Source organism: Gymnoscopelus microlampas (genome assembly GCF_963454915.1).
Source record: "Gymnoscopelus microlampas genome assembly, chromosome: 18".
In the NCBI taxonomy this organism is placed as follows: Eukaryota; Metazoa; Chordata; class Actinopteri; order Myctophiformes; family Myctophidae; genus Gymnoscopelus; species Gymnoscopelus microlampas.
In genome coordinates this window covers 1796783-1868871 of record NC_139955.1, presented here as the reverse complement: position 1 = coordinate 1868871, position 72089 = coordinate 1796783, and the positions used below count along the sequence as shown (strand labels likewise).

The window sequence follows — 72089 nt, the reverse complement described above, 5'->3', positions numbered from 1 at the left end:
TTTGCTTATTGAACAGTATTTGTATATTTCTTGTATGGATCACAATGGAAACAAGCCTTTTGTGATTTGATCCATTGTGTTGCTTTTAATAGCTATTGTGTACTTTTAAATGATTATCAGTCGATTATTTCTCCCCTTGAAGTATTGTCTGATACCGCACGTAAAACATATTGCCCGTCTCAAAAGGTCTCGTCTCGCAGTAAATAAACTGTAGCCTTAAAACTTGGTGCGTGCGTGTGGTGCAGCGGTACAGCATGTGGAGCTGGGTGCCAGAGGAACGCATTGCACAACAACTGGTTCCCTAAACTGGCACATGCAACAGTAAACAATACAATTGTATGTATATTTCTGAGGTGTCAGCTAAGCGGTCAAATGGACTTCCATGTCACATGAATTCTCTTAAATGATGCTTCATTCCCCTCTGAGTGACACACTGGAAGGACGATTGTCACTCCGTTTTAGGATTTAAGGTAGGATTCAATGTTTGGAATTGTTTGATGCACATATATCCATGCTATGAGAATAATCCTTGGAACTACTAGGCTATTCCTTGTGATTCAACTTATCACCACAGAGAGGCTAATCTTTTTCTCTGCCATTATGCAAGAATAAGCAGCAGACGAATATTGTTCAACGTGGTTTAATGATTCAACCACAGTTAATATTATGTGTGTCGGAAGATAAAGAAACATCACCAAGCGAAACTGTAGTGACATAAGCTGTGACAAGATCTCTCTCTCTCGTCTTTTCCTCTCTCTCTCACGCGGTAATACAATTCCTTAGACTGTGTCTGTTCATTGAGAATATTCCTGATAGGCAGTTCATAGGCCTACATTGATTAGTGGCTCTAGGAAAAATATTGCGAATAAATCTAGAAAATACTTAGCCTATACAGTATTAGATGTTTATTAGCTTATTAGCTTAATGATTAGCTTGCAGCCCTCACAGTTTGGGCCTTTATGCGACCCTCACACCTACGGCGCACCGGTCCGAACGATATGTCTGAGTCATAGTATCGGGCCGGGGGCTTTGTCAAAGTACCCGTGGTACCTGTCTAACTGTGTCCCCTTTATGCCTATATATGAAGATCTCTGTATCTGTCAGTTCTTGCACAAGACCATAATATGACCATATTATGGTCTTGTGCACCAACTGAAAGGACTCAAGAGAGTGCGGTGCCCGCCGTTGAGTAAAACCGCCAATCCGACCTATATGTTCATATGTATAGGAATATATCGTCCAGAACCACCAACCCAACCAATACACCCATATGGAAATACCGATATATGAGCATATTCTGGTTACATCAGGGATCTCCATATATCTTGAGTCCATATATCTTGAGTCTTTCAGTTGGTGCACAAGACCTTGTGCACCAACTGAAAGGACTCAAGATATGCCCGTATATGGTCATGTGCATATTAGTCCAGGGGCCAAGCCATATTTTGGTACCACCTAAGGTGACCGTAAAGTTTTTGTATTTTTGTCTTCCTACATGTCTCTAGTTTATATTTTGGTATGATAACCCTTCCAATCTTGTAGCTTAATGGCAGTTATCACTACCTACCGGCTAATGTATCCGGTAGGAGACACAGTAGAATCTTTGTGTCTCCTACCGGAAATACACCCGGGCATCAAATTATTGCGACAAAAAACAAAATATATCCATGTATTCAAGGCTCCATGGGGTGTGCAATTGATAGATTTTTTTTTTTTTTTTTGGGTGAACTCCTCCTTTAAGTTTCCCAGGGGGACTCTCTACCCATTCAGCTATGACCACCCTAGACCGAAGGAGGGTCAACTTTTACAAGCTTATGGAAAGCAGTCTTTTTGCAAACACCAAAAATTTGAGAAGTTATCAATTGCACACCTCATGAAGCCTTGAATACATGGATATATTTTGTTTTTTGTCGCAATAATTTGATGCCCGGGTGTATTTCCGGTAGGAGACACAAAGATTCTACTTTGTGTCTCCTACCGGAAACATTAGCCGGTAGGTAGTGATAACTGCCATTAAGCTACAAGCAGTGTTGGGAAAGTTCACTTGAAATATGAACTAGTTCAAAGTTCAGTTCACAAATTTTAAAATGAACTAGTTCAAAGTTCAGTTCATAATTCAAAATTTTGAACTAAAGTTCATGGTTCAAAAAATGAACTAGTTCAGTTCTTTTTTGTTCTTTTTTTTCAATATATATTAGTGCTGTCAGGCGATTAAAATTTTGAATCGCGATTAATCACATGATTTGTGTAGTTAATCGTGCGATTAATCGCATATTAATCGCATATTTTTTATTGGCTCAAACTTGAATGATGAACTGAAAAGCAGTGCATTGTATTGTATATGGAGCAGGATGCATCCAAATATATTATTTATTATTATTACTATACTTGTATTTTTTATCCAATTCATTATAAAACCAATGTTATTTATTTAATTTTCTTATACATTATATCCTCTCTGGTGTACACACACAAAGCACCCTATATTTATTATTTCCAGTGGTGTGAAGTAACTAAGCACATTTATTCAAGTACTGTACTTTATTTTTAATTATTTCAAAACTTGAGTTACTAGTTACTTTGTAGATTTTACAAATACATGAATCACTTCAGCCCTATTTAAGTTTTGGCTATTGGAAAATAGACGATCTACAAGTTCACAACAGGTCACAGTGCGACACAGTGAGCTTGTAGATCTGCTATTTTCTAAAGATTTTCATTCATCTTGGGGGCGGGCTGGGGGCTTGTCAAAGTGAGTGTATGACACTGTTAACATCAAAAGCCAGGTGCAGATGTCCACTTTTAATGCCAAAATAAAGTCGGGTCGGACGTCCAGACTACAATATGACGTTCATTCAGAGGTTCGGGGGCCGGGGCTACCGTCCTAAAGTCGGCTGTTAGGCTACGGTGCTACGACGCATCAGCCACGGACATGTTGTTGTGACATCCCAAACTCATTTCGCCGTTCCGCGGTGTTTACTTATGAATTCAGCCCAGCTTCAAGTTAATTTTGTCGGCAGTGAAGCCAAGGAAACAACACCGATACTTTGGAAGAGACACAAGTCAACTTCCAAATGCTTGTGGCCGGGAAATGAGCTTCGCAGAGCGGATAAGGTGTCAGCTCTTCGCCCTGGCCGAGTGGCCGTAACTGTCTGTGCTGCTCGGACTCCGTGCTGCACATATGAATGTTAGACACCGCCTTGCTTTTCTCTTTTTTTTTTGGCTGATGGTGCGTTCAAGACGCCTCGGAAACACAGAATAGGATGAAATACAACATGACAAACCGATGTAACCATGGCAATTTGGGACACTCTTGAACGAAGTTGAACGAAGAGAGAACGCTGTTCACAAACGCCAGAATGAACGCGTTCACAATAACGTTCATCTATCGGATATACAGTACGTTCAGTTCACGTTCGCCCAAAATATGAACGAGTTCATGAACGATCGTTCATTGAACGCGTTCAGGCACAACACTGGCTACAAGATTGGAAGGGTTATCATACCAAAATATAAACTAGAGACATGTACGAAGACAAAAATACAAAAACTTTACGGTCACCTTAAGTGGTACCAATTTGTGAAAATATCAGTGTTGGCCCCTGGACTATATCATCTACTTATATAATCGAGGAGTGACTTCCGCGCGCCGCTGACGCTATAGCCACAGCTCTGTAATCGCGTAAACACAACACCGACACACCACTCTAGCACAACCTAGAGTCTATCTGTGCACGTCCCTGCCTCCCCTTCACCGTGTCTTCTGCTTCCACACTCAATTCAGGTGACTACAATGCTAATACATTCACGCTCAACCTCACAATCATAAGCTTCTCCGCTTAGTGTTTCATTAGCGCGAGCGTGGAAAACAACTACAGCGCGTTCGGTTACTGCATCTGGTAAACACACCAGGGATGCCAGTCGGGATGCCAGGTTTTCAAAAACAAGCGACAGAAACAAGCAACCACCTTCATGAAAAAAAAAAAACAGCCAAAGGGGTCCGCCAGGTTCCAGGGGGGTCCCCGGGGGTCCCAACACTCCCAGGGGGTCCGTGGCCCACCACGGGGTCCGCGGACCCCCACGTAAAAAATAGATATATACATTTTTTTTTATTATTTTTTTTGGACAGTTCTATCCCACCATTTTGGCACCCCAAAATAAGCGCGCCCTCGTGACGTGGCGCCCTCGTGACGTGGCCAAAAATAGAGTTGACGCTTAAAGACAGCAGAGCGTCAAAATATGCAACGTGGCTGCTTTCTCCAACAGACTGCCGAGTGAACCAGCTGTGTGGTAATGCACTCTGTAGATTTGGGTAGACTGAAAATTAATTCAAAGTATGGAGCTTTTAGGATGGTAGTGTAGAAAGTAGGACGGTAGGTAGAGTGAATGGTATGTAGGTACTAGGTAGGAAGGTAATAGATAGAGTGGTACTGTACAGTAGGTAGGTTAATAGCTAGGTAGGGTTCATAAAGTAAGCACATTTTGATGAAATGATCACTTCTCATTATGTAAATTGATGACAGTCAGTGAAGTGAAACAGGCCAAATGGGGAAGTTGAAACGGTTCTTCACAGTTCTAGTTTTTTGTTATATATTTCAGACACTCTGGTGAGTCCCAACAGGATGAGAATGACACATCCGTCCAAATGTAATGGTATAGTCTTTTAAAGTGAACATAAGACATAAGTGAAATGTAAGTGAAACATACGCAAGTGAAATATGGGTAAAACAATGAAAAGTCACAGAGTAAAGGTTGCATGTGTTCTTTAACTTATTACTGTTTTATCCTCTTTAGATCATCAATCCTCAACAGTGTTGTCACCAACCAGAGTCCACAGCAGAATTACTCCACCCAAAGTACCTGACAGTTGACCCTGAAGACAGCAATGATGCCACAGACAGGAAGCTGGCATTGTTTCTCCTTCTTATTTCTCTTAAGCACGATTCATCTTAGTCCCATACTGGCTTACTTCCTCAAAGACTGCACTATTCTTTACTCTGACAATGTCACTGCTGGTGTTTCAGTGGATTGTGAACATTGTCACCTTGTTAACATACCAGATGACTTTCCCAGAGACGTTACATCATTAACACTGTCCTCTAATTCAATAACTCACGTAGATGACAGGGTTTTTGTCAATCTGGTGGAACTTAAAGATCTCCATATGAACAATAACAAACTAACAACACTGACAGACAATATGTTTCAGGGACTGTCTAAACTGTTGCTGCTGCGCTTGGATAGGAACCTTATCAAATTCATCAACCCTGCTGCCTTCCAGTCACTCACCAACTTAAAGGCACTAAATCTGGAGTACAACCTCTTCCACCAAATGACAGATATTATCACCATTTTACAACTACCACGCCTAGAGGTGCTGAACATCTCAATTCATGAGTTAGTGTCTTTTCAGTCAAAAGATCTGCCATTGAACATGCTCAGGGAGTTGAGAGTAATGTCACAGTCGATTAAAAAGTTTAGCATCACAACAGCTGTATTTCCACATCTTAAGACAATCGACCTGACAAATTGTTGTAACAAAGGATGGGAGTGGGATATACCGGACACATATTTTGTCAGGAATATAACTAAGGTGTATCTAAGTAACTCTACGTGTTTTGACACGCTCAGAAAGTCTCTACAGAGCCTTGATTCACTAGAGTATCTACAGCTGGTTTTTATGGAGCAGTGGATAGACAGAGGAATCTTAACTACTGTATGCAAAATACCCACACTGAGGACACTTGACCTACATTTCATCACTAATGCCAACCTAAGTGAAAAAGTGTCACCTTGTACTCAGCTAACCAACCTGGATCTATCCTCTAATAGTCTCACTGACCTGTTAAAGGATTCAATAAAACAAATGAAGCAACTGAGTCACCTGAACCTTCGTCATAACAAACTTTCCAAAGTGCCCGACGATGTTAAGCATCTCTCCATGCTTCAAATCCTAAACCTGGAATCCAATAGTATTGACGATTTAGGCTGCTTAGACTTCTTGAATCTAACCAGACTCACACACCTTCACCTAGATAACAACCGCATTGGTACGCTCAAACAGTGTGTTTTTCAACACCTCAGTGCGTTAAAGGTTCTAACTATGAATGCCAATTTCATTCAGATGTTTGGCGATGCCTTCAATGAAGGTCTACGGAAACTAGAATTCTTGGACTTAAAGAGGAATTCCTTTGTATTACTTGAGAGAGGGCATTTGGAAAGTCTGAAATCACTCAAGCACTTAGGCGTGGAATCAGATAGGTTAACGCAGTGGGAAGGCACTACTTTTGTAGGACTGGATGAACTTGAAACCCTTAGTCTAAATTCTCGCTGTCTCATTAATCCCATTCAAAATCATATTAATGAACGAATTGACCACGATTTACCATCGCTGAAGAGCCTGAAGAGCTTTACAATTCAGTTTAATTTTCGGTCGGAGTATCCCACATTCACCACATTTAAAAACACACCGCAACTGAAGGCTCTTACCTTCAGTGGCAATAATTGGCAATACATGAAGCCAGCGGTATTTGACCCAATCCCAAACCTAGAGGCTCTTGATCTCTCCATCAATAATCTAATGTCCCTGAATTTCCTGGCACAAGCCAACTTGACTCGACTCTCTTGGCTGGACCTGAGTCAGAACGAGTTGACGGTGATCAATGTCTCTGTGTTCACTTCTCTCCCTGCTCTCAGGTATGTTAACATGAGTGACAACCCTTTTGCTTGTGATTGCTCCAATGTTGATTTTCAGTTGTGGGTGCTGAACAACAACCAAACGCAGGTAGTTGGTGCTCGCCACTACACTTGTGGCTATCCTCTGGCTTTAAAGGGAACCAGGTTTCTAGACTTTGACATTCATTCCTGTTGGATAGAGCCTACTAGCTTCAACTGCTACATTTACTCCACTTGTGCGATTGTGCTAACTCTGCTTACATCCTTCACCTACCTCTACCTGAGGAGGCAGCAACTATATGCTGACTACCTCTCCCTGGCCTTCCTTTATGATGCCAAGGAAAGAAAGAGAGGGTCTCCTCAGCAATACGATGCCTTCATCTCCTACAACGTTCACGATGAGCTCTGGGTGTACAGAGAAATGCTTCCAGTGCTGGAAGGAGAGCAGGGCTGGAGACTCTGTCTACACCACCGAGACTTCCAACTGGGTACAAACCTCACTCTTTTTCTCACGTAAACTGTATTTATCTAAATCGGTATGTCTCCTTCTGGCACCAACACTTCTAAACATGTGGGGCGTAACCCTATGTCTCTCTGTGTCTTAAAGATTGTGCTGTCTTTAGTCACATTATTAGTATTTAAAACAATCGATCTATCTAATCTATTAGATACAGTGCACGATGTGAAAGTAGTTTTGAATCAGGTTTGAGTAATGTTTATAATGGTTTGTTTCCAGGTAAAACTATCATAGAGAACATTACAAATGCCATCTATGGCAGCAGAAAAACCATATGTGTGATCAGCCATCATTTCCTTGAGAGTGAATGGTGCTCTAGAGAGATCCAGATGGCCAGGTGGGTCGGCATTTCTTTGACATTTCACTGCAACATTCTGATGTGTCTCTAAAATATTACTAAGATATTTTGTCACAACATTTGTGATTTTGTGGCTTGCATTATAGATGACTTGAACATTCATTGGACATCCATTTTCTGTTTCTGTAATATAAGGTGTATAAGGTTTTACTTCATGTAAATTAAGTTTTAAGTTCCTCTTCCCCTCTCTTCTATCTAGGATGAGAAGTGGCAATACATTGATCCTGGTGTTTCTGGAGGACATTCCAGCCCAGCACTTGTCTTCCTACGATCACATGAGGGGGCTGGTGAAGAGACGGACATATCTGAGCTGGCCCCAGTCTGCCCAGCACACTGGGCGGTTCTGGCAGAACCTACGCAGAGTTCTGGAGACAGGAGACACTCATCTATCTAGAGATAGGTCTACACATCTGGCTGTCAGTGTGTTTGCATAGCTCACTTTTTAGTACATGTGTGCATTGGCCAATAACCAACTAACAACACTGACAGACAATATTATATTTGAGCTTGGATGGGACTATATCCAAATTCATCAACCATGCTGCCTTCCTCTCACTTACCAACTTAAAGACACTAAATCTGGAGTCCAAACAGATGATGGGAAACACCTGCCTGGCACTGCTGGCGTTAGTCACTCCCCCATTCTCCATCCAGGCTATATGGGACTGTGACTACAGATCCCATATCCCGTAGCAAAAATACTAATAAACTGTTTTCATTTGTTGAAAGGGAAAAGTCAGCTTCCTTACTCCTTGTATATACTGTACCAATGGTCAATGTCTATGTGCTATTCTTCTTTCATTTGTCATTTTATTTCCACTGCATTTTGCTTGCCTTATATGATTTAGCATGTGATTTGAGTATAATAATAAACTTGTTTATTTACACTAAACGTTCAATTCCACTGCTCAGGTTTGTGACCACATGTACAGAAACAACCAGTGAAGGAAGAAGTACTCACAGGTTTTACTTAAAGGTTTTGGTTAAAAGGGTTAAAGTACTATATTCTGATAGTAATCATTGCTACAGAGCGTTTGTTCGGTCACATGGGTCTCTCCAGCTCTTCAGTAAACAGAATATAACATTTTCAGGTAGGTGATAACATTTAAGCCGATCAGGAGAGAGCACTGAAAAGGCATTTTCTGTTTAATAAAGAGCTGGAGAGACATGGGAGACTCCTTTTACTGAACACTCTATAGACGGGTTTCATGTTTGTAAACATTGAGAGGATATGACCGCGCAGAGGAGGGGGTAAGCCAACTAAGCCTATAGAGGGCGCCATTACCCGCAGCAGCTCTGGTCAAATGTCCATTCATAAAAGAAATGATCTTCACCGGGTTTAATGAAAGTAGATTAAATTATGCAGTTTGTAATACCTTGTTTACTCAATAAAAATGATTTGTTGGAAGTTGGATCTGTTTGTATATAATAGCAGCATTATGCCTATTATGCCTATAATAGCAGAATTATGGCTAGCTAACTCCCGAATATAACAACAGAGTGAACGGCGCAACAATTCGTTTCCCCCGAGCATGCGCAGATTGCGCATTCTGCTCTGTGATGACGTCGCGCGGAAATCCGTCTATAGCAATGAGTACTATCAGAATATAGTTTAACACTTATTTTAACCAAAGTAAATCACTTACCCTACCTTTAAGTAAAAGTATCAATAGGCCTACTGCAATGTAGATATACTCTGTTACAAGTAGGAGTCCCATATTCAAAATGTACTTGAGTAAAAGTACAAAAGTATCGGCATAGAAATATACTGTAAAGGAGTAGTTCACCCAAAAAAAACATATAATTGTAGTGGAGTAAAAGTACAATATTTTACTCTGAGATGTAGTGGAGTAGAATTAAAAGTATTGAAAATTGTAAATACTGAAGAAAGTAAAAATACCTCAACATTGTACTCAAGTACAGTACTTTAATACCTGTACTTACTTAGTTCACTTCTTCACATTAGTAGTTACTTTACACCACTGGAAACAACACAACAGGCATTGCACCCCAATCTTTGGGTCCCAAAATGACAGCAGAGCAACAGCTTCCCTTTAGTACACACACAGCATAGGCTACAACACAAGCAGCAAAACAAAAAGAAAAACAAGGTTCCTACCTTTAGCCGTCATCTATTTGACTTCATCAATGCGATGGCCAGGGTCAAACCTTGGAACCCATGCATAGAGAGATCATCCAGTATAGCGTCTCCAGTCATCTCCATCCTCCAGACATCTGGATAGCTTAGCCAGTACTTTCCTCCCCTGCTGGGAGCTCTCGGTGTCGATGGCAGTGACCGACCAGCATCATTCTCCTGGCTGACATCTTCTCACTCACCCTTGGGCTTGATATGGGGTTGGACTTCCAGACACTGGCCATGCCATTCAGAGCACTCCATGGAAGCGAGGGTGTCCCACACAGCCACATTGCAACACCCCTGCCAGGATGTCAAACTCATTTATTTATTCTTCAAGTGAGTTGAACTACCTAACAGTTAGCTGCTTAGCATTAGCCTCCATGCAGTGGAGCTGAATAATGTGTAATTTCACTTTTATTATTTGACTTGGTCAAACAAAATCGCGTCACACAATGTCACACAGAGCGTCAGATCGGCTATTTTTATACATTTTAAACGTGTGAAATGGGACATCCTGCATAATGAGTACTTTTACTTTTGGTCCTTTAAGTATGTTTTGATGCCAATACTTTTGTACTTACTCAAGTACATTTTGAATACCGGACTTTCACTTGTAACGGAGCAGGCTATTTCTACATAGCAGTAATACTTTTACTAAAGTAAAAAACTTGAGTACCTTTTCCACCACTGATGAACTGACACGCACACGCACACACTTTACTAGGCCTGCATGTTGTCGTCAGCTCAGCATTACAAACACAGCTCAATAAAACAACACATTCATTTCAGAGCACACAGCAATGCTTTATCCTGAGCATTTTTTTTTTTTTACCAAGTCAAATAATGAAAGTGAAATTACACACAATTCAGCTCCACTGCATGTAGGCCAATATCTAAGCAGCGAACTGTAGATAGTTCAAATCACCTGGAGAATGAAACTCCACCACAGCAGTTTGTCATGAAGACAATTAGCTTGTGTAAAACGTCAGTCTGTCTGTCTGTTGTGGTGTGGTCGAGGAGGATTTAAAGGGACTACGCCATGAATTTTAACTTTTTCTTATTTTGTGTGTGTTTTTGGTCTCCCCTACCTCTCTTCTATCCCCCAAAATACCCCAGTTTGAACACTCAGGCTTTCACAGGAAATCTAGGGTTTTCTGTAAATTGGTCTCAAAACAGGCCAAACTGATTTGCACCAATACCTTTGGCACAATACTTCCCGTTTTTCAGTTCCAACCAAAAAAAATAGATATATATATACAGTATATGTATATATATATTTGTTTTACTTTTTCCACACAGAAACAGGAGATAATATGCATACAAACTGGCTCAATAGCGCCCCATGCCAAACAGGACAATATGGTATTGCAGGTGAAAGTGCTTTATAAGCCAGAGAGAAGTTTGTTGGAATTAGTATATCTGAGGCTTGATTTAGGCTCAAACCTTTAGAAAAACGTTTGAGGGACATAAACAATATGATATTAAATATTATATTTTAAATTCATGGTGTAGATCCTTTAAGGAGCCCCTGATTGTGGGGAGTGTGTGGCAATAACATGCACTCAGTGTCTACCTTCTAGGGCACTGGTCGCGGACCGATTTTTATGGGTTATGAGTAACCTTTACTTTTTTTCTTTTTTAATATTATCTTTTTTTCAAAAGATTTTCAAAAAATAAAATAAAAAATGTAATAGTTTTTCGTACATTAAAAAGAAATTGAAACACATTTTCGAAATAATTTCATGAATAAAATTAAAGCAATTAAAGGACTGTTAGTACTACTATACTACGAGTGTCGAATAATAACCTGCATTCATAGTGTGTCTACCAGTGTTGGAAAAGTTACTAAAACATAGTAATATATTACTTATTACATATTACTTGTTTAAAAAGTAATATAGTTACTTTACTTATTACTCCCTGCCAAAAGTAATTAGCTACTTTATAGTTAATGGAAAAAAAGTAATATATTACTTTGTGCTGTGTTCAAACAACTGTCCTCGTACCTCCACCAGAACAACCTCCTGGACTCCAACCAGTCTGGGTTCAAAGTGGGTCACTCGACAGAGACTGCCCTCCTGGCAGCGGCGGAGTCGCTCCATGCCGCTAGAGCGAACTCTCTCTCCTCTGTCCTGATACTCCTGGACCTGTCTGCAGCGTTCGACACAGTGAACCATCAGATCCTCCTCTCCACCCTCAAGGGGATTGGTGTCTCAGGCTCTGCACTCTCCCTGTTTGCATCCTACCTGACGGGTCGCTCCTACCAGGTGATGCTGGGAGGGTCTGTGTCAGAACCACACAGGCTCGCTACTGGGGTTCCCCAAGGCTCGGTTCTGGGTCCTCTTCTTTTCTCTCTCTACACTATATCTCTTGGTGCTGTCATCCGCTCCCATGGCTTTTCCTACCACTGCTATGCCGATGACACCCAGCTGATCCTCTCATTCCCCCCCTCTGACACACAAGTGGAGGCATGCATTGCTGCTTGTCTGGCTGACATCTCGGAGTGGATGTCTCTGCACTGGCTCCCCGTAGCGGCTCGCACTCAGTTTAAAACCCTGGTGCTAGCCTATAGGGCAGTGAAAGGAACAGCTCCTTCTTACCTACGGGTTTTGGTCAATGCCCACACCCCTGCCCGACCACTCCGGTCTGCCACCACGGGGCGACTGACTCCCCCGCCACTCAACGGTCCTTCTGGTCGATCGACACGGTCACGCCTTTTTTCTGTTCTGGCCCCACAGTGGTGGAATGAACTTCCCACTGATGTCAGGACAGCAGAGTCACTGCCCATCTTTCGCCGCAGGCTGAAAACCCACCTCTTCAGGAAACACTACCCTTCCTCTTTGCCTGGCCTACTTGTTGTTAACTAGTTGTACGAATGCTTGTTTTATTGTTGGATTGTTTATTGGATCTTGTTTAGTCAATACAATTATTTGTTTTAGCCCCTGCTCATTTGATTTAGCTATTTTGTCTCATCTGTTTAAGGAAATAGGTAGCTGATATATTCCACTTTTACCTTAGCGCTAGGTATGCTCTTGGTTGCTTGTTTTTGCAGAAAATGCACTTATAACCTCTGGTGATTAGTAGTTTTCGTTCCCTACCTATGTTGATTGCACTTATTGTAAGTCGCTTTGGATAAAAGCGTCTGCTAAATGACTGTAATGTAATGTAATGTAATGTAACTTTAAGTTACATATTATTTTAGTTACTTTCCAACACTGTGTTGGAAAAGTTACTAAAACCTCTATCAGCTATCCCCTTTCCCCATAGTCAGGGAATTTTATTCCCCATCGAAAGGAGGTCTCAGTCATTCACTCGCCGCATTTCCTTTTTCTCCTTTGTACATAGTTATTTGAATTGTTGATGACATTTGTATTCATGTTTTAATATGCTATAGTTGATTAATTGAATGATGGGAGTTGCATTAAGATGAAAGTACTTCGAGAGAGGAGGACAGCCCTGCTGCAGTGGCGGACAACGTATACTCAACCCCAGTACTTGAGTCAAAGTATAGATACTCCTGGTAAAATATTACTCCACTGCAAGTGAAATTTGCCCAGTCACATTTGTACATAACCACAATGAAAATAGGTTCGTCCCTATTGGTGGTCTGAGGCCACTTACCAAATTTGTACTTGGTAGCATGCTGCAAACTGGAATGATGCCTGTTTAAAGCCCAGCCAATGGGCAGACAGAGGGGGTGGGGCTTAAGTAATGACAGTTAGTCCCTATTGCTGGCTTTAGTCCATGTACAAAATGTGTACTCCATAGCATGCTGCGAACTTGAGTTATGGCTGTTTGAAGGCCAGCCAATGGGAAGACAGAGGGGGCGGGGCTTCAGCAATTCATGCTGGTCCCTATTGGTGGTCTAAGTCCACATACCAAATTTGGACTTGGTGGCATGCTGCAAACTGGAGTTATAGCTGTTGAAAATCCTGTGCTCATTCCAGGCTCATACGGGCGGGCGGACATAACATCATTGGGGGTCCCTGGCTGGACCCCTCTTTGATAAGCAGTGGCACGTGTGGCCAAAGAGAGGAGAGATGGCATAAGCCAAATTCCAATACCGAAAATCTCGGCCACTCGCTCACTCCCACTCGGTCACTCCGACTTCGAACCGGAAGTAGTCGCGGTCCAATTGTTCATGTGCGTCTTGGAGGAGGCGAGTGGAGTCGAGTGGAGGAGGCGAGGAGGCTCTCCACTTCCGCATTGAGCGAGTGTACATCAAGTGTATCCTCGACCACTCTCAACAGCTCCTCCGCGGCAGATTTCCGCATCACGTGTACACTTTTTTTTGTTTTTTTCCCCTTCTCCCGTGACGTATATATGGTCCTCCTCCTCCACATGTGCCGAAAACAGCGGCCGCAACACCCCCCCCCCCCCTCTCCCCCGCCGCTCACTCGTTGCGCATCTCACACACACACACACACACACACAAACACACACACACACACACACACACACACACACACACACACACACACACACACACACACACACACACACACACACACACACAGTGTAAAGTAACTGAAAAGACCGCAACAAGCCACTGGCTTTATTGCGTTGTATGATATAAAGCATAATACAATTATACATTGTAAAATATATTGTGCACATTTATTCTGTCTCAAAAGCTGATAGTTTCTCTTCGTGCATGCCTCAATGCAGTGCACGGACTACTAATTACTGTGACAAAGATTATGTTAACATTGTTAACTTCTGGGACGAAGAAAAAGAAAAAGAAAAGAACGGGTGGAAAACGGAACGCTCGTCCAAAACACACTGCCCCATTTTTTTCGCGGGCCGAGGCCGCCAGATTAGACCTGGGGCGAAGGTGTTTTAGGACGAGAGGTGCGCGAGCACCGCAATGGAGAAGAAGGACCCGCCGATATTTCCTTTTTGCTTGTTATTGTTTGATGGCGAAACAATCATGACTGATACACGTGAAAGAAGACCCTTCACAGCTAATAGGGAATGTTACATTTTAAGAATCTGTTCATATTTGAATGAGTATGGCTATAGTTAAATGTGAAGCTGTTTCTGCTATAAATATGCATCCACTGTTCTGCGCGCCCCTCGGCTGCGACGTTTCCTTTTTGACACACATCTACACTTCATGGAGTACATTTTTGTACTGGGCTTCTGGGGACTGTACGAGCAATAAGAGGGACAGGTCAGGATTAAATCAATAAATGTAAATTTGCTCATCCTGGCGCTTCATTCACTATTTCAGGAATAAATGGCTTTGCACAATAATGTAACTATAAAGATAACTATGTGGCCATCCATCCACATTGATGAATTGTCTATTCTTATATTCTGTATTATTCTATACCTGCATATTATTCTATGCATAGTATATTTTCATCCACGCCTCTGCTGCTCTGGTCCAACTGTGTGAGACGTCATAAGTGATCGCGGAATTTGCCGTCGCTTTGAAATGACGCGCTGAGTGTAGTCCGATCCTTTGAGGGCAACCGCTCGACCACTCGTCCTCGCAAATAATCCTCGGCTCCTTGCAGGGGCGGGGCTTAGGTGCGAGTGGAGGAAGCGAGGAGAGTGAGCGAGTGACCGAGTTTTGGGGAATGGAATTCAGCTATAGGCAATGTCCAAGGCCGTGTGTGTGTGTGTGTGTGTGTGTGTGTGTGTGTGTGTGTGTGTGTGTGTGTGTGTGTGTGTGTGTTTGTATGTGTTTCTTCTTTGCCGTCAGGCTCATACGGACGGACGGACATACGGACAAAGTCAAGTGTAGAGCGGTTGGCACCGCTAAAAAAAGAAACACTAGCCTAAAGGCTCTGAGCCACTACTGAGAGAGAGAGAGAGAGAGAGAGAGCGCGCGAGAGAGAGTACTCAAAAAGTACAAAAACGGTACTCAAGTACTCCACCACTGATATTTATTTTCACTATATGAAATAGGGCTTAAGTGTTTAATTCATACTATAGCCAACCTTTTCCCTTCCTAGAAATGTAGTAGAGTCAAGCACAATATTTGTCTGAAATGTGCAATGTGATGCGAGAGTGCGGGACTCCTGAATCGCTGCCCTCCACACCCTCAGACTGTCTAGCAGGTCTCTGCAGTGTTGTTACAGTAGCTCTGCTGCACTGTGTCTATGTAGGTGGGTCGCTTCTTGCCTTTCCTGGCTGTGCCCTGGGTTGGCTCCCACAGTGTCACTTTGCATGCCACTTTGAAATGTAGTGGAGTGAAAGTCATAAGAATCCAGAAATACAAATACTCAAGGAAAGTACAGTTACTCAAAAAAAAACTTAGTACAGTACTCAAGTAAATGTACTTTGTTACTGTCCACTGAACTAAAGTCAGGGCTTGTCCTCATGGTGCCATATGCACTCATCAGCAGTAGATAGATAGATCGAGCCACCATTTGCAGGGTACTGAGATGAGAGGGAGAGCCGTGAGCACCCAGACAGGCAGGCAGACAGCGGGTTACACAGACGGATTACCTAAAAACCCCACCTGGGAGCCCAAATACAGATGAATCTGCATCAGCAGTCCACACACACACACACACACACACACACACACACACACACACACACACACACACACACACACACACACACACACACACACACACACACACACACACACACACACACACACACACACACAGGCCAGGCTAAGTGTCTTCATTATAAATTCAGGAGTGGGGACCTGGTGCTGATGCAGTCTGAATGTCTAATGTGAAACCTGCAGTTCTGTCGCGCTACGCTAGTAAGGCTACAGGCGGAGGCTATAGCTGGTAATGAAAACGCTCCACTTCTCATTAACAACACATTGCCTGCCAAGGACGTATATTTACATCCTTTCAAATACATCACTTGCCTGCCAAGGACGTAAATATACGTCCTTGGCAAAAATAAGGTGTTAGCGCCCCTACAAGAGGGCACTCTAACGCAACTTAGGAATGATCCCTAGAGAGAAGGAATGGACGGATGTGACGTCATTCCAAAAAATGGCACTTCCGTCCACTCCTATGTTATGAGTTGTAGAAAAACACATCTAGCTCTGATTTCTTAACGGCCGATAGCAACAAAATGGCCGATCGCGGTTACAACATTTTTGTTCCGTTGGATAGAGACCCTCCCCCACCCCCCAGACACCCTTTGTTTACTTCCGTGTACACATCGCGGCTCCCGTGGCTCTCCGTGGATCGTCAATATAAGCTAAAAAACGCTGGCATGGGGGATGAACGCTTTCGGACCCACCCCTCGCTCCATTCCCACCAATGGCACACTGGTTGCGGTCGCAGCCATTTTTTTTGTCAATGGATATAATAAGACCTGCAGCATAGACATTTGTTTTGTTTACAAACATTAAGACTACACGCGCAGGTGCTGGTTTCATGAAATCAATTCCCAACAGATCCCCAGACCTGTTGTTTTGGGGAGCGTTGGTTTCTGTTCATTCAACCTCCTCTTGTGCGAGACATACTTCACCCCGCAACGGTATTGCGCGCCGAGAACAGCTGACTTACAAGCGCACATTGCGTTGCGGTGCAACCGTTGTGAGCTTGGAGGTCTGCTGTTCTCGGCCGTTCTCTGCGAGCAACACCTTCGCACGAACATAAATTAGGCTTGAAGGGATACAGCTGCGCGATCAAGCAGGCTCTGGTGCCGAGATTCCCTTTGCGACTGGAGGTGGGGTTTAGGGGCCAACTAGCCTGTGTCTTATATCTAGTCTAGAGGGGCGGATTCAAAATCTCCGGTGAAAACAATTGGTTCACCGATCTGTGCGCCCGCCCCGGCCCCAATGTGCAGTATTGAGAGCCCTGACGTCACAACATTTAAAGCGACGCCCACTGCACTCTGGTTGGTTGGGGAAATGAAAGGTTGACTCCCACTTCCTATGCCAGAAATGTCAACAGCTTGGTCCAGGCTTTCTTTTTTAGCAAAATGCAACGGAAAATAAAAGCCTGGAGATCGCGCAAATGCTTTGAGAATCGCTATAATTGTTTACACACAACATAAACCAAGGTACAGTATATATTTCTAGAGCTTGAGATCACAGTAAACATCCATCCTAAACCTAAAAACAGCATCTCTGGGGCGGCAGTGGCTCAGGGGTAGAGTGACCGGGTAGAGTGAACTGGAAACCGCAAGGTTCCCAGTTCGATCCTGGGCTGGGGCACTCCCCCAGAGTTAGTGTCGAAGTATCCTTGAGCAAGACGCTGAACTCCCAATTGCTCCCGATGAGCAGGTTGGTGACTTGCATGGTTTCCTCCGCCATCGGTGTATGAATATGTGTGTGAATGGCACAATCCAGATAAAAGCGTTATATAAATGCACCATTTTACATTGCATCTAATGAGCGGTCGGTTTCTTTTGGCCCCGGCCTGGTTCTTATCAGTGTGACGTTGTCTGGAAATAGACAGTGAGTATGAATAAACTGCACAGATTTGCCATTATACTGACAGTACCAATTATAGCTACTTTCACAGAAAAAAATAAACAATGATTTCACACTTCTTCACATCAATATTTTAGACATTTGAGTAAAATATGTATAAAAATGTGTGTGTGTATAAAAAAGTGTGTGTGTGTGTGTGTGTGTGTGTGTGTGTGTGTGTGTGTGTGTGTGTGTGTGTGTGTGTGTGTGTGTGTGTGTGACTGACTGACAGATAATAATGCCTCCTGTACATTGCAAGACTAAAATCTAAATTGAAACTGAAATCTAAAATCCGATACAATCACATTTAATGGATCACTGTCTCTTCACGCTTGTGCAGCACGCACGCACGTACACACACGCCATATGAGATTGCAAAGACTGTGAAAAATGTGTGATGCCGAGACAGAGGTTAAAGGACCATACTGGATACTGGTGGTCTGGCATGTTGAACCACTTTAACCCTATATACTTTGTTGACTGAATCTACTTGAAACTTGATTGATTACACTGTTACTTGTTTGTCGAAGTTACATTATCATTGCTGTTTCATGCACTTCAAAGCATGGACCGAACTGAGAAGTGTCGGCGAAAACCTGGAGTCTCACAGAGAAAACATGAATGTAATTTCAAACATCCGTGACATATACACCGGTTAGTGAAGTTTAGCCAACAAGTTCCACAATGTTTTAATGACTCTGGAGAAAATGTAAACATATCTAAAAATCAAGGCATTTAATGAGAAAACCTTCTTTGTTTATGTACAATATTACGATCCAACATTTGGCACAAATAGCCAATCTGGCTAAACCGATTTGGTGTAGACTAGAGGGGGAAGAAAAGGAGTGGGCCAAGGATAGAGCCCTGGTGGACCCCAGTCAATGAAGTATACAGGGTTTAACTGGATTTAACCACTTAAACCCCAGTTATAATATAGCCAATCTACAAGCTCACAACGCATCGCAACGCAATGCGTTGTGAGGTTGTAGATCGGCAACTTTCATCAAAGATATTTTCTGTGGATCGAAAACAGAAAATACCCCTGAGGGGCTCAACAACGTATGTGGTTAATGACAGGCATTTAACACAACCTGAAAAACACACACCAGACATGTTCGTCAGAATGTCCGCGTCTGGAAGAGACTGAGACGGTCTGGAATTATTAATACTCATAATGATGAAGCTACAGCTCTTATTTTTGTATTCTGAAAGTGAGAATTAATTTGTCTGTGACAGCAAAATCTCATTAGATATGACGCATGGTTGGCCCGAACTGGAAGGGATGACGGGAGGGAGGGGTTCTGACGTTAATGTTCAGCTGGGACCACCTCCAGTAGGATCTGCAAGAATCTGTTGATGGAATCTGAGGATGGAAAAAATAAAAAAAATAAAAAACAATTTATAAAGATGAAACTCCAAGACAGACAGGCAAAAAGACATAGAACACTCCCCCATAACACAAACACCCCATCACATGCTTTTACGTGAAATGTGGCTAACTACATCATACAAAACCAACCTGATCAAGCCCACAAGACAAGAATTGACCCGAAACCTATACGAAACCTAAACCTATACGTATAACCAGTGGTGTAAAGTAACTAAGTACATTTACTTAAGTACTGTACTTAAGTAAAATTTTGAGGTAATTGTACTTTACTTGAGTATTTCCAATTTCCAATACTTTTACTTTTACTCCACTACATCTCAGAGGCAAATATTGTACTTTTACTCCACTACAATTATTTTAAAACGTTAGTTACTAGTTACTTTTCAGATATAAATGATGATATTATGAAACATACATTAACCACTTTAGCCCTATTTTATACATAGGCTATTTGAAAATAGCCGATCTACAAGCTCACAACGCGTCGCATCGCGACGCGTTGTGAGCTTGTGGATCTGCTATTTTCAAACATTTTTGTACTTTTACTTTTGGTACTTTAAGTACATTCTGATACCAATACTTTTGTACTTTTACTCAAGTACATTTTTAATTCCAAACTTTTACTTGTAACAGAGTACTTCTGCATTGGAGTAGTGATACTTTTACTTAAGTAAAACATTTGAGTACTTTTTCCACCACTGCGTATAACTGAGCCGATGCATGCAATGCAGTCTTAAGGCCTTTTCGACTGACGCTCCCAGTAATTCATTTGCGATGAGCGTTCAGGTACGGAGGCTCGCGCAATCTCGACCGGCGTAGCGACAAGCGGGCGCTATGCAATGAAATTGCCGTGGCCCGTGTCTGTCTCACGCTCACAGCTAACCGCGTCTAGAGTTGATTTTATTTATTTGACTTTTTTCTATGCGCCTCGTAGAAAAGCATCTATTCACATGAGGAGCACAGCTGGATCCAAGTGTGAACGTGGGTGTAGTGTTAATCCCTGTGTGAAAAGCCCTTCAGTCTTATTATTAAAACTTGCATTAACATTTTCTGTATGCCAATTGGCATAAACTCTATATTTTAAAGCTGCAATCTGAAATCTAATTGAAAGCTGAATTAACATTATCCTACCCTGTCTCCTGTGTGGGAGACCACACTTCAACCGCTCTATGAAGAGGAAATCCGCACTTGGCCAGCGGATATATTTTTCTTATGCGACTCAGGCAGTCTCAACCAGTACTTGTCCTGCCCGACCCCAGGGTCTAAATGTCTCAATGGAGGATTAGTGAGATCACCTCCAACCACTGCAGATGTACTATATTGTATTAACATACTCTACCTTATAGATTGGTTAAATGCATGTTTTATTCATTGTCTCCACCAGGCCGAAAGGCATGGCGAGAGAGTATGTTTTTCCCCCTGTCCGTCCGTCCGTCCGTCCGTCCGTCCGTCCGTGTGTGTGTGTGTGTGTGTGTGTGTCCGTCCGTCCGTCCGTCCGTCCGTCCGTCCGTCCGTCCGTCCGTCCGTGTGTCATTCTGTCATTTTGTGTACAGCTAATCTCCGGCACAGTTGGCTTGATCGCAGCGAAACTGTGCACACACACTCCCTGGATGCCAGAGCAGAACCTCTGCCCCTCATTTTTCACATAGGCCTGTTATAGCGCCACCAGGAGGCCGCTTTGTGCAAAACATATTTTTTGACAGTACTCCTACAAATTTTGCCCAAAAATCATTCAAATCGGTACACAGTATCTCTATAGTCATTAAACAAAACCAGTCTTTTAGATTTTTCATATTCCATATTGATTGGCTAAAAATGGCTTCCAAAGTTTGTAGGTGTGCTCCGTTTTGAACAAAATGCCACAAATCATGAACACAACATGCAATTTCCATGATATTTTGCACGCACATTCCCATTAGGCCAAGGAAGAAATGCCACTTGAAATGTTTCAAATCAGCCTCATGGTGGCGCTATAACAGGCCCATTTGTGTTTTTACCTATAACTGCACCGATCTGTGTAAAACTCTGTATGCGCACTCCCTAGAGGTCAAGGAAAAACCTTTGCCCTGCATTTTTCACTTCTGCCTTTTATAGCGCCACCAGGAGGCCGACTTATGTAAAACATATTTCTTTATATTACTCCTTCCGATTTTATCCAAATTTCACGCAAGTCGGTACCAGGCCTGGAATTTCGTCATTTTAGGGGCAAGGCCACTTGGCCTTTGGTGTTGTAATTTTTTGGAGGGCACAAAGGCCAAATGCCAGGGCAGGAAGGCCATCCCAAAAAAAAAGTGTTTAAGTCCCCGGAAATAATGCATTTAACTTGAAGGTTAAGGATGATTGTATTTTAATATATTATAAGAATTGTATAACTATCTGTGAAATATAACCAATTTATTTCACAAAATAATGTGTTGGCAAATGACCAATATTTAGTTATATAGGTCTCAATATGTCACATTCAGCCCTGGACTTCACTGACTGAAGTAGGGGTCACATTAATCACATTAGATTCACAGAATAATTAGGGGTCTTCAACCTTTTCAGGCCAGGGACCCCCAAACTGATGGGGTGATGGAGCAGGGACCCCCTACCTCGTAGGGTAGGGGGTAGGCTACTATATATATCATATATTTATGTATAAAATTGTGTTTTATATAAATAATTGCCTGCTCCTACGCACAGGTTGACCCAGTAGGTGTGCAAAAGGACCTTTCTCAGGGGCGTCAATTGGGTATGGCAAGGCATGGCAGGTGCCATACCTTGGCTCCAGAAAAAAAAATCATGAATAGTAGCCTAATGCAGGTGTAAGACCAGACCGTTGTGTTTGCATTGTGTTATAGGTATAATGCATAGTTTCTATGCATTTCAGGGGTTTTGGGGGGGTTGAACCCCTAAAAGAAGGATAGATGTCCCTTATTTTAATCTCTGGGAGTTGGCAACCCTAACCTTGCCATACCTTAGCTTTTGCTGAACTGACACCACTGATCTTTCTCTACAAAATATGTATAGACATACCATGTTATTGTGCATTCATTACTAAGCTATTAAAATATGTCATGTTATGTTTAAAGACAAATTTACATTTTTGAAAAAAAAAGAAGAAAAAAAGTTTTTAAAAACATTTTTTTTAAATCAAACAACAATTTCGCGGACCCCCTGCAGTACCTTCGCGGACCCCTAGGGGTCGCGGACCCCCTGCAGTACCTTCGCGGACCCCCTGTTGAAGACCTCTGAGAGATTTTATGTATTTTCCCCACAAGTTATTTTCATTCAAATGAAATGTGATTGAACTTGCACTAATAATGACTTTAGTTGATTTTCTCTCTCTTTAAAATATAGTATTTCTTAATTATTAATAATTACAGCTTGTAGATTGGCTATTTTCATGATTTTAAATTGTTTTTAAATAATAATAAAAAAGGAACATACAAGATTTCCACCTGAAAGCCATAACATATAGCCAATATATGGTTCTGTATCAGTATATTAGTCCGTTTTTGCAGATTTCATTCTAATTGGCTACTATGCCTGCATATGAATTTCATGGCCCTGGGTAGGTCATCCTGGCTTGGCGGAGATATGCCCTGTTGCGCACAAGCTCCGCACACTGCAGCAGCAGGTGAAAGCAATCACTTAAACGAGGGCTGTGTTGCGCACCAAAAAACTGACTAAAACTGTCACATTCTGCTGAAATAAACTTCCCAATTAGAACATTGTTGACAAACGAACAGATATCATGGATGTGGTTTGCAAAAGGATTTATTTCTTGTCCATCAGAGCGGTGAGGTCACTCTTTTGTATGATATTGATAGCCTACACTTTTAATTTGTTTGCAGTTATTCTGTTGCTTTATATTAAGACTCATAATTTGGGGATTTTGCTGTATTTTATTAGATGTATTCATCTATATTTTGCTGTTGAAAAAAACATCGGGCCACATCAGTCTGTAGGACTACAGAATCCCCCCTCTCTCTCTCTCTCTCTCTCTCTCTCTCTCTCAGGCTAGAAATCAAACCTATACCATTGATTAGTTCAGGCTGCGTTAGATGTATCTCCTGTTTGGCCCGGTAATGCTTTTGTGTCTATTACACTGTGTTGCGGGATTCCGAAGGTTCATAGGAGGCTTAAAATCAAACCTACCTACCACTGTGCATGTTGTAGCTGCGCAGCTCAACCAAAGGGACTGGTGACTAAAAAAAACGTATTGACAAGAAAATCGCGCAGAGGAAAAACTGTGAAATCAGTTGCTGGGCGCAGCTGGGGCACCACGGCCACTGTGGCCGTGAAGGCATGTCATTATTCGAGGGGCACACGGCCAATGAGAGGGGCAACGACGGCCATGGCCGCCGTGGCCACCGTGAAATTCATCACCAGCAGGTCTAATTTAGCAAAACACACTTTTTGAACAAAATGCCTCAAATCATGAATGCAGTGTCCTATTGCCATGCAAGGCCTAAAAAGAAATGGCACCCTTTTCACATTGGCCTATTATAGCTCCATCAGGAGGCCACAATAACCTACCTGACCTGGTGGAGACCTGTGCTCCGAGGAGCACTTTTTCTAGTTAAACATACATCCTGTATTGAAGCTTTAATCTCTGAATTATCACCCATTATCACCGCACTCAATAATCCAGCCATTTCAGTATAAATACCTGTATGGACCTTTGTTAAGTCTACTATATTCTATTTAAATGTAGTATTTTCAATACCTAAAGCATTGGTTCTCAAAGTGGGGTCCGAGGACCCCTAGGGGTCCTTGAAGGGCGGGGTACCGAGCTAAATGAGGAACAAATTTAAAGCTCACAACACATTCGGTGTGAGCTTGTAGATTAGCTATTTGTGAACGTTTTTTGTCAAATCTTCTCTTATGGGGGTCCCTGGCACAAAATCCTGTCCTTAACATGAAAAGGTTTGAGGAGCACTCACCTAAAGCTCTCTGAATACACTTGGGCCTGCGGTCGAACACAATGAAGATGTAGTAGGCCGGAACGCCCGTCAGGGAGATGGCGAACCCGATGCCCGTGTTGACCGGGTCCGAGTAGAGAGACAGGAAGACCATGAAGAAACAGGTGAGACAGAAGATGGCCGGGATGAAGAGCGGTACCTGTGGACGAACGAGAGGACGCGAGGCAGTGAGACAGACAGACAGTTAGGGCTGCAACAAATCAATACAGAACATTTCTAATAGATTTTTTTTGTAATGATCAATACAATGGATTAGTCTCAACTACTTACACCCTATTTTACATGTGGTACCGCGGTGTCATTATTATTATTTTTTGATCTACAAGATCACAACGTGTCGCAATGTGCCGCGCTGTGAGCTTATAGATCTGCTTATAATCAATTATTATTTTATAATAAACTAAATTGATTACTTCGATTAACTGTTGTGGTGTTACTGACCTTAAAGGGGCGATGCGGGTCAGGCTGGGTGTACAGTGGGTGTGGTGTTACTGACCTTAAAGGTTAAAGGTCAGGTTGGGTGTAGGTGTGGTGTTACTGACCTTAAAGGGCCGGTGCAGGTCAGGCTGGGTGTAGCGTAGGTATATGAGTCCCATCACCGCCACGCCGATGAACAGCCACCGCAGGAAGCTCATAAAGTTCAACAAGCTGTAGATGTCCCCCACGAAACACTGTAGCACCGTCATAGGGTACTGTAGACACACACGCACACACACGCACGCACGCATACACACATAAGATAAAAAAAGTGGTTCCAAAACTTTTTAGCTCGAGACCCAAAAGAGACATTTTGTTGTCTCCCCGGGACCCAAACTAGTGAAAATAGCAGATCTACAAACTCACGACGCATTGTGAGCCTGTAGATCTGCTATTTTCAGTACTTCTTCAATGTTTTTTTTTACTCCATAACTTTTATAAGAATAAGAATTGTATTTATTTATCTATGGGGTTCTATTGAAAAATGTTAGGAAACAGTGATTTTTTCTTTTTTTCTTTGGGGGAGGGGGGGGGGGGGGGGTGAAAATAAAATAAAATAATAATTAAAAACAAGGAAACAAAAAATATATTTACTCGCCACCCCAAAAAATTGGTCCGCGACCTAAACAGGGGTCCCGACCCAATGTTTTGGAACCAGTGAGATAAAACAATAATGGCAACATCTATCCGTCTGCCTGCCTGCCTGTCTGTCTATACTTTACATGTGTCTCTTACCATTCTTACTTTTTGTTATTACTGTTACCATGCAGTGTTAGCGCGGTTCCACCAACAGTACACTGGTTGTACTTGAATACTGTAACGGTCCATCATATTCTAAGTTTTGACCTACAGTATTAGTATTTGTGGTAGTAGTTGTTGTAGTAGCAGTAATACTAATTGTGTGTATAATAAATAATGCATATGGCCTACAGAAGATGCTACAAGTCTGATAGGCCTACTGGTTGCGTGCGTGCGTTTGTCAAATACTGACCAGTACGATGACAGCCGGCAGCGGAGTGTGTCTGTTAACATGAATCATGGACAGAACCTCGGGTAGGTGGCCCTCGCGTGATGCCACAAAGAACATTCTGGCAGGGGACACAGACACAGACACACACACACACACACACACACACACACACACACACACACACACACACACACACACACACACACACACAGGAACAAATAAGCGAGTGCAAGCAAATGAACATGAAAATGAATATGCTACACTATTAAGTTCCCTCATCCTTAACCTGTATGATTGAAACAGAGTTATTGCCACCACCCTGCCTGCCTGCTGGAAATGAATCTCATAATATATGGGATTGTCAACAGAAGGCTTAGCGTTATTGCTTTGTGTACAGGGAGTTAAATCACTTATGAAAACCTTTACTCCTTTACAAACTATTATGTCACAGTTTGTACGTGCGTTTCTTTCCAGCAGGCTATTGTGTCTCTAATGGTTGTTTTTATTCCTTTGAATTCTCATTTGTCTCAGGCGTTTTAATTGCTTCATTTTGCCTATTTAGTTTAATTACTATATAATTCTTTCATAAGCGTCGCTCGTTTCCGTTTTTATTCTGTGAAGAATATAAAAAGGGTTTTAGAAGATACAAATACAAGCCTTATGCTGAGGCTAATAAAAAATCTCACAACACGTGATGCGATTTTTGAACATTTTGAAAAATGTGGAATAATATTGAAACTGCTTAACATAACAAATCTAATGGGGGTCCATGGCACATCATCTTTTCAGAGGGGGTCCGCGGGCAAATGCAGAGCAATTTGGGGGGTCCTTGACGTGAAAATGTTTCAGAACCACTGACCTTGAGAAAGCAAAGAGACATCCGTTCATGGAGCCGAAACATGACAGGGCCACAAAGACGGGCACCGCGTAGGAGAAGTTCCCCATCAGCTTCTCTGCAAACGTCTGTGAGGAGAGAGGGATGCAAACACAATGAAAACACAATACAGGGGAGAGAGAGAGAGAGATAGAGATAGAGAGAGAGAGAGAGAGAGAGAGAGAGAGAGAGAGAGAGAGAGAGAGAGAGAGAGAGAGTTCAGCTGCAACCGGTGGTGGCCAAAGTACATACTCAGTGCAAATTACGTACATTTTCTTTTTTATATCAATGCATTGCTGTATTGAAATTTAGAACATTTCCAGACGTTTGCCGCCACATTTTCAATGTTACCGGTAGTTACATGCATGACGTGAAATGCAGTTGTGCGTTCTCAAAAAACTACAAACTAGGCAGGAACGCCGTCAGAAGCAGACTCGACACTGAGCAAGGACCGAGTGGAGCGAGGGCCCGTCCTGAGCGGCGTGACGCCCGCTTCTGTCCTCCTCACCATGTCGATGGCCTAGTTGTTAAAGGGACATTTCACCCCTGGAAGAAAATGACCCAATGGTAATGAAGTTTAGGACTCAATTATAATTATTTTTGTGTATGATCTGTGTTTTTAGATATCTAGTAATCTTCGAACTTCTCGTGACGTTATTTACGTCACGAGAAGTTATGTCATTCCTTTTCCGCACTACATGCCTCGACGCGTCTCACACAGACCAGCTCCAAAGACCGCCCCAATGGGGTGTCCCCACACGGCCAGTCACTCCCATTAGCTGCGCCCAGCGGACAACCCCCGTTGCAGAGTGAGACTTTACTTTACCTGAGTTATCTTCTGATAGTTGTACTTGAATGTTGACATGAAATAATAATCCTGTGGTAGTGTTTCATAAGCGCAAGCGTGAAAAAAAAAGACAGCGTGGAGAGGCAGCGCTGGTAAACAAACCGTCGCGAAAGGCTAGGATAAAAATACCAAGGATTCCACAGTGATGTCACTACTTTGCGACACGGAAGTAGAACTGCATGAAGATAGCAAGGATTTGACAGTGATATGACATCACTAACGAATCCTTGGACATATATGTAACTAGATGAACATGTGCTAGGTTCACGTTCTTCAGTCAGTGTTGCCAGATATTGTGAGAGAAATAAGCAACCAGGTATATGAAAACAAACCCAAAAGAGGATAACTAGGCCAAGAGCACTTTACCTAGACATGGGATATTATATATTTGAAAATTGCCGATCTACAAGCTCACAACGCTTCGCGACCCATTGTGAGCTTGTAGATCTGCTATTTACAAATAAATCTTGAGGGGGAAAAAGTGCAAAATGTGGAATATTTTTGACAAATATTTGTTAGGGGCTCCCTGGCACAAATTATAATTTCAGATGGGGGAACATGTTTGAGAACCACTGGTTTAAACAACAATCAAAACATTTGGAAACAAGCCCAAATATCAACTACATTTTAGAAAGAAGCCGCTTATAATACGCAGACATGGCAACACTGCCATGCTGTTTGAATGTTGTCGTTGGAGATCACACCCACATAGAACCTCCCCTGCCACAAGGAGGGGCAGTAAACCAAAGCATTATGGTCATTGTGGTAATGCAGCAGTCCAGTCAAACCGTAGTCAAACACACAGATTTCATTATTTTTCTGGCCATAGGGTGCAAATTTGAAATTGTGCTACTGTTATCTACTACAAATACTATTACCATTGAGTGATTGCAGTTTCTTCCAGGGGTGAAATGCTCCTTTAAGGTGCATACAGTATAGGCTCTAATGCACTTGCAGGTCCGATTCCCGAGCCTGACGACCTTTGCTGCGTGTCACACCCCGTCTCTCTATTTCCCCCTTACTCTCCACTATTCAAACTCATTGGCCAAAATTGTATTGTATATATATATATGCATTTCTTAGTTCATATATCACACAGGGAACTAAATGCCATTATGAGTCAATAATGGTATGCATTGTGAGGCTGCCGTTCCTGTGATATAGTGTTATTAGTTATACACAGAGCCTGCATAATGTGAAAGTTTTTGCATCTCATCATGTTCAAGTATAATGCATTCATAATGCATCTACGCCGTCCTAACGATGGTTCTATATTGCTTTATAATGAGCAGCAAAGTTTGCTTTCGCCTTCCATGCAGCTTTGTTCTTCCTTCTTCTTTTGTAGTTCAAATCAAGTTCTTGCAATCCAAAACCAGTTTGAGATGCTGACTTTTATTTCCTGGCTATATATATATGAGAGAACAGCACGGCACGCAGCAATGCCCTCCCATCCCTTTCCTGATAAAAGGACTGATAAATGCTCTTAACGCCTCTCTTAAGGCAGATCTTATCACTCACCGCATACAGCGCAATAAAGCTAACCGCGTTAGAGGAAAAAAACATCTGTGATTCGATCGGGGGGGGGGGGATTCTTTAGTGAACCAGTCTAGCACACCAACCCCGCGGGCTCGTACAGTAGCAGTCATAGCACTCCGCCTTCTGTCTAATAAGCTAAGGTGCTGTTATTAGGGAATGTATGTGTGTGTGTGATCTGATTAGCATTAGCAGGGATGCACTGACAATTACATTAGTTGCTTTTATTTTTTTTGTGATGGGAAGTTGAGGTGTCGGGCGCCGTCCACTAATGATGACACCTTAAGTGCAGGAAGGCGGTGATAGCACCTTCCTTGAGGAGTAAACAGTGCTAATAAGTGGTAGTCCAGACGTGTGTTTTGAAGCATCGGGTTTCCGTTCAAGTGAGCGGCCAAATAGGGCTCAATGGAGCTATAATGGAATAACCTTCATTTATTTATTGTAAAGTGTGGGCAAGTTGATGTCTAGGCCCTGTTTACACCGGACGTTACAGGCACATATCAGCCTTTTTGACACGTAGGGGTCCAATGGCACTCTGACTTTCATAGGATTTCAAATATTTTTTTTCCGTTGATATATCGGCATATTTGTGTTTGTTATTGAAGTCTGATACTCCTCAAGCTTTATCTTGAGAAACACCTCAAAATCATATGAAACTTACCACACTTAATCAAAAGGCTATTCTGATGTTATTTTATCTTCCCTTTTTTAGTGATGTTTTATGCGAAGGTTTTACCCTGTTTGTAGCACTTTGAGATTTGCACTTTGAAATATAAAGTGCATTATAAATAAACATGTATTATTATCCTGTGACAAAGCAAATCTTTAAACTTTTCCCAAATGTAAGCCGTTTATACAAGTTTTTTCTGAATGGTCCTCGCTCACTATATGGGATCGATCTGTAGTCATGGTTAAAGTCCCACAATCCGGATGGACAGTGGGTGGGAATGGCGGGTATGGACTAATTATTATCATTAATATTATTATTATGATTGTGTTACCACGGCGACAGCCGGTGAAGCCAGCAGCTCCTCGGCAGACATGACGGCGTAGTACGCCACGTTGGTCAGCACGTAGCAGGAGGTCACGATGGCCATGGAGATGCAGATGGCCAACGGCACCGTCCTGAGGACCAGAGAGACAGACAGACACACAAGAAAGATGAGAGACTTTCATTATCGTTTTAACTGTCTCAACCACTTAAACGCTTTACATCACTGTACAGTGGGTCGGTACCCATGTTCGGGTCACGGACCATTTTTTATGGGTCACGAGTAAATATCCCCCTTTTTTCGTTTCATTAAGGAAAGATTTTAAACAAAAAAGTGACAACTTTTCATAAATAAAAAGCAATTCCAAGTATTTCATAAATAAAATCAAACAATCTAATTATTTCAGTTTAATAAGTAGTGAAAATAGCAGATCCACAAGCTTGCGACGTGTTGTGAGCTTGTAGATCTGATATTTTCACTAGTTTGAGTCCCGTTAGCAAACGTCTACTTTACTTTTGGGTCTTGAGCTAAAAAGTTTGGGAACCACTGCTTTACATGGTTGACCGGAGTCCCTCAGGGCTCTATACTTGTAACTTTTCCGGGGGCGGTTTTCCCTACACTACATTTACTTAGTTGACTGTAGTCTCCCAGGGATCTATACCTGACTGGGGTCTGTGTATATATGTACACCAAATCCATTCGCCGAAAACAGACAGTGATTCTCAACATTTAATTTAAATGTAATACACATGTAGTCTCAAGGACCCCGAAGTTTGATATGCGTTGCTCTGGGACTCCAATCTACACTGTAAAATCCTCTGTGTTAATTTAACTCTGAGAGTGTACGAATGGAACCAAATGCCAAGTTTGTCGATCGGCTATGCTTGCTATTTGTGAGTGACAACTTTATATTACAAAGTATAAAATAGAGCTTAAGTGGTTAACTCTCTCCCTCTCTCTCACTCTCACCCACCTTTCAGGGTTGTCCACCTCTTCAGTCACAAAGTTCAGATAGAACCTGGTAAAGGAAATGAAGGACATATCAGTTACACCGTGGACTAAGCATAACGTGAACTGAAAATTTATTTCATGATCTCTTCCTTTGATTTTGTACCATTATGTGCAGAGAGCAAAGCAGCAAGGCCTTGTACAGTACATGCAGTACTGTACGTGTGTGTGTGTGTGTGTGTGTGTGTGTGTGTGTGTGTGTGTGTGTGTGTGTGTGTGTGTGTGTGTGTGTGTGTGTGTGTGTGTGTGTGTGTGTGTGTGTGTGTGTGTGTGTGTGTGTGTGTGTGTGGACCATACCTACCACCCAGCGTATGCATACATCCCCGAGTAGAAGGCTAAAGGAAGGCCGCTCAACTTCACATTGCTCAGGTCAAAGGCATTCTCAAAGTTACTGGTTTCCCCTGGACACACACACACACACACACACACACACACACACACACACACACACACACACACACACACACACACACACACACACACACACACACACACACACACACACAGAGTGCAAGGACATCAATTGCACCATTTGGCATTGATTTGTATGCCTTTTCAAGCGCCCATAATATGATAACTGTGAGGTGAGCTCAGAACAGGAAGGCTATCTTATAATAAACAATCATAATGGTAAAAAAAAAAGAAAATACTCATAACCATAAAACAGATCAACTGGACTGTTGTATTGCTCAGCAGGAGACAGAAGCTGCCAGCCAAGTCTACCATTAAACTGATCTATCATCTACTCCAAGTTCTTCAAACTCAAAACTTAACAATTCTCACACATGGAGTCATTATGTGTCAGATGGGTGGGCCGCAAACACCTTCGAGATTTTCAAGTGGGCCCTGACCCAAAAAAGGTTATTGAATAGATTCACCACAAGCTGTGATGAATGATGGCAGATTATTACAGACCAAGGCAAACAAGGATGGCAGGGTGTGATTGGTTATATTGGATGCCTTAGTGTAGTGGTGTTCAAAGTGTGGGGCACCCCACTCCCTAGTGGAGTGCAAATTAATTGCATATATGGGACCGACCAACATAAAAGTCAGCGCTCTCACTCGATCCAACCAATATGCCCATATATGGACATTCCAAAAATATGGGCATATACTGATGACATCGGATCTCCATAAATGGGCATAAAGGGACAAGGACTGACAGATGCAGATATCTCCATATGGCATAAAAGGGACACAGGTAGACAGACAGAAACAGATATCTTCATGTATGGGCACAAAAGGGACACAGACAGACGGGTACAACAGGTACTCTGACAAAGTACTCATTTATAATAGGCTAAACCCCAAAATAGCGAAAATAGCTGATCTACAATATCACAACGTGTTGCAATGTGACACCATTGTGAGTTTGTGGATTGGATATTTCCTCTGTTCCTCTATACAACTTATAAGTGGTTAAAATGTAGTAATGTGATGTATTGTATGCAGTGGCGCCGGCACATGTTTAATTAAAAGATACTGTGTCCCCCCACAATTCAGTTCAGTCGGAATTATTTTTTTTGAAAAAAAAGAGTCCAGTCCCCCGTCAATCCCATTTTTGTACCAAATTAACCGAAATATTTATTAAAAAAAATGTTTTCGCACGTGCGCGCTGCACGCGCGAACACGGTCGCATGAATGCGCCCCCCGATGTGTCCCCCCATGTCAATTTCCATTCCAGCGCCCCTGATTGTATGCAGTTCAGTTCCTATCTGCTGCACCTAGTTTGCATATTGTTGTCATTTTCATTAATTGGGGCATGGGCTCACTGTTAATTAAACGACAAACTTGGAGGAGGTGCAAACTGCTGAGGAAAATTGCATTACACCACCCATGGGAGCAGCATTAATAATGTGATATAATGATATCAGGAGACACATGGGAAACAAAGCTCTCTGCTCACCGACAGTGGTGGAAAAAGTACTCAAATTCTTTACTTAAGTAAAAGTACCAATACTGCAATATAGAAAGACTGTCCAGAGTCCAGAATTCAAAATGTACTTATTCAAATAGCCTATGTATAAAATAGGGCTAAAGTGGTTAATGTATGTTTCATAATGTAATAATCATTTATATTTGAAAAGTAACTAGTAACTAAAGTTTTCAAATAATTGTAGTGGAGTAAAAGTACAATATTTACCTCTGAGGTGTAGTGGAGTAGAGGTACAAGTATTGGAAATTGGAAATACTCAAGTAAAGTAAAAAATACCTCATAATTGACTTACAGTAAGTACAGTACTTAAGTAAATGTACTTTGTTGCTTTCCACCACTGCTCACGACATCCACACTTCACCTGGAAAGGAGAGGTGGACCAAACACAAATGGCCATGTTGCTACAGTCAGAATCACCTTAGCCTAGTGTCTCCTCTTGTCCAAGAGACATCGATGTTGACATACTGTATCAACTTATATGAACCCATTAAAACCGGGAAAGCATCTGTGTAACCACTTTAACCATTATTTTATATTTTGGCTATTCAAAAATAGCAGATATATAAGATCTGCTATTTTTGACAAACCTTGAAAATGTGTACAAATCTTTGATTATATATATTTTTGGATTTTTTAACCCAATTATTTGCTTCTGGGGGTCCCTCGAACAAAATATTTTCAGATGGGGGTCCGCGGCCAAATACATATCATTTTGGGGGTCCTTGACATGAAAACGGTGGACAGTCACAGTTTTTCAGAAAACGTTTTTAGAATCGGCCTCAGATCTTAATGGGTTAACATGCTCATTCTCAGTTGGGTAACTTTTTAAACTTAAAGCTTAGTCATTCACTTTGTGACTATCAAGGTCTGTGAAAGGTGCTCTACAAATACATTTTACTTACTAATATGATTAATGAAGAATCGAGTGCTTGAAAATGTGTTTATCTGCCGTGACTGCTGTGTTGATTGCATTGTGAGCCACCAAGGCGCATCTTCTAAATAGTAAGGAAATGTCTGCGCTGCCACTGCACTGGAGATGAGACTGGTCTAAACGCAAAGAGCGAACCTGCTCCAGACCACACATCATTTTGAGAACACGCCCAGGGGCGCTAAAGAAGCTCAAGATCATTTGTTACAGACCCATAGGGATCCATTTGGTTCCTAACTATCAATTCTCTAGCAGGGGACCCCCTGGAACGCCCTGATCTCCTCTCTGGCTTCACGTCAAAGTGTCCTTGAGCAAGACACTGAACCCCTAACTTCTCCAGATTAGCAGGTTGGTGCCTTGCATGGTTTCCCCAAGCCTGGCATGGCCAGTCTATATTATCACTGCCAAGGGCAATTTTATTTTTTGCAATGGCAGATTCATCTGGAACCAGGCTAGGTTTCCCCTGCCGTCTGTGTGTGTTAATGTGTGTGTGAATGTGTGTGTTAATGTGCGAATGTAATGCATGTTGTAAAGCACTTTGGAGAAAGGCGCTATAGAAATGCAGTCCATTTAACCCATAAAGACCTGAGGCCGATTCTACAAATGCTTTCCCATTTTATTTATTTATTTATTTTATATATATATATATATATATATATAAAAACGAAAAACGTGAGCTTTAACCATTCTTTTTGCCATCCTTGTGTGCCATCCATGTGTGTGTGTGTGTGTGTGTGTGTGTGTGTGTGTGTGTGTGTGTGTGTGTGTGTGTGTGTGTGTGTGTGTGTGTGTGTGTGTGTGTGTGTGTGTGTGTGTGTGCGTGCGTCCTTATGTGGGAGCGTTGGTACCTTTGAAGAGCTGATAGAGTCCAGGCACTATGATGATGGCGATGGCCAGCAGCTTAGAGAAGGTGAGGAAGATCTGAATCCTGGCCGTCCAACTCACGCTCATGCTGTTTAAGTACATAACAGAAGCTGGACGCACGGAGAGAGATAAACACAGATAAAAAAACAGAATCACGTTAAACACTCACGCTGTTCATAACAGAAGCTACACGGAGACAACAACAGATAAGACGGAATAACCTAAATACTGCTGTTCAGGTACTGTACATAGCCAGTGGTGGAAGAACTACTCAGATTGTTTTTTACTTAAGTAAAAGTACAATGTAACATATCGTTGCTGTCGGGAAGCCTCGGAACTCCATATTTTAACTACTTGATCATACTAGAGCGAGACCGTCACACAGAAGTATCAAAAATAGCAGATCTGCAAGCTCGTCAATCTGCAATTTTTGGGTATTTTTGAATTTGAATCCTGAAAAGTAACAGTTTTGAACATATGAGGTTTCCACCCGACAGAGACAATATAAAAGTACTCTCTCACAAGTAAAAGACGTGTATTCAAAATTCAAATTTGACTTGAGTAAAACACAGTATTGGCATCAAAATATACTTACGGAACCAAAAGTAAAAGTACAAAAAGTAGCAGCGTGGAGAGACAGAATACAGATAACGCAGGATCACATATAAATACTCATGCTGTTTCATACATAACAGAAGCTACGTATACGGAGAGAGAAAACAGATAACACATAAATACTCATGCTGTTAAGATACATAACAAAATGCCACTGTCGGGCAGAAACCTTGTATCTCCGTATTTCAACTGTTTTTGGTTTGTTTTTTGTAAATGAATGCCCTACTTTGTCGCGCAAGAGTGTCGTGCAAAAGTAGTGGAAAATAGCTGATCTAAAAGCTCACGGTGCATCACATCGCTTTTAGATCCAGCAGTGATCCAAACAAACTCAAGTCCCGCCACGGCGCCACCCCTACACGAGATGGAGGAGTTGTCTACATTACAAGTGCATGGCTGGTGGCAAGTCGCTTTGGATAAAAGCGTCTGCTAAATGACTGTAATGTAATGTAATAGAAGCACGAGTAGGAGTCAGCCGGGCCCCCGTGTACAGTGTTGCCAGATTTTGCGAGATAAATAGGCAACCAGGGAAAATAGGGTAAATTCGGGGGTCCTTGGACATGAAAATGTTTGAGAACCACTGGTTTAAACAACATTATAAGAAAAAAGCCCAAATAAGCAACAACACTTAACAGGCCCCAAAAAACACGCAACCCTGCAACTACCAGAAGTAAGGATAAGGATAATTCCTTTAACAGGTCCGTTCATGAAAGTCCTTGCGGTCTTGTTTCCAATGAGGGCCTGTGAGCAATTAGGGGAGTTAAGTGACAAGAGTTAAGTGAGGGGGGGGGGAAGCACCACCGAAGAAGAGTACACCAAGAAATCACGTGACCACAACAAAAAAAAGGGAGGCATGCGTTAATGCGACAGACCTTTTCTCCGACTATGTGGCATCCGCGTGCGGTTAGGGTTAGGGTGCGGGTTTGGTTCGGGTTTAGTATTGGAAACGTCGGAGCGCTGCGCTGTCGGAGGAATGCGCTGTCGGACTAACGTACTGCACCCCAAAAAAAAGCTAGCCTCCTTTCATGTTAAAGGATTCACAAAAGGTCAAATTTTCAAAAAAACAAGCTACATTCAAACAGCCATAGCTCTGGAATGGAGGATCGAGTTGGACTGAGTTGGACTTTTGAGGATGGTACACGAAAGAAGAAGCTATTTTCTCTACTTTGGAAAACGTTGGAAAGTGAAAGTGGTTAAAGGGATATTTCACTTTCAGAAAAACTTTTGGTGATTTTATCATCTACTCAAGCCTTTGGGAGCCCCCCAGACAGTTTTTAAGTTGCTCGATTCAGTATTTAGATATTTGATTTTTATTTTATCAGACACGCCCCCTTCCTATACAAACCCATTGTAACTTCAAACTCCATTTTTAACATGTTAGAATCATCAAAAACACCCGTCCTTGGTTCTGGTGACTCACCCTGCCCTCCTAATACGTGAGGGGGCCGTGTTTTTCCGAGATTTTTTTTCATTTATTTTTTTATTGTATTTCAATTTTTTAATTTTCCCCCAAAAATATTAAAAATAAATGAACAAAGTAATTGAAAAAACACGGCCCCCTCACGTATTAGGGGGGCGGTAGGAGACGGGTGAACCAAGGACGGGTGTTTTTGATGAATTTAACATGTTAAAAATGGAGTTTGAAGTTACAATGGGTTTGTATAGGAAGGGGGCGTGTCTGATAAAAAGAATATCTAATAACTAAATATTGAATCAAGCAACTTAAAAACGGTCTGGGGGGTTCACAAAAGCCTGAGTAGACGATAAAATTACCAAAAGTTTTTTTGAAAGTGAAATATCCCTTTAAGTGTGTTTGTGGGTTTTATAAATATTGAACCCGTGAAAAGCTTGCGACTAAGCAGCTTGTGACTAAACAATAACGACATTGGATCCATTGGAACGCAGGTTCTTTCTTTCTTTCTTTTTTTCCTAATTTCTTGAAAAGTAACGGTTTTGGACGTGCAAGGTTTCTGCCAGACCAGAAGCTACATGGAGAGAGACAAAAACAGATAACACAGAATCACATAAATACTCCTGCTGTTCAGGTACAAAACAGAAGCTACAGGGACAACAACAGATTAACACAGATACAACAAAACACAGACAGAGAAATGGGCGAGAGGGCAAGAGACACATACGTAAGTAGACACAATCCATTCTGTGATAATGCTTTCCGGACAGATTGTTTTACTTTTTTTTTACGTTTTGCTTGTTTGTTTGTTTTTTTTGCCAATACGATCAGTGTTTCTTTCATCTGTTCCCCGGTGGTGCCAAATACAAACAGTCTTTTAATGGTTGTTTTTAGTTCTCTGAATGGACACATTGAATGCTCCCTGCCAAGGGGATTAATCTGTCTGGATTTTAGCTTCTTCTTGTTTTTTTTCAAGAACAGTGCTTCTCAAACTTTTTGTTTTCATGTCAAGGACCCTCAAATTAATTACGAATTTGAAATATGTATTTGAAAATAATGTTGTGCTAGGGACCCCAATACAAGATTTGTATTTCAAGTTTTTTTTTTAAATAGATGATGTACATAGGGTTCAAGTGGTTACATTGATTTTAATGCTATATTAACCCATTGAGGCCTTCTAAATCAGTAGTTCTCACACTTTCAAGATTTTAAAAAAGTAAAAAAATAGAGCGGCACAAAGTGTCACGCTGTGAGCTTTGTACATCTGCCATTTTTGAATAGCCAGACGCTTTCCTCGTTTTAATGGGCTGGGGACCCCCTGAAGGACCCCTGGAGGTCCCCGAACCACACTTTGAGAGCTGCTGTTCTATATTACATGTCTAGAAATAGATAACGGATGACTGATGCATAGAATCAATCGACTAATTAATGACAAAAATAGCAAATTTATCAAATGAGGTTTAGTGAAATGATAATGAATTCCATATCAGATGTGGGTGGACATCTCCAGTAATATAGAGGAAGATAATTGCTGAAGCGTTGAGTCTCCCACGCCTGACTTTTGGTTCCATCACATTAATTTACTCTCAAAGTTAAGATAGACATAGATATAATTAAAAATACCCTGCAAATCGTGTTCCACCACTTGAACCCTATTTCGTTGCTGTCGAGCAGAAACCTCTTATGTCATATATTTTTTTTTTTGTCATAATTTAATGCCCTACTTCATCATCATACAAGAGAGTGTCACACGAAAGTAGTAAAAACAGCCAATCGGAAAGCGTGTAGATCGTCTATTTGCACCTCTTTAATTACAAAATATAATAATACTAAAAAAGGAACGGTTTTAGACATTCGGTTTCCACCCGACTGCAACAATACTTAGTTGACTGGGGCTCCCCAAGATAATATACTATATAGGTCTGCTTGTATTTGCAAACCTAGTCTTAGCTTTGCGTATCAGCCATTATGGCCAGAATGTTCACCCCTGAATAGAGGCGCTAGGGCAGAGGTTCTAAAACCTTTGAATGTCAAGGACCCCCAGTGTAGCATTAGGAGCCCTTAAGTCTGAAAGCAAACAAATGGAACCAAATGGACCCCATACGTTTCAGAGTTAGAGACCTGTAAGTGTACGGTCGGTTCCTGTCAATCATTAAGCCCGGGACCCTTTTTGTAACCTCCTTAAGGACCCCTGGGGGGGGGGGGGGGGCCCCTACTTTTAGAACCCCTGCGCGGTCTGCGCTAGGAGGGTTCACATGGTTAAATTGAACAGTGTGTACTACTCCATACGTACTGATGCCTATAGCGGTGGCCAGCTTGATGGCGACGGGGGGGACTCCGCACGGCATGAAGAGAGGCTGCAGGATGTACTGCCCGAACGCTAGAGAAATCACTGCTAACCCTGCTGGCCTGCATGGGGAGAGAGAGAGGAACACACACACACACACACACACACACACACACACACACACACACACACACACACACACACACACACACACACACACACACACACACACACACACACACACACACACAACCCAATAGAAGGTTTAGCTCTATATTCCGATAGCATTCGTTGCTATAGAGCAGTGGTTTTCAACGCATTTCATGTCAAGGTCCATTATTTACTCGGCATTTGAGCCAGGGACCACCATTTGATGAGATTTAGACTCTGAGACCCAAGACTTTGAATATTTTGTTTTATGTCGTTGGATGAGATTTTGTCCACAACGGTGTGTATTGATGTTGGTACCAATATAGGAGAGATAAATAGATCAAAATAAAAAATATTTAATTAAGTAATGCAGCTTTTTATCAATAATCTTACTCTTGAGAGCGTAAAATGAAACCAAGTGGACCCGTCCATTAATTTGGTTTCATTTTACGCTCTCAAGAGTTACTAAGGGTCTATTTCGTTAGCAACTCTCCATCATTTAGCTGGGGACCACCTGGAACCCCTTCAAGGACCACTGGTGGTCCCCAGGCCACTGGTTGAGAACCACTGCTACAGAGTGTTTGTTCAGCAACAGCGGACTCCCCATTTCTCCAGCTCTTTAGTAAACAGAAAATACATTTTTAGGCGGGTTGCCAATTTCCGCCAATCAAGAGAGAGTGCCCATTTATCAGCTTCAGTGTCATAGTGATCAAGTTCCAATTTTGTGTAAGCTCCTTTCTTTGTGTCATCACTTCCAATTTCACTTGTTTACCCTGTATCCTGTACGAGTTCTCTCCCCTGTTTGGCTAAAATAGCTATCCCGAACCTGAAAATGCATTATCTGTTTACTAAAGAGCTTTAGAGACATAGAGACTCCTGTTCCTGAACAAACCCTCTAGATTTTGAAGTGGGCGCTGATCCTGAAAAGGTGGAGGAGTTGTTTTCTAAATCCCCATAGACATTTTTAACATCACGTCATATACAGACATCTGACCTCTTCACGGTCACTTGTCTTCTCTTTTCCTGATCTTTCCCTGTCATGTATTTTGTTAAATAGCTACATAGCCTGACAGTAATCGTTGCTAAAGAGTGTTTGTTCAGTAACAGGGGTCTCTCCAGCTCTTTCGTAAACACATTATACAGAAATACACATTACCAGGTCAGGATACCAGCTTTATCCAATAAGGAGAGAGAACTCATACAGGATACAGGATAAACGAGTGAAATTGGAAGCGATGACACATACAGCAGACAGAATTGGAACTGGAACACCATCAAATTGAAGCTGATTAATGGGCACTTTCTCCTGATTGACAAAAATTGGCAACCCACTTCGAAATTTTATTTTCAGTTTATTAAACAGCTGGAGCAAACACTCTACAGCAATGATTATTATCAGAATATTGGCACAAATAGTTTGTCCCAAACCAAGTGCAAAACCACAAATGTAAGCCCACTTGTTTTCAATATTGTACAGGCTACGGTTTACATGAAGCTTTTTTTTAACAAAATGGCAAAAGAAAACAGTTGGAATGAAACATGGCCTTTGAAAGTACTCACAAACCACACTTTCTGTCACTTCTATTCCCATTGTTGTCCCACCTGGCCGGCCTGGCCAGTGTGTCAAACACCTTTATGTTAGTCCTATTGACTCAGGTGTTAACCCATTCAATCCGGGAACGCATCTCTGTCATGTTTAGATTTCTTTGGGCTATTCAAAAATAGCAGATCTACAAGCTCGTAGCGTGGCACCGAGTGCCGCGCTACGAGCTTGTAGATCCGCTATTTTTTTTTAATCGTGAACATTTGTGCAAATCTTTATATGTTTTAAAGTGTACATTTTTAACTTTGTTACAACGTCTGGGGGGGGCCCTGGAACAAAATATTTTGAGATGGGGGTCCACGGACAAATATATTTTTGAGAACCACTGATATTATCGCAACATACGTTTTTTTTTCAAAAAACTGTTTAGAAGACATATGTAGAATCCCCCAGAAGCAAAGATTTGAGTTAAAAATGTTCTCTATAAAAATATATATATATTCAAAGACCCACGATATTCTATGTTTTAAAAAAAAAATAGCAGATCTGCAAACTCATAGCACGGCACCGAGTGCGCTATGAGCTTGTATATCTGCTATTTTTGAATAGCCAAATAAATCTTAAAATGACACACAGATGCGTTTGCGGTCTTAATGGGTTAAGACAGTCACTCAGCGTGTGTGAAGGTGTGTGTGGGTGTGTGTGTGTGTGTGTGTGTGTGTGTGTGTGTGTGTGTGTGTGTGTGTGTGTGTGTGTGTGTGTGTGTGTGTGTGTGCGCTTGTGTAATATCTGATGGCAAACAGTCTGAGCAAAGCCAAACTGTAATCACATCCTTATGCGGAGCGCTGAGGGGGTCCAGGGGTGGGTTTTTCCCCGCGCCTGCTGGTTCTGATAACAATCAAATAAGGCCGTCCGCACTGGGAGCTCATCCACAGCTCATCATGATTTCCGTCTTCATTTCCCCGCTCAGCCGCTTGCAGCCGAGGCGACCTGTAGTCTTATGTGATGCTCTCTGTCTCGCCCTGCTGCCATCACTCGCTTGCCTTCTCATTCTCTCTTTATTGTCCCCATAGTGATGCACACTGACACCGTGGGCCGACAGGCACAAACTGTGCTCGCTCATTCACTCACTCATTTGCTTGCTCACTTGCTCGCTTACTTGCTCGCTCACCGAAAGTGGTGGAAAAAGTATTCATATGTTATACTTAAAGGGATAGTTCACAACCAAAATCACTTTTTTTCTATCGATTACACACCCCATTGGGACTTGAATTCATGGGGATTTTTTAGTTTTTGTCGTATTCCTGAGCCCATAATTTGATGACCGGCGGCGGCTCCGGTAGGAGACTCAAAGTGTCAACTTTGAGACATTAGCATCTTTCCGCCGGTCATCAAATTATTGGCGTAGGAACGCGACAAAAACAAAAAAATCACCATGAATTCAAGGCTTCATGGGGTGTGTAATTGATAGAAAATAAGTAATTTTTTGGGTGAACTATCCCTTTAAGTAAAAGTATCAATACTGCAATGTAGAAATACTCTGTTACAAGTACAATTCTGGCAATCAAAATTTACTTGAATAAAAGTACAAAAGTATTGGTATCAAAATGTACTTAAAGTACCAAAAGTATAAAGTACTCATTATGCAGAATGTCCCATTTCAAGTTTTCAAATGTATAAAAATCTTTTGAAAATAGCCGACCTACAAGCTCACAATGCGTCGCACAATGCGACCCATTATGGGCTTGTAGATCGGCTATTTTCAAATTTCCGAAATGTATATAGGGCTGAAGTGGTTAATGCATGTTCTGTAATAATAATCCAAAACATTAAGCACTAAAACCTGTATTCTGGGAAAACGTTGGCAGAAAATATAGCCGACGGACGAGCTCACAACGCGTTGCATCACAGAGAAGACACTAGGGCCCCTATTCTGCAGCCCGCTAAACCCCTAAACGTTACCCTAAACCTGTTAAATACGGATAATGGAGCTGCACTGCCCCAATATGTTATTCTAGCACCTGCTCTACCCGTCCCCCGTTATGCCGACTCCGTTATTGCGCGTGGAGGTGTGCCAGTGGGCGTGTTGTTGCTATATCCCCCAAGTTGCCATTCTGCAGACACACATGGGTACGGCTTTGGGGGGGGGGATAGTGGATTCTAAAACCACCCGCCGGTTTCTAAAACCACCCGCCAAGTGCACACAGACACTGCAATGGCTTTGTGCGTTGGACCATGATCCGTGTTGCCAGCCTTGGCGTGAAATAAGCAACCACAGGTCTATGAAAACAAAAAGAAGCAACTATAAGGCCACATGAGCACTTCAAACTACTAATTAGAGCTTTCATATCCCCTAAATATTTCAGCCCGGCTCGACTAATAATTGACAAATTAGGCCCAGCCCAGCCCGTCAGTTATTTTTCTAAAGAAGCTTAATTGCTGCATGCAGCCTTTTTTCTCATTAAATCTTGGTAATTTGTTAAGAACAGGAGTCATTCCACCCTATTCCAACAGTCCATATTTTATTTAAAAAACAGCTTCGAGCAAATAGGGCTATATAAATATATACACTGCCCCATAACCATTTTAAGAATGATATTCGGTTATTATACGAAATATATTTTTAATTCAGATCATTTCGTTTTTTCCATATTGCTGTCATGTCTTAATAAAATCATGCTTTTAGCAGGCAAAATAAGCAGTACAAAACAGTTTGGATTACTTTGTTTGATGGGAAAGAGTTGCGATGGAGAAATCACATCCAATGTTACCTTCTACTGCCCCGCTGCCTGTGCTCTCATTTGACGAAATAATCCAACATTTACTTTGAGGTGAAAAAGACATGAAGAAAGCTTTTCAATCGTCTGAAGATCCATTCTATATGTCATGTTGGTTTAACTTTAAAGGGAGCTACGCAGTGACAGCAAATAGTTGATTGATTTGACCTATTTTTGCGCAACGGTGGTTAGCTGCCAGCTGTGTAAGAATAGTATTGATTAATGATTTCCATTTTGGCTGCTGTCTCGTTAAACCCAGCAGCGGGTGAATATTATATTATATTATATATATTGTATTATTATTATATTCCCCACGTAAATCTTTTCAGGCCATCGCCCCCCCAAAATAACCATATTTGAACTGGGGACCCCCCATTTTGTTTGACTCCACAGATAAATATTGTGAAAATAGCAGATACAAGCTCGCCAGGCGTTGAGAGCTCCATTGTGGTCTCGACCCACAGGTTGAGAACCACTGCATTAAAAGCTCCAAGCAAGTTACATGTCTAGTATGTTGTTGACCACGTAATGTAATGTTTTTGGTTTAGTGTTGACGGCCGATCTACACCAGACTTTTCAAAGCGCGCGTATGCGTGGCGCGTAGAGCGCGATCGTTTAGATCCAATTGATATCAATGATAGCGGCTACACCAGGCGCGCGGATACGCGAGTCCCGCATACGCAGGCTTTAAAATAGGACTGGATCTAAAAGTGCGTGTGTGTGTGTGTGCGTATATGCGCGTGTGTGTGAAAAAAGTATGGTGTGTTGTCATGCGCTGCTCGATCGCGCCTCATGCATTGTTTATGCTGCCCAAAATAACAGATCTGTAAGCTGTCGACACGACATGACGCAGCGCGTTGATATCTTGTATGTCTGTTATTTTGGGTAGGCGACCCACATACGCATCGCAGCGCAGCAATGTATCTGGGTTTGAGAGGCTATTGATGTAAACTTAAAGTGTAGCTCTGTTCGGGATTACTGAACAAAGGTGGATGATGAAAGATAACGGGGACAATATGGATGTAAGTTAACTTTAACTGCGTCACTTCAGAGGAAACTATGGAGCTACTTTACACACCCCTGGAATCCATTAGAATGGTGGAAATAGAAAAATAACAGCCAACGTGAGTACATATTGACCTTTCCTAAAACTGGCCAATTTATTAGAGCCATATGCTACTGTATGTCTGTGTACCACCGCCCAGCCCTGTGGTCGACCATCGGGAGGTCCATGGCTGCCTGTAGGAGCGTTGTTGCAACATGATGTAATTAATTATTTGGGAGCAGCCGGTGTGTACCAATAGTATAAATATTTTAAATGGCTTTCATATACTATTCCGGATCTGTCTAATATGACAAGCTTATTGTGAACACTAGGCTACAAATTATTATAAAAATGTATTTGGATAAAATAAAATAAAATGAAGGAAAGCCAGCCCAATGTGGCTTATAATAATCAGACCAGGCAACAGTGCAGACAGGGAGATAGGCTAGAGCACATATTGGATCGGGGATGACGGCTAACGCAGTCTTCTCTTAGAGGCAATGGCTTCTGGCACGGTGATTGGTTTTATCAATGTAACGCCGAAACCACACCTATGCATAATGTAAGGGGTAGCTCAGGTGTTTGGCGGGTGAGGGGGGTACCAGAGAATACCAATATTTGCGGGGGAACGCCTCTTGCCTAGTCCTAAATCAGTAATTAGCGGTTTAATCGAATTCACCATGGAATAGCGCCCTAGGAGCTCTGAGGGAGAAGCATCTGTGTGTCATTTTTAGATTCCTTTGGGCTATTAAAAAATAGCAGATATATGAGCTTGTAGATCTGCTATTTTTTTTTAATCATGAAAATGTGTGCGTATATATGCAATATATTATGTTTGAACATTTGTAACTCAAATCGTATTGCTTCTGGGGAAATGTCTTCTAAATCCTATATATTTTTTTTAAACTTTTGCTGCTATATATCAGTGGTTCTTAAACGTTTTCATGTCAAGGACCTCCCAAAATGATTATTGGCCCCCATCTGAAAATATTTTGTTCCAGGGACCCCCAGAAGCAAAGATTTGAGTTAAAAATGTATATAAATATTTGCACACGTTTTCACGATTATTTTATGTTACACTATGAGCTTGTAGATCTGTTATTTTTGAATAGCCCCAAAAAAGTCTTAAAATGACACAGATGTGTTCCCGGTCTTAATGGGTTAAGTGGTTGAGGATATAATCCATGATGATCGAAAACAGATAAAGTGACTGCTGTCTACTTAGTAGTTGACTATGCGCTGGTCATTGCTGTTGAACTCTGACTGCATGGAATCAAGGCAGACAAATAGAATGACTTTATACCGGGCTTGTAGCCAGCATGCCTGTGCCGAATTTAACATGGGTTAGACGCATTCCTGATCGGGAACGCGGCTTCTATTTACGTTTGTGTTTTTTTTTTGCACATTTTCAAAAGCTCAGCAGCCCAAAAGAGGTTACGCAGCTGTTTTTGTTTTAACAAAAAGCTCCACATAGGCGATTCACTGATCACAGAGGAAGACAAACGCAGTGTCCAACACGTCTTTCTCTCTTTCACGCTCTCTCTCTCCCTGTCATTAATTCTGGTTCCCACCTTCTCTTTTCTCGCTCTTCTCCCCCCCCCACCCCCCCCCCCACTCTCCCTGGCCTGTTGCTTTCCCATGGCTCCCAGTGAGAGTTCCCAGTGAGTTCCAAGTAGCCTGAGGGCGAGAATGCACAGAGATCTGAGGATAGCCGACAGACTCTGTTTTTACTACCAGGGCCTTGGCTGTGTACACACGGCGCTCACCGACTCAGTGAGCATTCTCTCAGCCCACTGCCTTCCTCCTACGCTGTGAAATCCTGAGCGTTCGTTTAACTTCAGGGGGGTTCCAGGGGGTCCCTATAGCTAAATAGTTGATAGTTATAGGAACCAAAATGGTTCCTATAACATATAAATTTAACTCAAATGGAACTCTGGAACTCTGAGAGTGCACGAATGGACTCTCAGAGTACACTCTGTAACTAAGTACATGTACTCAAGTACTGTACTTTTACTGTACAATTATGAGGTATTTTTGCTTTACTGGAGTATTTCCAATCTTCAGTACTTTTACTTCTACTCCACCTCAGAGGCAAATATTGTACTTTTACTCCACTACAATTATTTCAGTTACCAGTTATAAAACATACATTAACCACTTTAGCCCTATTTTATACCAAGGCTATTTGAAAATGGCAGATCTACAAGCTCACAACACGTCGCATCGCGACACGTTGTGAGCTGGTAGATCTGCTATTTTCAAACATTTTAGTACTTTTACTTTTGGTACTTTAATTTTGATACCAATACTTTTGTACTTTTACTCAAGTAAATTTTGAATTCCGCAGTTTTACTTGAAACGCAGTATTTCTATATTGCAGTATTGATAATTTTACTTAAGTAATATATCTGAGTACTTTTTCCTCCACTGAAATGAACACTTAAGGATTTTACGGTGTATACTAGTGGGCTCAGCCCAAGGCCACGACGTGCCTGTCTTAAGCTTCTTTCAAAACACAGACATTCATGTCACACGCGTGCATGTGAACCTGTGAAAGTGCACACTCCCCCAGATGCACACAGCACACAGACAATGTTAAATGAGCGCGCAAGCGCTCACACAGTTATAGTTACGCTGTAGGGACACACATAGTAGGTGCACAAACAGGCAGCCGCTTGCATTCACAGGCAAACATGTACTGTAGCAGTGGTGGAAGAAGTGCTCACATTGTGTACTCGAGTAAAAGTATCAATAACCTACCGTAGAAATAGTCTGTTACAAGTACAAGTCCGGTATTTAAAATGCACTTGAGTAAAAGTACAAAAGTAGTGGTATCAAAATATACTTAAAGTACTCTTCATTATGCAGAAGGTCCCATTTCACAAGTTTTCAAATGTATAAAAATCTTTTGAAAATAGCGATCTACAAGCTCACAAGTTGTGAGCTTGTAATCAAAATTTACAAAGTGACTAAAATTGTCAAATAATTGCAGTGGAGCAAAAGTACAATATTTGCCTCTGAGATGTAGTGGAGTAGAAGTAAAATGATTGAAAATTGGAAATACTCCAGTAAAGTAAAAATACCTAAAAAATGTACTCAAGTAAAGTACTTGAGTACTTGTCTTAGTTACTTTCCACCACTGCATGTAGCACACACACGCACGCACGCACGCACGCACGCACGCACACACGCACACACGCACGCATACACACACACACACACACACACACACACACACACACACACACACACACACACACTAATACGACAACAGCACAAACACCAACAGATTATCATACCTTATAGCGATGAGGTCGGCCCACAGTCGTATGAAGGCCATCTGAGGTCCAAACGCTTCCAGTATGTAAGTATAATGTCCCCCTGACTTGGTGATGCATGTCCCCAGCTCAGCGTAGGACAAGGCCCCTGGAGGGACACAGGGGACACCAGAATTTCACACCAGGTTTCATTTAATTTAATTTCGCTTCATTGTCACATCATCGCAGGTTTACAGGTGTAAATCAGTGGGTGAAATGTGTTTTTGTGGGGGGGGGGGGCAGACAGAGAGAGACAGTGTTAATGACTATGACTAAGACTAAAAGACTAAGATTTTGATATTTAGTCGACTAAGACTAGACTAAACAATTTCGGAAGACTAAAATAGGACTAAAACTAAACGGTGTGTTAAGACTAAATCAGAATTCGCTGTCACAATTAACACCAAGAAGATATCTACACATGCATAGCATAGAAAAGCATCAAATAAATGATGTTAGAAATGAGGTGCAAAAGAGTGCTAACCAGTGGTGGAAAGTAACTAAGTACATTTACTGAAGTATTGTACTTAAGTACAATTTTGAGGTATTTGTACTGTACTTGAGTATTTCCAATTTCCGATACTTTTACTTGCACTCCACTACATCTCAGAGGCATTTTTTTTACTTTTACTCTGGTGGTAACACATCGGTACAGTAGGTCCACATATGTTCCAGTGTGGCATGCCAGCCTGCATGGTGACAGGCAGTACGTTAGTCCGACAGCGCATTCCTCCGACAGCGCAGTGCTCCGACATTAAACAGTAAACCCGAACCAAACCCGCACCCTAACCCTAACCGCACGCGGATGCCACATAGTCGGAGAAAAGGTCTGTCGGATTAACACATGCCTCCCGACAGGCAGTGTTCAGGCCTTGTTCAACAGTTTGGAGAAGAAAAGTCAGACATACAGATTGATACCTAACATCCCTATTCTGTGGTGAAAATCATGCGAAAACGGACGATCTACAAGCTCACAACGTGTCACGTTGCAAAGAGTTGTGAGCTTGCAGATAGGCTATTTTTGGCAAAGACATTTGCTGTAGAGGGAAATACAGGCGGACTTAGCATAGAGCCCTGGGGGACCCCAGTCAACTAATAATAGGGTTTAAGTGGTTAAAAGAAGGAATGGTTCTCAAATAAGGATTTGTCACAAGGCCAGTAAGCTTTGTCAAAACTACCACTAAGTATTTTCCCCAGAGATCATATTTTGTTTAACTACTTTCACCCTGGTGTCCCTTTATTTTGGCACGTCATTATAGCTGAACTTTTTCCAGAAATGTTCGGAAATCCTAATGTTCTATTAATTACAATAACTACTGGATTGCAGCTTTAATTTCATCCAGCCCTATGTAGAATCCCATGAGAGCTTCCGCTATAAAGGTCCCGTTTTCTTGCCTGCAAGTCTCAATAAACAGGAGTAACCGGCTCCCTCTTTGTTTGAATATGAATTCATGGAACCCATTCCTTTGTACTAGAAAGGAGCAGTTGCATAGAAATCCCCGAATAGAAGTTCCATTAGTAGTCTAGGACAGCGGAACAACGTCAAAACATTGCAGTGAGTAGTTGTTAGGGAAGTAAACCGTGGCTGTTGAAGGGCTGATGCAATTTTACTACAGGTACATTGCAAAAAAAACAATGTTTTCAGGCAAAATGTGCAGCTCTGCAATGTATTAAACAGCATACAATATTATGCTATCTATAGCCTAAGCATTGTTTATGATAATGTGTGTATAGCACACATCTGTGTATTAAGCTACTGTATATTTCAAACAGATGATGACAATGTCAGTTATCAATGAATAGCTTTTCAGGAAGTGAGAAAAGCTTAGATGTTCTTCCCTCTTGGCAACAACATTATTGTTAATTTGAAAATATTCAACAAAACGAAAACATGAAAATAAAACAAATGTTCAAACAAAGAATTGAAAACATTCTAAAAATATACTTTTTTTAATTTCCAAAAATTCTAAAGCAGCAAAAATAGCAGATCTGCGACACGATGTCAGCTTGTGGATGTGCTATGTTTGCTATTCAGTATACAGGTATATATTATACAGCATATGTAGTTAATATCTAAAAATTGCAGCAAAGCACTGGTTGCTAGAGAGACTGCTGTTGACCCAGAGAGCTACGAACACACACTGAACAGTGAGGCTGCCTGTGTACTCAGTCTGGTCGGATAGCAGAGTACTGTGATCATTATCATGGCCTTGGGTCTATTATTGCTTTAATAACATGGTGGCTGCTTTTAGCAACAACATTCTGGTTGCGAACCAAAACCTCTCATAGCTTTGGGTTATCATTAGTGTGCTGTAAAATGGAGTAACTTCAAAGGAGCACTTCGCCCATTTTCAACCTTATGTTCATATAATTGGCCCTCACTAATGCTCATTATAAGATAGCACAATTTCTGTCTACTCACTGTATGTGTCAGAGGAAAGCTGGGGACAGTTCAGAAACCTGCCTACCAATGACATCATGTTTTCTGAGGTTTCGGAACTGTCCGCTGCCCTTCCACTGAGACGCAGAGTGAGTCAACAGAAAGAGTTGTTTGTGACAACGCTGTTTCACCGAACAGCATACATTATAGTATGTAACCCATTAAAACCGGGAAAGCATCTGTCGTTTTAGATTTTAGCTACGTTTTTTCTGAAAACTAGAACTTTAGAACAGTGGTTCTCAAAAATAGCAGATATGTGAGCTTGTACATCTGGTATTTTTGAAAATTTTAGAAAAAATCTTGAAAGTGAAATATTGAATAATTTAGAATTTATAACACTAATCGTCTCTTCTGGGGGTCCCTGGCACAACACATTTTTAGATGGGGGTCCTTGGCACAAAAGAGTTTGAGAACTACTGATTTAGAAGGCATTTGTAGAATAGGCCTCAGGACTTAATGGGTTAATTAAGCAAAAACTTAAAAAGCTAAAATAATGGCGATAAGAGGTTTCTGCCTGACAGCAATGATGTATGTATATAAATACGAACATAGCCTTTGAGCAGTGTTAACTGTCTGCTGTTAGCTCCGCTCTCTCGACTCGCACAGAAGCGAGGCAGGTTGCCTCGGCAACCGCCACACGCTCTCTGCTCAGGGACTCACCGAAGAGCGACAGGACGCCACACAGGATCCACACCACCAGGGACATGCCCACGCTGCCCGTGTTGGCCAGGATGCCCTTGGGCGAGATGAAGATGCCTGCACCGATGATGGTCCCGATGATGATGGAGATGCCGCGGAGCAGCGTCACCTTCTTGCGCAGCTCCACCTTGGCCTTCGGCGCGCCTTCGTCGGCCTCCAGGAGTTTGCCGTTGGTGGCGGCGGCGGCTTCCGTTCCATTCCGGGGACACGTGTGTCCGTTGGACGCGACTCCATCGCCTCCCGGCGGGAACGACGTCCTTTTCATTTTCTTTCAGACGTCCTAACACGCACGCGCATGCACACACACATGCACGCATGCACACACACACACGCTCACTCTCTCTTCTAGAAGGACTGGGCTCCTGTCTCTATTTCATGCACCAAGTCCAACGCGGAGCTATATAAGTGTCAGTGACAAACTCTTGTTACGGCGGTGCCACGGGCGTCCAGGCGACAGGAAGCCCTCAGACCCGCCGGGTACTACAGGGTTGAACCTCCTCTTTCAGAGACACTCCGCCGGAGCTGCATGCGTCCCTCTGGGCAAAAGCCTCAACCCACTCAGCCTGTGTGACAGGCTGCTATGCCTCACTTACTAAACTTCACCGAGTTGCTACAAATCCCTTGGAAATCCCTCCCTCCCTCCCTCGCTGTCTCTTTCTCTCTTTCTGTTCTCTTAAAACTCCCCCCCCCCCGCCTCCCCTCTCTCTCCCTCCTTCTCTCCCTCTCTGTCCTCTCTTTGTCTTCCTACCTGCCACTGGCTGGCCCTGCTTTTCATTCAGTCACCCTTCCTCCCTCCCTCGTGCTGTAGAGCTCCAACTGTAAAGCCTTGTTGCTGCTCCAGTGCAACGCTCCGCTGTTCTGCTGCATGCTTCAGCCAAACTTGTTTCCCTGTTTCCCCTCGCGTCGTTGACACGTCTCACTTTGAAGTTTATCTCAGTCTGACTCTCTCTAGCTCTCTCTCACACACACACACACACACACACACACACACACACACACACACACACACACACACACACACACACACACACACACACAACTGTACACTTGTCCTCTATCTCTCGCTCCCGCCAAAGTCCAGTTGCCTTCCCTTTTGCTCTAAGACTTGTAATTACCCAGCGTTTACAAACAGCTGTGTTTAAACATGCTCCCACAGCGCCTGGCACAGATAATGACGCTCTCTCTGTGTGTGTGTGTGTGTGTGTGTGTGTGTGTGTGTGTGTGTGTGTGTGTGTGTGTGTGTGTGTGTGTGTGTGTGTGTGTGTGTGTGTGTGTGTGTGTGTGTTCTGAGTACCTCTGTCACCTGAGGGTGTTTGCAGCACAAGACTGCCAGCTCACCAACTTGTGGAGGGTGTGTCTCAATTGTGTAATGTTCTTCCCTGTCCTGGTTTGTACTATCTTGGAACCGGCACTCATGTGACGTGATTCAGAATCACATTGATTCACTTTCGATATTCAGAGATGGACGGGTAGACAGTCACTATGAAATGAAAAACAAGAACATGGTACAGTGACTCACACAACAGAAACACATCAATATCACATGAGGTTGTATTTCGCAAGGGTGGGGGAGTCATGAATGCTCACATGTGCCCAGAACTTGTGTGTCCGTGTTCATGTTTGCGTGCACTGTATGCACAGTATATACACAGGCAGATTTCAAACCACAAAGGCAGACTATCAGGCCACTTAAAATGCCTTGCGAGAACCACTGTCACACCACCTCCCCTAGACAGGGTATGCCGTTAATTGGGGGCTCGTCAAGGACCTGCGAGAGGCTCCAGGGCCTTGCGCAACCTCCAGGCGAGAGCCATCACAGAATAACAACCAGTAGTTGTTAACAGCCACACTAACGTTCAAATAGTTCCTCTGTGGTTCTTTTCACGCCCTCAAGCACTTCCTAAGTTCAGTATACTGTATCCATCACAGCAAATAGAAGTAGTCGGGAGAGACAAGGTGAGCTGCAACACTGCGTCATGAGAGAGGCACACAATATAGATATTGTTGCTGTTGGGCAGGAACCTTATACACTAACCTCTATATTTCAACCTGTTGTATATGTATGTTTTCGTAATTTAATGGCCTACTTCATCATACAACAGTGTCACACAAAAGTGGAGAAAATAGCAGATCTACAAGCTCACTCAACTACAATGGATGCATTTCAACTGAGGATCTTTTTTTTCCACTTCCTAAAAAGCATTTTTATTGCATACACATACTCAAATGTTCAGAATACTCGTGAAGACACCAGGTCAGAGCTACTGGATTACCAGATTGACCAGACAACTTCTAAGTAAATGTGATTATAGTAACACTGAACCGCAAAAGTAGAGAAACCATAAAAAGACCAACCATGGAATTACCAAACATTTACACAATTGACATTTGCAATGTCCAATATGTTCCTGTAAGGAACCCCCCCGACCACAGATGCCCTTTGTGCATCAGTAACTTCCTGGCAGTGGTGGAAAAAGTACCAATACGGCAATGTAAGTACTCTGTTATAGTCCATGAGCCAGACAAGATTTCATTATCGAAAGAGTGGGCAAAACCAAACCTATATTAAATTGTTCATAGGGTCAATACGAGTAAATAAATATATGATAACCTCTCCACAGGAGTAGCTTTTTTCATGGTTATCACACATTTTGTTATTTTCCCCATACGTACATGACAGGTGAAAAAATGACAACATTTTAAAAAGAGTTATCATAATGAAACTTCCTGAGTTGATTACTTACATGAAGACAATGATTTATCGTATTACAAGTTTTCTGAAATTATATATTTAAATATGTAAATTAGGCATTTAGTCCATGAGCCAGAGACCCAAAATTGAGCCAGATATTGAATATTCCCTCGTTAAAAACCTTTGACTCCAACATCTTAACTAAATGAAATAAGTATGTTGACTCTGGCTTTGTCCAATGTTCCAATGTTGATTCTGGAGAGTTATGCAAATGTAGGCATATTTTCGTAATGCCTAATTTGCATATTTAAATATACAATTTCAGAAAACTTGTAATACGATCAATCATTGTCTTCATGTAAGTAATCAACTCAGGAAGTTTCATTATGATAACTCTTTTTTAAATTGTGTCACTTTTTCACCTGTCATGTACGTATGGGGAAAATAACAAAATGTGTGATACCCATGAAAAAGCTACTCCTGTGGAAAGGTTATCATATATTTATTTACTCGTATTGACCCTATGAACAACTTAATATAGGTTTGGTTTTGCCCACTCTTTCGATAATCATTGCTCAATTTTGAGGCTCTGGCTCATGGACGATTAGAAGTAAACGTCCAGAATAAAAAATGTACTTGAGAAAAGTACAAATGCATTGGTATGAAAATGTACTTTAATTACCAAAAGTAAAAGTACTCATTGTGCAGAATGTCCCATTTCACAAGTTCAAAATGTATATAAAAGATAATTTGAAGATAGTAGTCGCAACGCATTGTGAGCTTGTAGATCTGCTATTTTCAAATTGCCGAAATATATATAGGGCTGAAGTGGTTGGTGTGTTTTGTAAAAATAATCAAAATCTAGTAAGTAACTAAAGTTTTGATATAATTGTAGTGGAGTAAAAGTACAATATTTTCCTCTGAGACTTACTGGGGTAGAAGTCAAAATGTTGAAAATTTTAAATATGTGAAAAATACCTCAACATTTTACTTAAGAACAGTACTTGAGTACATGTACTGTACTTAGTTACTTTCCACCACTGCTTCCTGGCCTTGTCTAGTCTCCTGTGGCAAAATGTATGTTTTATATTAAATGAACTCTGCATCATTATTAATTAGTGTATCGCTTAATGTGTCTCCTAGGAAAACATCTGAGAGTTGAGGAATGAACAAAGGAACTTTTTTTCTTTCATTCGGTTCTATCATCATCACTTGGAAATTAAACGTTTCCCTGAGAAGCACAGCAACAAATACAATCCATCTATGCACTAGTATTGAATGAGTTTATGTGATAATTTTATTCACATCTACGTGCCTAGCCTAGTGTCATTTCATACTCAAACTCGCAAATGGATGCTTCATAGTATTGTAGCATTGTAGAGACAACAGTTCAGAATAAAGTCAACTGTTCAGTGAATGGAAATCTAAACCCTGAAAACTTACAAGTAAACAGACAGAACTAACCTATGCAACTGAGCAGAGAAACAAACAGAAATATAGCTGCAAGCAGCGATAATACAGGGCCAGACATGGAAACTAGAGAGAGAGAGAGAGAGAGAGAGAGAGAGAGAGAGAGAGAGAGAGAGAGAGAGAGAGAGAGAGAGAGAGAGAGAGAGAGAGAGTTTGTGTGTTTGTTTGTGTGTTTGACAGCTTACTAGTGGCTCCATTTGACTACACAACACAGCCATCATGGGAGAGAGAGAGAGAGAGAGAGAGAGAGAGAGAGAGAGAGAGAGAGAGAGAGAGAGAGAGAGAGAGATGGATACTGGAGAGAGAGAGAGAGACATGGATACTGGAGAGAGAGAGAGAGATGGAAACTGGAGAGAGAGAGAGAGAGAGAGAGAGAGAGAGAGAGAGAGAGAGAGAGAGAGAGAGAGAGAGAGAGAGAGAGAGAGAGAGAGAGAGAGAGAGAGAGAGAGAGACATGGAAACTGGAGAGAGAGAGAGATAGAAACGGAATAGATGAGAGAGAGAGAGAGAGAGAGAGAGAGAGAGAGAGAGAGAGAGAGAGAGAGAGAGAGAGAGAGAGAGAGAGAGAGAGATGAAAACTAGAGAGAGAGAGATAGAAACGGAATAGATGAGAGAGAGAGAGAGAGAGAGAGAGAGAGAGAGAGAGAGAGAGAGAGAGAGAGAGAGAGAGAGAGAGAGAGAGAGAGACATGGAAACGGAATAGTTTGATGAGAGAGAGAGAGAGAGAGAGAGAGAGAGAGAGAGAGAGAGAGAGAGAGAGCGCCATGGAAACGGAATAGATTGAGATTGTAGATCGGCTATTTTCAGAATGAAGTATGTCATACGTTGAAAAACGTACTCTCAAATATGCATTTCAGGTTATCTTTACCATTTGCACATGTATTAATTGATACAGTCATGTTGTTTGCAATTCAACTTAAATGAAGTCTGCAAGTGAGGCTTGAACTGACGACCTTGAGGTTGTGAGGCACTCATTTAAGGGAGACGCCATTGGACCAACAGACAAGGAACTGTGAAAAAGGAGATCACACAGATGATACAGTTTCACGCAAATAGCTGAAAAATCCTGGGTTTAAGTGTTTTTCAAACTGCTCAAAATTGCGGACAATCTAAGGGCGGAGCTTACTGGTCAAAGTGATAGATGTGTTCCTCATGAGTCAAGGCACAAGTGTAAGCAAGTTTCACGACTTTCGGCCAAACGAGGCATGACTTTTGCCTGTTTAAAGTTTGCATTTTCAAAAAATTGCTATAGCGCCCCCCTTTGGCCAATTGGAGTGAGATTGGTTTCAGTGATATTTGAAATGACTCTCTACATTACTGCAACGTTTCAAAGAAATGTGAGTCTTGCATGTATGTGTTAGGGGCAGATGAATAATTTTCATAAAACTGCAATAGTTACAATCTATGGAATCCTGGGATTTTGGAGCAATCTGCACGAAACGTTTAACACTTGAACTTTGGACCTCTGCCGACATAATGATGGGAGCGGATTTTCCATAAGTGAAAAAATGCAGAAGTTATGAGCCAATGGCTGTTTTTCATATAATTCAAAATGGTGGGCGATCTAAAGGTCAGAGGTCAAAAGTCAGACCACAAAAGTTGTCGGGCATGAAGAGACGCATGTGTGTATCGAAGTTTCATGGTTGTAGGTCAAACAGGGCATGAGTTGTACCTGTTCAAAGTTGGCACTTTCAATTGAGTGCTATAGCGCCACCCTTTGACGAATGAGTGTGAGAATTATTTCTTGGTAGTTTTTCATGAGCATCTACCATATGGCCGAGTTTCGTAAAAAAGAGTATGCACGGTTAAGCCAGAACTGGCAAAAACAAGTATTTTTCAAACTGGTCAAAATTGCGGAAAATCTAAGGGCGGAGCTTAATGGTCAAATCGATACGTGTGTTCCTCATGAGTCAAGGCACATGTGTAAGCAAGTTTCACGACTTTCGGCCAAACGAGGCATGACTTACAGTATGCCTGTTTAAAGTCTGCATTTTCAAAAAATTGCTATAGCGCCCCCCTTTGGCCAATTGGAGTAAGATTGGTTTCAGTGATATTTGGAAGGACCCTGTACATTTCTGCAAAGTTTCAAAGAAATGTGAGTCTGCATGTATGTTTTAGGCGCAGATGAATAATTTTCATAAAACTGCAATAGTTAAAATCTATGGAATCCTAGGATTTTGGAGCAATCTGCACGAAACGTTTAACACTTGAACTTTGGACCTCTGCCGACAACTTCTAGGCAGCGGAATTTCCATAAGTGAAAAAATGCAGAAGTTAGGAGCCAATGACTGTTTTTCATATAATTCAAAATGGTGGGAGATCTAGGTCAGAGGTCAAAAGTCAGAGTGTGAAAGTTGTTCAGCATGAGGAGACGCATATGTGTATCCAAGTTTCATGGCTGTAGGTCAAACAGGGCATGAGTTGTACCTGTTCAAAGTTGGCATTTTCAATTGAGTGCTATAGCGCCACCTTTGGACGAAAGATTGTGAGAATTATTTTTTGATCGTTTTTCATGACCATCTACCATATGGCCGAGTTTCGTAAAAAGCGACAGCACGGTTCAGCCAGAACTGCGAAAAGTGGCAGAAGAAGAAGAAGAAGAAGAAGAAGAAGAAGAAGAAGAAGAAGAAGAAGAAGAAGAAGAAGTGACAGAATACTGCCAATAACAAAACAGGTACAGAGCTGAGAGCTCTGTCCCTGTAATAACACAGTGGTATACTCCAGCAGGAGGCACAGGCAAAAGCAGGGTTTACTTTAAATAGTAGTTGAAATCATTAGCAGAATGTGTGCAGGTGTAATAGTCCAGTCTTGATTGGTTGAGCTGAAGAGTGGGTGTGACAACTGATTAAAGTAAATAGACTGGGCGGGGCCAAAACACATGTGGGAGGAGAAAAACAATAATCACATGTACAACAACTCAACCTGACAGACACTCAATAACAGATTCCTGACATACTCATTTTCACATGCAACAACAATGCACCTGCATTTCACCATGGTTAGCGTGATCATGACTTCTGTTAGGATGCTGGTTGGACAAACAGGCCCTGATAGCCCAGTGTTTCTGATGTGCAATATGGGATTTTGTGATAACCACACATTATTATTGAATACTAATAATAGAAATACATAATAACTATTAAGAAATACATATCTATTATTTGATTTACTATCACTTTTTGTGCACTCCTCTCCCAGTACAGAGGCAAATTCTACACCCTACCAATATTTTTGAACATTGTACTTGGCATTAGTAAATACAATTAAATGTTTACAGAGCGATAAGAGTTAAATCATGTGTTATAGAGGCTATTTTGCACAGATATGAATACAGGTGCACTGTGAGATTTTTCATTACTTGCCCTTTGGTTTGCCTTTGGCACAAAAAGTTTGAAAACCACTGCTGTAGCCATATTCAACTGGGATTAGGAGTGAGCACAGCCCCCACGGCCTGGAGTTATCAGGTATGTTTTGTGCCCAGTTAAGTGTGGATACTACTTGCTGGGCAGAAAGCCAAACCTATTCCAGTAGCCTACGTACTAGCCTTTTAGAAGCATGCTGGCGTGGATGTGCTTATTACGCTGGTGGCAGGCAGACAACATGGAGAAACATCTTTCAGCCTCAATTTAATTCAGCGTTGTTGTCACTTTACAGTGCAGGAAAAAACATCCCATTTGGCATTTGGGGTCATGCCGCAGCGGATCTCTATAAACAATAGACTATCTGTATATGAATGCACAATCTGTAGGCAAGGGATAATATTTTGCACAAACATTGTCAGAAGAGGTTCTGGTTTCCGTTTGTATTCCGACCAATCACGTTTGAGCAGTGGTGGAAGAAGTACTATTTTTTTTTACTTAAGTAAAAGTATCAATACAGCAATGTAGAAATACTCTTTTACAAGTAAAAGTCCAGAATCAAAAATGTACTTGAGTAAAAGTACAGTATTGGTACAAGTATTGGTATCAAAATGTACTTTAAGTACCAAAAGTAGAAATGACTCATCATGCAGAATGTCCCATTTCACAAGTTTTCAAATGTATACAAACCTTTTGAAAATAGCAGATCTTCAAGCTCACAATGCGTCGCATCGTGACGCATTGTGAGCTTGTATATCGGCTATTTTCAAATGACTGAAATGTATATCGGGCTGAAGTGGTTAGTGTAGGTTTTGTAATAATAATCAAAATCTACAAAGTAACTAGTAACTCAAATTTTCAAATAATTATAGTGGAGTAAAAGTACAATATTTGCCTCTGAGATGTAATGGAGTATTGACAATTGGAAATACTCCAGTAAAGTAAAAAATACCTACAAATTTCACTTAAGTACAGTACTTGAAGAAATGTACTTAGTTACTATATAACACTGCATTTGAGTGGGCTTTGGTGACGAAAGGTTAGCATCCAGGTAAACCCTCCATTTGGAGAGCAAAAGATTTGATTCGAAGCCTCCTCAAAAAAATGTTTTGCACCTCATGTTGCTAATCAAACTATAATCAATGGCCGACGCATGGTAGAGGAAGTGTTGGACCAGATATGTGCAGGAAGCTCAGACACATTCTGTGAGGCAATGCTTAGCAACAGTCTGTTAGGAAGGTGATAGGAAGGCAGACTCAGGATGCATTGTACTGTAGGATGCTAAAGGAGCTCTTTTAACCCATTAAGACCTGAGTCTGATTCTACAAAATAATGGCTTCCAAATCAGTAACCTTTTTTTTAGTTATTCAAAATTATTCAACATTTTTCAAACACTTTAAAGAGTATTTAAAAAAATAGCAGATGTACAAGCTGTACAAGCTACCAGTATGTACCATAACACCTGCAGGTAAATTATTCACTACTTTCCTAGTTCAGGAAAATCACCCGGCCTTCGCCTAATCTCCTGTACATACTTGTTTTCTCAACAAGACAGCAACTGAACTTATTCAGAGACCAGGATCCTTCATAAATCTGTAAGATAGGCCATTGTGAGTCTGGAAAAGAGGAAGAGCACTCAAAGGATTGATTTTTAAAGCTGTAACAAATATACCAATAAAGTACCAATAAGTTGGAATAAACAATGTGGTCAATGCAACGCTTTACACAAACAAACCCAGGATATTACAATAGGTGAGGCTATGCATTGACCAAGTAAAAGCAAAGCAAACCATGTACGTGCTGCCCAGCAGGTTTAGTTGACTTAAGGATTGACAATATGTTGTAGGAAGTTTAAAGCATATGGAACACAAATAGTGAGACTGCACCCACTTTGTCACATTGTCCCCTTTCCCCCAGAAGCTGAATCATCATCAGAATATGGCCGATGGGTTCTGAGATTGGGCTGCAGCATTAACAGGTACAGAAGATGCAAGGAGTGCTAGAGGACCGAAGTCGTTTTAGTACCGTTTAGTACCAAATAATGACCTATCATCTTGCACCATTTAGTCTTGTGTCACTCCATGCCTGCCCTGCACTACACTGTGGTTTCTTTTAGTAAGTAAGTAAGTTAAATGTATTTGTAGAGCACCTTACACAGACATTAGTCACAAAGTGCTTCACAAGCATATCAATAACACAATAATACAAACAAACTGAATAAAACAATCATATAAACACCATATAGCAAATCAACCAAAAAGAGTCAAAGAAAACAAACAAACTCAGAATAAGAGAGAGGTGTCTCAACACACAGAGCTGTAATCACAGAGGAGCTCTGTGAAAGCCTGTTTGAACAGGTGGGTCTTTAACGGTCTTTTGAAGATGTCCACAGAGGCCACAGTTCTTCTGAGGTCCAGGGGGAGAGTATTCCATAACCTAGGGGCAAAGCTCGCGGAGGCACGATCACCTTTGGTCTTAATCCATTAAGACCGGGAACGCATCTGTGTCATTTTAAGATTTCTTTGGCTATTAAAAAATAGCAGATATACAAGCTCATAGCGCGGCTATGAGCTTGTAGATCTGCTTTTTTTGGTTTTATCTTGGAAAATGTGTGCAAATCTTTGAATATGTAGATAAGTTTTAAAGCGAAAATGTTTAACTCCGTTCTGTGCTTCTGGGGGTCCCTGGAACAACATGTTTTGAGATGGGGGTCCATTTTTAGATACGTATTTGGCCGTGGAGCCCGATCGCGAAATGTTTTGTTCCAGGGAGCAAAGATTTGCACAAAATGTTCAAGATCTTTAAAAAAAATAGCAGCTCTACAAGCTCATAGCGCGGCATTCGGTGCAAGTTGAAGTAGCTGCGTACACACACACACACACACACACACACACACACACACACACACACACACACACACACACACACACACACACACACACACACACACACACACACACACACACACACACACACTTTACAATTTAGGCATTTAGCAGACACTCTTCACCAGAGCGACTTATTCAGAGAGACAGTGTAGTGCCTCAGTAAACTAGGATCAGGGGTAAAACAAGAACTTAACATCAGTCTAAACAATGTACTACACATAGTAATCTGTACATTGAAACTACAGTATATAGGATACCAGGTAGACTGCGAACCTAGCATCTGTCTAAATAACCTGCAATCTAGATTCTAACATTGAGGTCAAGGAAGACAAGCCTATGTAACAAAAACATGAATGGCCGTCATTACTAGTCCAAGTGCTACGGGCACGCACACACACACACACACACACACACACACACACACACACACACACACGCGCGCGCACACACGCATGCAAGCACACCTCTTTGTTGACACTGGAGACAGTGGAGAGAGAGCTGTGGTAAAAGACGTCGTCTCATTCAAGCTGGAAGGCAGCCACACAGAGGGTAAATAACCCAGTTCCCACCTGCAGGCAACAAGGTGTGAGGGAGAGGAAATGAAACTGTGTGCATAATATGTGTCACCTCGCCCATATGTCACGCCTCCACAGTCAAACTGATGCAACTTCTGACAGGCTTGCAGAGCCACAAAGAACAGCCACATGGCCCACACACTGCGACGGGCGAACCAAGTGCCATGTCATTATGTGTGTCCTGCAAACTCTCTCTCTCTCCCTCTCTATCTCTCTCTCTCTCTCAGACACGCACACATGCGTCTAGACCGATATGATGCAAGCGAGAGCAAAGCGTGTGCTTGTGTCCTGACCACATTGTCCTTTGATTTTTCTTTTGACGCGACACTCTCTCTCTCTCTCTGACTGACGTCTTATTATCGCCGATCTGCGTAGCCACCCCCCCCCCCCCCCTCTGCAGTGGGGGACCTGTCAGTCAGAGGCTAGACAACGCTCTCTGGCTTATCTCACCGTGCCATATTTGTGGGGATTGAGGTCGTATACTAGTGACTGGAGTCAAAAGACTCCACGGGCGGGGCGCTTTCACACAGAAGCTTTGGCACCGTTTACTGTGTAACCTCGTCAAGTTGTTTGACTTCTCTGATCTGTGCGTTTTGATAAGGGTCCACGTGTGGCGGCTTGCATTGGGCAGGTGCCATGTCATTATTCCTGACGTCCTGCCGTTCCGACTGGCCCCATTATAACTAACCCTATCCATAACTCTGACCCTAACCTCACACTAACCTAATGGTCTGAATAATGGGATGACGCAATTATGAGCGGACCCCCCTGCTAGGTCTTAACCCTTTAAGACCGGGAAAGCATCATTTGTGTAATTTTAAGATTTATTTGGCAATTAAAAAATATTTTTGAAAAATCGTGAAAATGTGTGCTAATCTTTGAATATACGTTTTTTAAAGCAAACATTTTTAACTAAAATCTTTGCTACAGGGGGATTCTACAAATGTCTTCAAAATCCTAAGTTTAAAAAAAAAAAACTTATGTTATATCAGTGGTTCACAAACTTTTTCATGTCAAGGACCCCCACAATGATATGTATTTGGCGGCGCACCCCCATCTCAAAATATGTTGTGTTCCAGGGACCCCCAGAAGCAAAAAATAAATAAAAAATGTTTGCTTTAAAATACTATATATTCAAAGATTTGCACACATTTTCACGATTTTTCAAAAATAGCATATCTACAAGCTCGAGCTTGTAGATCTGCTATTTTTGTGACTGGTGGGGATATGTTTTATCCCTGCTTCTGGTCAGTTCTTCTTTTATATTCCTGAACCGATTAACTGACAAAGGACGCAATCGTTCAGAAATAGTGTTTGTTCACATTAAGCTGGTCCAGCTGGCTGCCATATAGACTTCAATGTATTTCACCAAACTTCGGGTTCCAGTTTTGGCTCCCATGCGCGACAATGGCGTCTGCCAGGCCCATAGGCTGACTGTACCTTCTTCTATCATAGCCTTGGTTTGTACTGTAATTCAGGTGCATGCTGGGTATTGTGGTTTGTACTGTAATTCAGGTGCATGCTGGGTATTGTGGTTTGTACTGTAATTCAAGTTCATGCTGGGTAAATCACTGTTGAGACAACTTTGTACACACATTCTGAACAGATACGGCTGCTTCTGTGTGTGTGTGTGTGTGTGTGTGTGTGTGTGTGTGTGTGTGTGTGTGTGTGTGTGTGTGTGTGTGTGTGTGTGTGTGTGTGTGTGTGTGTGTGTGTGTGTGTGTGTGTGCGCGCGTGCGTGTGTGTCACACTTTAAACACCGGCGGTGACAAATGACAGGGAGAAAAACAGGAGATAAAAAAACATAAACATATTTTATTCTTCTGTCCTGGAGGAAAAATGATACTGTACCCCCGCATATTCAGCCCCCCTCCCCCCCCCGGACCCCAACGCAATACACTGCCATCAGGACAAGTGCTTACACACACAGCAGAGAGAGAGAGAGAGGGAGAGGGAGAGAGAGAGAGAGAGAGAGAGAGAGAGAGAGAGAGAGAGAAGGAGAGAGAGAGAGCAACAACAAAAGCAGAATTTTGTTGTATTTTTTTAAGTTAGTTTTGTATGTATACTGTACGTGTGACTGCAGAGTTGCAGACTTGCAATGTTACACAGCTATCTTTACACATTTCATTATTCTAGATTTAATCATATTGTTACATATCTCTGCTGTCCGGCCGGAACCAGCTAACTCCAAAATGGTAATTGTTCAGGAAATGAAAAACAAAATATACATTTTTCAGAAAATGAAGAAAACCTTATATTTTTAAAACAAAGCAATACCGCCTCATCATTGTGACTTTATATATTATCAGATACTTGCATGTGTCATTATATTATCACCACTTTACCCAAATCCAGCTCAAGTGGAGTTAGGAGGTTTTGTCCATCATTGATAAGAACAGTTGACAATGAATCTCAAAGCTCACAACACATCACAACGCATTGTGAGCTTGGAGATCAGCTATTTATGGTGTGCGCCATCCTCATATACTATAGATCAAGCTGAATGCTGTACTTAAACAACTTTTATTTTAACATGCATTGGAAACATCCATGGATCTAACTGTTACCACTGTTGTTCTTCTACAGTTGAGTACAACAAACAATTCTGCCTCAATACTAAATGTATTTAACAAAAGCAATCATGGCACACCAACAATAAATAAATGGCATATCAATAAAAAAATACATTCATGAATAATAGAATCTGTAGCTTATCAAATCTGTAGCCTACTGCACTAACAATAACAACCACAGTTGCATTTACCTATCCATCAACATTTTATTATTACACTGTTGTGTGTTGTGTGTTGCCTAAACCTTCCAGTCACTGGGTTGGTGAAAACACCCCGCAAAACGGTGACCAGAGCCGAGAGCAAATGACTGTTCACTTAAAGTCTCTGCTAAAGGTGGAGGGTAAAGCATGAATGCAGTCTGACATGAGTGATATTCAGTCACATCCTGCATATTGATTTAACGCTGACATTACACAGTGAAAACTGTCCAAATTTATATCTGACAATTGGTCAAAAAGAAAGTCTGAATTACGTTTTTCTAAATCTGTAGTATTTATATTTGACAATTGGCAAAAACCCTGTACAGTATATATAGTATGCAGCAGTGGAGAGCATGAGAAGAGGGGGGAGTTGTTTGTTTTTGACGGACAATTTGAGGATCCAATGGAGTTGGGAGTTTTCGTCAGAGGCGCTTTTTAATACTTTTCATAGGTTATTATAAAAAAAAACTTTACACAGATGTAAAGGGGGTTCAATAGCATTGATTTATGAAAAAAAAAAAACAGAAAATGGAGTTAGCTGGTCCCGGCTGGACACCGACGATATATACATTTTTTGTTTGTTTTAATTTCACACTTACTTCGGTGGTGAAGTTAGGGGGAGAATGTGTGGTCTCCCGCAACTGAAACTTATTTTGGCTTTGAGTGTGACAGTACAGCCTCACACACACACACACACACACACACACACACACACACACACACACACACACACACACACACACACACACACACACACACACACACACACACACACACACACACACACACACACAGTGAGGTGCAGGGCCTTTGCAAGGAACTCTATGCCTCATGAAACTATCAAGCACCTACCAGGCCCCTGAAAAAGAACATACTGTACTGATGACAACATTACGTAATGTTCCAAGACAACAACACTTGTGCCATTGTGCTCCTGTGGGGCCCTGCATTAGCCAGGGGCCCCGTGAATCTTTAGCACTTTTCACTGCTTTATGCAGACCCTCTGGAGGTGCAGGGGGTCCCAGGGACCACCCGTCACCCCCACACAAAGACTTCCAAAGTCTTTGCATCAAAGCCCCATGACCACAGAATACACAGGCATATCCCCAGTGTTTATTTCATTTATGCATAAAATATGAGTGAGTGTAAAAAAAGAAGAAGAAAACATAGGCAGTTGGATGGCGCATCAAGGAGGTTGTGGGTTCAAATCCACTGTAGTGCATCCGGTTTATCGAGTGTCTATAGTTTATACGAACACAATTGGCCCGTGTTTGGGACAGGGAAGCCGTGTGGGGAGGGTGATATTTGTCACTGCAGTTTACTCCTACGGGCTAGCGATGCACCTGTCAGCAGGGAGTGTTGGGCAGGAGGAGCTGGACGAAGACTCTTTGTCCTCCTGGTGGGGGCTCCTCACTGGCAGGTGAGTCAGTCAACACAGCAATGTGTGTGGGGAGGAATTCATTTGCATAAGGACTACATTTGGGAGAAAAAGGGGTACAAAGCACAAAAAAGTGTCTTGTAAAAATAACAAATTCAAACAGTTAAACAGTTTACAGAAATGCACAAAAAAAAGTGTTTCCCCAAATATGTTTTACATGATTTGTATGACATATTTAACCTTATGTTTATAATGGAAGTCAATGTCGGTTGAATCTGGATGAAACAAATGCCAAATATGGAGTCATACGTCATTGATATGTCATAGACGACTGACGTTATAGACTGGTCACACTTCCTGTCAGAAATAATAATTTTATCTCAATTTATATTTTCTAGCGCTTTTCTAAGTATAAAAGACGCTTTACATGGGGGGCATGTGCTCCCCTGAGATGTGTGCTCCACTGAGCACATCTCAGTGGAGCACTCTTTTGTATCCTCCAAAGGTGATTACATGATATCCCACAATGCAACAGTTACAACAGTACATACTAGACATTGGACACGGGCCTTTCCCCTTGGGCTCAACCTTCTTCCGGAGAGTCTCTGGATTGAATTTCCACAGATCATTGATCAAGGTGTTGTTCCTGACGTAGCCACCAAATATATACATTGTAGGCAAAGGATGAATTAAATGAATTTCCTTCTTATTCTGGAAGAAATGGTGAAGAAGGTGTGTTCAGCCAGCAGTTGGTCTCTGTGTCAAACACTCTGATGTTCTTGTCCTGGTGCAGTACGCCCTCGCATGAAAACATTACATTACATTACAGTCATTTAGTAGACGCTTTTATCCAAAGCGACTTACAATAAGTGTATTCAACATAGGTAGGGAACGAAAACTACTAATCACCAGAAGTCTTAAGTGCATTTCCTGCAAAAAACAAGCAACCAAGAGTATACCTAGCGCTAAGGTAAAAGTGCAATATATCAGCTACCTACTTTCTTAAACAGATGAGACAAAATAGCAAAATCAAATGAGCACGAGCTCAAACAAATAAGTGTATCGACTAAACAAGATCCAATAAAACAATACAAAACTAAAACAAGAGTTCGTACAACTAGTTAACAACAAGTAGGCCTGGGCCAGGCAAAGAGGAAGGGTAGTGTTTCCTGAAGAGGTGGGTTTTCAGCCTGCGGCGAAAGATGGGCAGTGTCCTGACTTCAGTGGGAAGTTCATTCCACCACTGTGGGGCCAGAACAGAAAAAAGTCGTGACCGTGTCGATCGACCAGAAGGACCCTTGAGTGACGAGGCAATCAGTCGCCCCGAGGTGGCAGACCGAAGTGGTCGGGCAGGGGTGTAGGCATCACCAGGGTTTTAAACTGGATCCGAGCTGCTACGGGGAGCCAGTGTAGAGAATGGAGAAGGATAGTTGTGTGGGAGAACTTGGGGCGGTTGAACACCAGACGAGCTGCAGCTTTCTGAACAAGCTCCAGAGGTCTGATGGCAGATGCCGGAGCACCAGCCAGGAGGGAGTTGCAGTAGTCCAGGCGGGAGATGACAAGAGCCTGGATGAGCACCTAGGCTGCCTTCTCCGTGAGGAAGGGGCGAATCCTCCTGATGTTGTAGAGGAGGAATCTGCAGGACCGTGTCACTGATGCGATGTTTGCCGAGAACGACAGTTGATCGTCCACGGTCACACCCAGATTCTTCGCAGTCCGAGTTGACGTCACCACAGCATTATCAATGGTGATGGCCATGTCTCGGTGCGGACAGCCCTTCCCCGGGAGGAACATCAGCTCGGTCTTGTCCAGGTTGAGCTTCAGGTGGTGCGTCGTATCCACTCCGAGATGTCAGCCAGACAAGCAGCAATGCGTGCCTCCACTTGTGTGTCAGAGGGGGGGAATGAGAGGATCAGCTGGGTGTCATCGGCATAGCAGTGGTAGGAAAAGCCATGGGAGTGGATGACAGCACCAAGAGATGTAGTGTAGAGAGAGAAAAGAAGAGGACCCAGAACCGAGCCTTGGGGAACCCCAGTAGTGAGTCTGTGTGGTTCTGATACAGACCCTGAAAAAGAATAAAGTCTGCACACTGGTGGTTGCGAAAAGCTCCAGAGTTTTATTGCTCGTCAACGTTTCGGCCTGTTCAGGCCTTCATCAGGACATATATAGTGGGAAAGGGCATACACAGAGGTTTATATAGGTACTACTATGCAATGATAGGCTCACCCTGATAGGGCAAGTGAGGACACATGCAGTCAACTCAATCAGGAGGTTGGCTAATGCATAAAGTAAAAAATATATCTGGAGATAAACACTGTGTACCCATCCCAAGATCCAAGAATAGCAATAAACAAAAATACATTTAAAGTTTCCCAAGATCGATACATATGGTTGTAAATATATAGAATAGGTACTCAAAAAACAAAGAACAAAAGGGGACACACAGTGACATGCTGCAGCATAGGACATGAGATAGTTGTTTTAACAGGGTCTAAATAATAGGGGGGGGGGGGATCGCCACTAAATCCCTCAACAAAGTATCATAATAATCTCAGGGAGATAAACAAAACAACGTCAGCTCTAAGAGCGTATTCTATTACAGGTGTTCTGAAGGTGTGTGAAAACACTAATAGACAGAAGACAAGTAAAAGGCTAAACGATTGTATAACGGAACAAGAGAACTGCTAATAAAGGCCAAGGCTCAAGATAAACCTGAAAGGTCCCTGTAATTGTCCATAAAAAACATGTCCTATACTGCTGCACCAGGAGGAAGGAAATCCTGTCACCAGCTCCCTATGGAAGATCACAAAAAGAGAAAGGAGAAAGTAAGTCACTGCACCACATACACATACAAATATTAATATTATAAAGGCCTATTAGGCAATGGCAAAGTATTCAACATTAAGAATATAAAAAGTAATAAGGGGTAAAAACCCAAGTATAATCAGAAGAGGGGAACCTAAAATATATAAATAGGCCTAATAAGAGGGTTTACAGAAATGGCCTGATATCAAAAGATTCATTTAAACCTCTTTTTACTGTGTCCAGAGTGGAAATCCAAAAGGCTTCCCGTTTGAGGAGCAAACAATCAATGTCTCCCCCTCTGGGTGGCAATGTGACACGCTCAATGCCTATATATTTCAGTGAAGAAATGCAGTGTTGAGCTTGATGAAAATGTACTGCCACAGGATTCCTAAAATCCTTAGTTCTAATGTCACTCCTGTGTTCTGAGATCCTCGTTTTCAGGGGTCTTAATGTTTTGCCAATATAAGCAAGCCCACACACACATTTGATCATGTAGATGATATTGGGTGTGGTGCAACTGATGACGCCTCTGATCTTGAAACATTTACCTGTAACAGGGTGATTAAAAGTGTGACATTTATAAGTAAAACTGCATTGAGCGCATCTGCCGCATTTGTAATTGCCATCTGGAATGTTACTAAGAAAATGTGTGGGAGTTGCCTGACGTAAGTGTGACCTAACCAGTAGGTTCCTCAAATTTGGTGGTCTTTTGTACACAATACGGGGAGGGACTGCAAAAGACTTGCCAAGAATTGGGTCAGAGTTTAAAATGTACCAATGCCTCCTGATCAGTTTTTCAAAATGGTGACCCAGAGGAGAATATTGAACAAAACACTTGATGTGTTTTTCAGTTCTGTCTGTTCTCTCTTTGGGTTTTAAGCATTCCAGTTGAGTACAACTGTTGAATTGATCTGCAGCAGGTTGAATCCATTGTGCTGGATAGCCACGCTGTTTGAAACGACACTCTAGATCTTTAGAGTGTACCTGGAAAGAGTCATCTTGACTACAAATCCTGCGGAGTCTTTTGAATTGGCCCATGGGGATACCTTTTTTTAAGGGTGTGGGATGATAACTGTCACCATGTAGTAGGGCATTACGATCAGTGGGCTTTCTGTACAAATTCATATTTAAAAATTCATATTTAAAGTACAGATTGAGTATCTGATACAGACCCTCTCAGCATCACCTGGTAGGAGCGACCCGTCAGGTAGGATGCAAACAGGGAGAGTGCAGAGCCTGAGACACCCATCCCCTTAAGGGTGGAGAGGAGGATCTGATGGTTCACTGTGTCAAACGCTGCAGACAGGTCCAGGAGTATCAGGACGGAGGAGAGAGAGTTCGCTCTAGCGGTATGGAGCGACTCCGTCACTGCCAGGAGGGCAGTCTCGGTCGAGTGACCCACTTTGAACCCAGACTGGTGGGAGTCCAGGAGGTTGTTCTGGTGGAGGTAAGAGGACAGTTGTTTAAAGACAGCACGTTCGAGAGTTTTAGATAGGAAGGATAGAAGGGAAACCGGTCTGTAGTTCTTGATCTCAGAGGGGTCAAGTGACGGTTTCTTCAGGAGTGGGGTGACTCTGGCAGTCTTGAAAGCAGAGGGAAAGTAGCCAGATGTCAGAGAGGTGTTAATAAGGTGGGTTAAGAAGGGAAGAAGTTCAGGTGCAGAGGACTGCAGCAGAGTGGATGGGACCGGGTCCAGGGAGCATGAGGTGGGGCGACTAGAGGTAACAAGGAGAAGGACCTCGTTAGGGGAGAGGGGGGAAAAGTGGGATAGAGAGGGTGAGGGGGAGGGAGGAGGAGTAGATGAAGATAGGGAGGGAGGGGTGGAAGGCAGAGAGGTGTGGATAGTGCGCAGGGCACCAGCCGGGGGAGGGTTAGTGAAGGAGGATCGGATATCGTTCACCTTCTTGTCAAAGAAGTTGGCGAAGTCATCAGGGAGGAGGGAGGACGAGGGCGGAGGGGGTGGTGGTTGCAGGAGAGAGGAGAAAGTTTCAAAGAGTTTTTTAGGGTTGGAAGCAGAAAACGTCTTTGTCCCTAAGATGTTGTCAGAGTGATCTGATGAAATAGTGCCTCTGGTGTTAATTACAGACCAGACCATTGTGGCGGTGTCCAACTTGTAGATGTCGTTAGTGTCTGTACCTGGCCTCTGGAACGGTTCCAGAAATCTCTGGCTTGAATCATCTCTAGCGGCCTGAACTCTGGATTACAAAAACAACCCGCAAAGTGTTGAAATGCAGAGATTCAAGGTTTCTGCCTGACAGCGATCACATCCATAACTAGAAAGTACTGTTCCTGAAGAAACAGTGTGGGATCGCTAAGAATGTTGCTGGTATTGAGTATTGATATGTTAGTAGTGTTATAGGTTTGAAAGGTTTGAAAGGTTTGAGGGGTTTGAAGGGTTTGAAAGGTTTGAAAGGTTCTAAAGGTTTGAATGGTTTGAATGGTTTGAAAGGTTTGAAAGGTTTGAGGGGTTTGAAAGGTTTGAAAGGTTCTAAAGGTTCTAAAGGTTTGAAAGGTTCTAAAGGTTCTAAAGGTTCTAAAGGTTCTAAAAGTTCTAAAGGTTTGAAAGGTTCTAAAGGTTTGAAAGGTGTGAAAGGTGTGAAAGGTGTGAAAGGTTTGAAAGGTGTTAAAGTATTAGTGTTAAAAGTTTTGATAGTGTTGGCAGTGTTGAATAGTGTAAAATGTATTTTTTTAGGGTAAAACAGTGATAGCTAGGGTCTAATAGGCGGTTGCTAGGGTCTAATGGGCGGTTGTTAGGGTCTGATAGGCGGTTGCTAGGGTAAAACAGGTGGTTGCTAGGGCCTAATAAGCGGTTGCTAGGGTCTAATAGGGGGTCGGGGTCTAATATGCAGTTTATATGGTCTATTATGCGGTTGCTAGGGTGAAACTGGTGGTTGCTAGGGTAAAATGGTGGTTGCTAGGGTCTAATAGGCGGTTGCTAGGGTATAATAGGTGGTTGCTAGGGTATAATATGGTGTTGTTAGGGTATAAT

General features: G+C 42.1%; 2 protein-coding genes across 3 annotated transcripts; one reads left to right on the top strand and one right to left on the bottom strand.

The window, feature by feature from the left end:
* Positions 1-4800: 4800 nt before the first annotated feature.
* Positions 4801-8331, top strand: LOC311033575 (uncharacterized protein). 2 transcript variants are annotated; one of them, XM_084041148.1, is made up of 3 exons: positions 4801-7163; positions 7412-7529; positions 7750-8331. In XM_084041148.1, exons 1-3 carry the CDS (start codon positions 4886-4888, stop codon positions 7982-7984), a joined length of 2631 nt encoding a protein of 876 aa, XP_083897274.1. In that variant the 5' UTR covers positions 4801-4885; the 3' UTR covers positions 7985-8331. The 2 variants fall into 2 exon arrangements, with proteins under 2 accessions (XP_083897274.1, XP_083897275.1); XM_084041149.1 differs by lacking the exon at positions 7412-7529 and having other exon boundaries at positions 7750-7842.
* A 10494-nt stretch (positions 8332-18825) lies between these two features.
* On the bottom strand, positions 18826-51777 carry slc7a11 (solute carrier family 7 member 11). Its single transcript, XM_084042061.1, has 12 exons — positions 51123-51777; positions 48005-48131; positions 39197-39312; positions 34865-34990; positions 31454-31553; positions 31118-31162; positions 30154-30277; positions 26758-26861; positions 25920-26016; positions 24994-25143; positions 24413-24590; positions 18826-19454 (listed from the first exon to the last, which is right to left on the bottom strand). The coding sequence occupies exons 1-12, from the start codon at positions 51424-51426 to the stop codon at positions 19399-19401; spliced, it is 1527 nt and encodes a 508-aa protein (XP_083898187.1). The 5' UTR covers positions 51427-51777; the 3' UTR covers positions 18826-19398.
* Between the last annotated feature and the right edge of the window lie 20312 nt (positions 51778-72089).

Coding starts and splice junctions, on each gene's coding strand:
- LOC311033575 (XM_084041148.1), top strand. CDS start 4,886: ATGATGCCACAGACAGGAAGCTGGCATTGTTTCTCCTTCTTATTTCTC. Junction 7,164..7,411: donor CCACCGAGACTTCCAACTGG/GTACAAACCTCA, acceptor GTTTGTTTCCAG/GTAAAACTATCATAGAGAAC. Junction 7,530..7,749: donor AGAGAGATCCAGATGGCCAG/GTGGGTCGGCAT, acceptor TCTTCTATCTAG/GATGAGAAGTGGCAATACAT.
- slc7a11 (XM_084042061.1), bottom strand. CDS start 51,426: ATGAAAAGGACGTCGTTCCCGCCGGGAGGCGATGGAGTCGCGTCCAAC. Junction 39,313..48,004: donor GCCGACCTCATCGCTATAAG/GTATGATAATCT, acceptor CTCCCCATGCAG/GCCAGCAGGGTTAGCAGTGA. Junction 31,163..31,453: donor ATGTATGCATACGCTGGGTG/GTAGGTATGGTC, acceptor TTCCTTTACCAG/GTTCTATCTGAACTTTGTGA.